Source organism: Thalassophryne amazonica, chromosome 20 (genome assembly GCF_902500255.1).
Source record: "Thalassophryne amazonica chromosome 20, fThaAma1.1, whole genome shotgun sequence".
In the NCBI taxonomy this organism is placed as follows: Eukaryota; Metazoa; Chordata; class Actinopteri; order Batrachoidiformes; family Batrachoididae; genus Thalassophryne; species Thalassophryne amazonica.
The window spans coordinates 58,740,943-58,813,031 of NC_047122.1; the positions used below are offsets into that span (position 1 = coordinate 58,740,943).

Genomic DNA, 72,089 nt, shown 5'->3' on the forward strand with positions numbered 1-72,089 from the left:
AATGACACCAGATCAAATTCCTTATATGTGAGAACTTACTTGGCAATGAATTTGATTCTGAATCTAAAAGTGATGAATGTTTCCTGACTCATTTTGTAGCCCATGTATGCATGGTTGAGACTGTCCATGACCTGGGTGGGAAAAATAAAGCCTGAACACCAGGTGGTTATATACATCAGATTTGGGGTGGGGGTGGGGGGGGGGGGGGCTGAGTGGTGGTTCTCTTAACGGTTTTGCTTCGGTGTGTGGCCATTAAAAATTATGACGCTTTTATTTCATCAGTAATCGTGGATTAACAACCAAACATCATGAAGCTACCAACAGCTGCTAAAAATGCTAACTCAACGAAAATACTGGCACACACACTTTTTGGTCTGTTTGGAGAATTAAACACACAAGAAGCCGTATAATTACAGTTATTTGGAATAAAATGCTCATAAAAAAAAAAAAAAAAGATGGGCCATCAAAGCAGCTCCGGCCAGTAGATTCTTACGACCGCAACGATAACACAAGAGCTATTACTCAAAGCGGCCACTCCGCTAATATGTTAGCATAACAGGGCTTTTAAATTTAATAATTTAAATTTAAATGATATCACTGGCTTTGTTCTTACAAGTATTTTTGAGCAATAGTACATTCACAGATGACGACAACTAATTTTCCACTTAAAGACAGCACAAATGGCCAGTATTTACAGTCTTTTTCAAAAAAGTTCATTCTTTGACTGGTGGTAGCACAGGCAACTGACCGCGTGCTGAGCTTTGGTGCTTTCTGCACCTCCAACAGTGCTATTGCGGGTCATCAGCTGGGAGCCAACCTTCATTGATGTTTCACTCCATTAATCCCAGAACATCTCACGGTGGTGGTGTAAGGGCAGGGACGTCTCCCTGCCACCCCCGGCAGCTTACTCTAGACTCTTACGTCCTTATAATATGGTCACTGCCTTCACGCATTCTAACCAATGGGTATTTCTGCTTGTACTCGTATATACCATATTTTCTGGTGGCACCTTTTAACAAATGCCTCTTGTAGAGTTAAAACCCACAAAAGTGGGGAAAGGTGATGATCCAGTGGTTAAGCGTTGGGCTTCAGACCAGAGAATTCTCAGTTCAAAACCCAGCCAGACCAAAAAATTGCAAAAGACCCTTGGGCAAGGTCCTTAACAATCCCCTAGTTGCTCCCAGTGTGTAGTGAGTGCCTTGCATGGCAGCACCTTGACATCGGTGTATGAGTGCGTCTGTGTGAATAGGTGAATGTGAGGCATCATTGTAAAGCGCTTTGAGCTTCTGATGCAGATAGAAAAGCGCTATCAATCCCTTTAAGTTGCACCTATTTTTTTCTGTATTCTCAGCTCTTTAATTTGGGTTTTTTTGTGCATTGTTGTTTAGTAATTTTTATTATTGTTATTTATTCTAATTAGTTTTTTCTTTTTTTTTCGGTGTATAAGCCGCGCCGGAGTATAAGTCACAGGACCTCCCAAACTAGTAATAAAAAACCCCCACAACTTTTACTCTAGAAAATGCAGTATAATAAAGTCTCATCAAAATAGGTAACCCTTTTAAATAGTCTACTTTGTGACCTTTATGGCCCATTCACAAAGTTGCTTACCTTTGACCACGGCTGAGGTCTGCTGGACTCCTCAGGAGCTAAGCTGACATCAGTCGGTTAATGCTGATGCTTGTCGTGATCCCACAAAAATTTTCTTTCAACATTCTTGAAATCTTCTACATTCATGCTAAAACACCTACAAAAGTTGAGCTCTGCTATCACTAAGTCACCTCTCCTAGTACGGTGTTGTTGCTCCGTTGCCTTCTGCTGGCCTCCACCGGTCAACATTAGACGCTCAGCTGAATGCATCACCACCTTTGGAATCCTTGGGCATGAAGAAATGTTAAAGAATGTCTCGACAGTGCAGCAGTAGCATGTGAGGCAATCGCATAATTGCCTTGAGTTTATATCGGCAACGTCAAATGACGTCTCAAACGTTGTTGACAGTCAGCTATACTGTTCCGAGAAGTACGCTACAAATGCACCCGTCCTCTGATGGTGGTAGTTGAACTACGTCCAGTGTGAGTCACTGGACCATCGGCAAACGTCGAACCCCACCAGTACAGGAAATTTGGACCCCCAGAACACGCAGTAGCTGAGATTTTTTGTGAATCTGATGCATCAGCCACTTCACGTCTTGGTGTGAATGGGCCCTTACTAGGGTTGTGTCTCTCTTGAACTTCGGTTTTGTCCATATGTTAGCTTTCAGTAAATGGACACAAATACGGAACAAATGAAGACAGACAAAAGGCTTTGTCCGTTTATCTATATAATGTATAATGTTTGAACAATCCAAGTGTGTCTGTTCCAGGTGGACTTTGAACCCTACTGAACCAGTCACCCGCCACTCTGTCCAGAGCTTGGACATTGGACGTTCACGCCAATGACTGTGAATTGATTCCATTTCCCCCCGTTTATTGAGATAAGAATGATGTAAGCGCACTTTGTAGTATGAATGTATCAATCAAGCAATAAAAATGCAAAAGCATATCAGCACAATTAGCAGGAAACCAAACCATCAAACTCAAACAAATGAACCGTGACAGCTGATGAATTATCCAACACTGGCCAGCTCACATATCAAATGTACACATGTAATGTACCAATACTGAACAAGCATTATATACCGCATTTAAAAAGACCATTCTGATTGATCAACATAGAGGTCTCCATTAAAAAGCCACAAATCTTGTTTGGACACTGAATCTGTCTTCACGCTAGTGAAATCATTTGGAAGGGTTTATGTCTACAGTATTATCGGTATTGGCAATCTCTTCTATGGGTTTTCTTGGATATTGCCGCCTGTGTATTGAACAGATGATGCGGCTGGTTAGTTTTAACTGCAGAGCTGAGATCTGGTGATTCTCTATCTAACATTAGTCTGCCGTTCCTGACAGCAAAACAGCGATGGAGCATCAGCATTCTCTAGAGGCCAGAAGAGGGCATAGCAAAATCTGAGTCGAAAGGCATTCATCTCTCTCTCACTCTGTTTTTTCTTCTTCTCACACTACAGAAACTGACATCTAAGAAAGTAAAAAAAAAGACTTGTTTAAAGAAAATTTGACTTAATTTTTGTCTAAATAGAAAAATAATCTTGTCAATAATTTTTTTACATAAGAAAAAAATGTTATTTTGGGAAAATGTATCTCACTTTTACTTAATATCATAACAAGGAAAGGCAACGATTTCAAATCATCCAAGCAAAGGAACAAGATTGTTTTCCTTATTTTAAAACAGAGGGTAATCTTAAAATAAGAATTGTGTCTCGTTTTAAGGCTCATTTTGATTATTCAGTGCCTCGACATTTTGCTAATTTTGAGAGTAAATTTTTCTTACTCCATTGGCATAATTTCTTGCTTCTAGATTTTGGATTATTTGTCTTATTTTGAGAGGGACAGTTTTTGCACTGCAGTGCAACATACTATAGAACAAAAAGGTATTGTAGAAGCAAGGGAGTGCACACATGATTTTAAACAGTGTACAGTGTGTCTTCAGATAGATGATTAGTTTGTACAACCCCTGGCAAAAATTATGGAATCACCGGCCTCAGAGGATGTTCATTCAGTTGTTTAATTTTGTAGAAAAAACGCAGATCACAGACATGACACAAAACTAAAGTCATTTCAAATGGCAACTTTCTGGCTTTAAGAAACACTATAAGAAATCAAGAAAAAAAGATTGTGGCAGTCAGTAATGGTTACTTTTTTAGACCAAGCAGAGGAAAAAAATATGGAATCACTCAATTCTGAGGAAACAATTATGGAATCACCCTGTAAATTTTCATCCCCCAAATTAACACCTGCATCAAATCAGATCTGCTCATTGACATTGACCCTATGCCATGACATTGACCCTATGTGTCTTTTTGCAAGGAATGTTTTTGCAGTTTTTGCTCTATGGCAAGATGCATTATCATCTTGAAAAATTATTTCATCATCCCCAAACATCCTTTCAATTGTCCAAAATATCAACATAAACATGTGCATTTATTGATGATGTAATGACAGCCATCTCCCCAGTGCCTTTACCTGACATGCAGCCCCATATCATCAATGACTGTGGAAATTTACATGTTCTCTTCAGGCAGTCATGTTTATAAATCTCATTGGAAAGGCACCAAACAAAAGTTCCAGCATCATCACCTTGCCCAATGCAGATTCGAGATTCATCACTGAATATGACGTTCATCCAGTCATCCACAGTCCACAATTGCTTTTCCTTAGCCCATTGTAACCTTGTTTTTTTCTGTTTAGGTGTTAATGATGCCTTTCGTTTAGCTTTTCTGTATGTAAATCCCATTTCCTTTAGGCGGTTTCTTACAGTTCGGTCACAGACGTTGACTCCAGTTTCCTCCCATTCGTTCCTCATTTGTTTTGTTGTACATTTTTCGATTTTTGAGACATATTGCTTTAAGTTTTCTGTCTTGACGCTTTGTGTTCCTTGGTCTACCAGTATGTTTGCCTTTAACAACCTTCCCATGTTGTTTGTATTTGGTCCAGAGTTTAGACACAGCTGACTGTGAACAACCAACATCTTTTGCAACATTGCGTGATGATTTACTCTCTTTTAAGAGTTTGATAATCCTCTCCTTTGTTTCAATTGACATCTCTCGTGTTGGAGCCATGATTCATGTCAGTCCACTTGGTGCAACAGCTCTCCAAGGTGTGTTCACTCCTTTTTAGATGCAGACTAACGAGCAGATCTGATATGATGCAGGTGTTAGTTTTGGGGATGAAAATTTACAGGGTGATTCCATAATTTTTTCCTCAGAATTGAGTGATTACATATTTTTTTCCTCTGCTTGGTCTAAAAAAGTAACCATTACTGACTGCCACAATCTTTTTTTCTTGATTTCTTATAGTGTTTCTTAAAGCCAGAAAGTTGCCATTTGAAATGACTTTAGTTTTGTGTCATGTCTGTGATCTGCTTTTTTTCTACAAAATTAAACAACTGAATGAACATCCTCCGAGGCTGGTGATTCCATTTTTTGCCAGGGGTTGTAGATCTGGGGATGGATTGGTTGTCTGTCTAGGTCAGGGGTGGCCAAGTTTGGTCCTCGAGAGCCACATTCCTGACACTCTTAGTTGTCTCCCTGCTCCAACACACCTGAATCCAATGAAAGACTCATTAGCAGACTTTTAATGAGCCTTTCATTGGATTCAGGTGTGTTGGAGCAGGGAGACAACTAAGAGTGTCAGGAATGTGGCTCTCGAGGACCGAACTTGGCCACCCCTGGTCTAGGTGGTTGCTATTCCTATAGTGCAGGACAAAACTGAAACAATCCTGCAAATGGTGATACAAGCATCAAATTTGGCACAAATACTCCTTAAACATTACTCTTTTGAAATAACCAATTAGCCACCTGAATTTTCAATAGGCAGCCAGGTAGGGGTCAATTTTAATTAAAAGATGCTCTAAACATATTGAAAACTATATCACATTATTTGCTTGATAATAATGATTCCAAAAAGGTATCGTTTGGACTATCTGTGACTGAATGTTATGGAGTTATGGGGTAAAAACAGCAAGAATGGTGACAAGGTCAGTTTCAGTTTGTAAAGGGGTCAAAAGTTAAAGTTGTCCCAATTTTGGAAAAAAGTGATGCAAATTATTGGTTGAGCAAATAGGATGAATAAATGGAACAGTTTTGATTGTGTTGAATGTTTGGTCTCCAAATTAAAGGTCAAACAAGGTCAACATCCATTGGATTCTATGACATGTCACATATGTCAGCCTGTAACATGATAACTGAGCATGGCACTTGGTCCAAACTGATCTGTTATTTGCATTTGCACCAAGCTTGCATTGCGACTGAAATGTGCAAATGAAAAATATGTTAATATCCGCGGTCATTGATGCAACCCCATGTAGAGTCAACTGAGAGTCTACTATGACCCGTAGGCTCAGGTTTAGAGTGAGATGACACATGTGAGTGTTTATCAAGAACGATTATGCGATCCAAGTGGTCGCACAACTTTTGTCAGTGTTTTAAACAGTTCAATACACTCGCACACCTGTTGGAGACTGATGGAGAGTGATGGTGACCAAGAGGGATCTTTTTTTCCGACCACGAAAACGCCGTTGTGACCAGCCTGCAACCCCAGTGGGAGTCAGTGAGTGAAGCCAAGCAGATGCCGTTTTTCAATCCCAACTCGGTCGTGGGCTCGGTGTAAACAGGGTGTAAACATCGATCTGTCACAGCCAGTGAAACATGGGCATCCAGTTGGTCTTCTCCAGCTGTCGGTATCCTCAAAACCTAGGCACTTGGACCATGCACAGAGAAACACATCACGTCAACAAACGCTTCTGTCCTGCAACCTCATCACTCCACAAGGACTTCCCAATCTTTACTTAGGTAAGCAAATGTCTCCACAAGTTCAACCCTTTCGGGTGTATACAGATGTACTTTTGATGGCCACTTCCAGGAAGTCAATGAAAGCCTGGATCATTGTCTTGATCCAGGATGATCCCAAACCTAACACACCCCCCCCCCCCCTTTCCTCACTCAGCTTCTCAAGCGCTGCAATCAGGGTATCCATTGATTCCGTGATGATCACAGCAAAATTGAAGTGAGTCAGCCTTTCCTCGTGTGACAATGTGACATAGAAACAAATAAATGGTGTGTACTCTGAGTCAACCCCCTGGGGTCCATGGATTCGCCCGAATGTCCAAATTAATGGGTTTGTATGTTTCTGGACCCCTGAGGGTTAATGTCAAAACTAAATGAAAAAACTTGTTCTGTCACTTGTGTCAAGGGAACAAGTACAGCTGCTAATAACTGACATACCTTAACTGTATTTATGTCATCTCTCTCTCTCTCTCTCTCTCTCTCTCTCTCTCTCTCTCTCTCTCTCTCACTCTCACACAAAATGATAATGAAAGAACTTCATGATGTGTTTGGGGTTTTTTCTTTCTTTCATTTTACATGCATTCATGCACACACCAAAGAGCACCTTTGTTGTCATGTGTGTGTGTGTGTGTGTGTGTGTGTGTGTGTGTGTGTGTGTGTGTGTGTGTGTGTGTGTGTGTGTGTGTGTGTGTGTGTGTGTGTGTGTGTGTGTTTGTTTGTTTGCTATTCACGGCATGTAGAACCATCGAGCGGGGCGTGTCAGTGAGTCGGTTAGGAAACAAACACACTTTAAAAGAAAAGGCCACATCAGAAGTGAAGTCCCTCACTCGTGTGGCATGCGTGAGATGATTTGTTATGAAGACGTGTCTCGTGCTGTAATCTGTAAACCTACATATGTGGAAGGATTCTGGTCATTTTTACAAATACCATAAAATATGATTGTTTCATAATGTGAGGATGTTCAGGTTTTTCTGCCTTACATATAAATGGGACATTACAAGTTCATAATTACGTCAGGCAAGAACATAATAAAATCATCATTACTTGTATTTACCAGTGAAAAATCTGCATGTTGCCATTGTGTCCTTGGGCAACACACTTAACCGTCCTTGCTGGTGTGGTGACTTTGAGGTGGTGGTTGGAGGAGCCGTAGGTGCAGAATGGCAGCCACGGTTCCATCAGTTTGCCCCAGCGCAGCTGTGGCTCAACCCAGTTTCACAGTATGTCGTGATTCAGCAGCACGAAATATACATTAATCTATTGGTTTGTGATATTGTCACGAAAAGTGCAACATGTTCGGAATTGGAGCATGAATTCATTCTAATGTGTTCCATAATGGCTGCACGAAATTTAAAAGCGATGCGGGGGTCTGGAGGGTTGTTATGGTTAGGGTTGGGGGAAGGAGTAGGGTTCATAATAGTGAGTTAAAAAAAAAAAAAACACGAAAAATTGAATGATTTCGTGACGGGAGCACAAAAAAAACGTGAAACTGGGCTGTGTGGCTACCAGTGTTGCCACAGTTACATTGAAAAAGTAATCCAATTACTGATTACTGATTACTCCTTGAAAAAGTAACTTAGTTACTTTACTGATTACTCAATTGTAAAAGTAACTAAGTTAGATTACTAGTTACTTTTTTAGTTACTTTCCCCAGGTGTCGACAACAACCCTCTGCCACCTCAACATGATACTTGTTTTGCCAAAACTCACTTTATAGTCACCCTTTCTTGACTTCAATGAAAATAAATACTTGTTTTATAAAAAGTAAAATAAAGACCTCTTTCTTGACCTCATATTTAACTGTTCAACAGTTAAATATGAGGTCACAGTTAAATAAGAGGTAACAATAAAACTTTCAATTTCTAACCTACATTGTTTATAAATGTAACTATTAAATTCTTTCTAACATTTTTCTAACATTTAAATTCTCTCTAAGTAACGCGTTACCGGCATCACTGGTGGCTACACATGTAGCTTACCACCAGTGTGTGTGAATGTGAGCATGAATAATGAAAAGCACTCCAGAAATCCAAATTATTATTATTATTATTATTACTTATTATTATTCATTATTATTGTCATTATTATTACCTCTGCCATGGAGGTCATGTTTTCACCGGCTGTTTGTCTTTTTGTCTGTTAACTCAAAACGTTCTGAATGCATTTGAACCAAATTTGGTGGAATGACGTACTTTGGGTATTTCATTAACAGTCCCATCTCATGCTTTTTTCGTGACACTGTCACAAAATGCTTCCCATTTTCATGACACAGTCGAGTTTAAGTCACTATATTTAATCCTAACCATAACCATAGCCTTAACCATAGCCCCCACACCCCCTCCCCCACATCACCCCAAATTTTGCAATGCAATCACCAAATTAATTTTGTGATGCTGTCAGAAAAATGTGAAGTATTTCTTGACTGTATCGCAAACTATAAATTAAATCACTTTTCATGATGCCATCAAGAACTGGCGTGAGATCGGGTTGTTATTAACACATATTTTTGAGAACTGGGTGGCAGTTCTTATAACGAGTGGTAATTGGGTGCAGATATTCAACCCCATGTACCCTCAGGAACCAAGGAATCATAAACAGCGTCACCAATGCTGTCAATCCCTGCTAAGTGGTGCTAACAGTGCTAACATGAATTAAGTAAAATTTTAAATTTCTTTGAAAGGAAATACTGAAGCACTGATTTCTTAGATGGTCCTTTGGTACAATTAACCACAAAGCACGCTGTGTTATCTCAGATATTTGTCATGATATTCTCAGAAAGGACAACCACAGTTGAATCTACAGCAGCTAGCCACCTAGCAGTGCCAGCATTGCCAAAAAAATCTCATCAGAAGTTGCTATTGGCTCTATGAAATGTCACTAAAGTCACTAAATCACATAATGGCGACAGGTTGAATGGGATCCTGTTCTTTTCAGAGTTGATTGTTTGTTTGTTTGTTTGTTGTCTCTTTTGTTTTAGTGGAGTAGAGTTAGGAAAAATGGTTAGGGACTTTTTTGCATTTGCAAAAAAAAATTATAAAAATATTATAAAAATAGCTATTTATGAATTGATCGCTTTTTGTGGGATAAAAGTCACCATATTTGTCGCTAGTCTGAGCTGTTTTCATCCATAAATGCAAGCATTAATGCCTTAATCCTTGTTCTCACATCAATCTCACATCAAAGATGCCCCAACATAAAAAGTCTGCAGTGCAAATCACAGTATTTTACAAAATTAATTGCTAAAACTTCAATCATAATGAAATACCCCACCATTGTCTTTGAATAAATCAAGATTACCCTGAGAATCTTGAGAAATGTGGCCAAGTAATATTCATACCTGGTTTGGTTAAAAGCCAACCAACTGGTGTTTGTTTTTTTGTTTGTTTGTTTGTTTGTTTTGTTATCATCTTCACACACACACAGACATACACAGGACCGATTACGATACATGTGGTAAAAATGGGAAAACTCAAACAATGGATCAAAACTTTGAACAAAGTCAAATTTCCATAAACAAAACAAAAAGGAGACACTATTTTGTAGAATGCTTTAGAAAACATTCATTCAGATCTGTATGTCAACATCTAATCAGGTAGAACTGAAAACCTGTAAAACTGTGTTATGTCTCTGATCTTTTATGACGATACACCTGATTGAACAAATTGGTCAACCTCTGGACATTTAATTGACAAACATGATTTAATAAAAAAAATCGCAAAAGACAAATTTAATCTCTTTGATGACATCAGACCAGGATCAATTTCCTTCCTTCTTCATATCATGGACGACTATTCTACGATGTTTCACTGAAATCTACCAACCGGTTTTGGAGGAGGAGCGGTGCTGACAAAAGTTACAGAAAAATGCTTTTTTGTTGTTGTTCCCATATGGAGAAAAAAAAAATAGAAAAAACAAGAAGTTACATCAGTTCCAGTAATAAATCTTTATGTTTGACATGTGTTGTGCTTATAAGTCTCGGTTTGATATTACACATATCTACTAAGGATTCTGTATGTGGAATTACTATCATATACGAGTATTGTTCTTTTAAGTTCCTAATTTATATAAGTTACATATTGTACAAATTTGCTAAAGAGCTTATATCTGGTTTGACTGTCACATGCATTACTTACAAGTTCCAGATAGAACAGATACAAACTTTATAAAATTTATGTATATCCTTTCCATATGGGTTGTTTGTGGGGGCTATAATAAAGATCTATAGGTGTCCTGCTGAATGTTAGATTGTATTTTTTATTATTATTATTATTATTATTATTATTATTATTATTATTATTATTATCCATTTATTTATTTATTTTGTGGAACATGAGGAATGTTTTTGCTGAGCGCCCTGTTGATTTGCATCAATTTCATATCAACATTTCAGGCACCTTAGAAATTTAAGATATTTTAAATTTTTGTTCATCTTTGGGTCAGTGACAGTCAGACTTTAAATGGTGAAATATTCCAACTCTTTCAACAAAAAACAAAAAAAGTATGATTTTGATTTTATTTGTGTATTTATTATATTTTTTTTTTCATTAAATAAACAAAGATCACACTTGTAAAATTATTACAGTTGCCAAAATCACTCAGTTGTAAATAAACACTGACAACCTAAAAACCGGGATTCCATTCATGGTCCACTTGTGGGGACCTGACAGAGACACTTCATTCCCACATCAACCTGTTTGTCTCCGTTCTGTTTCTTTACGCCTGCTGACAGTCATGGTTGAGTTTATTGGTTTTGTCTGTTTCTGTAATCAACATATCTCAAAAATTAATTGAGGAATGTTAAACAAATGTTGTACATTATTAATAGGTTCAGTGTGAATTTGATTGTTTGTCTATATGTGCATGAAGATTTTTTTGGTTTGTTTTTTAAGGCAAAAGGGATTTCATATTTGGCCAGATATAATTAAATGGTAAATGGACTGCATTTATATAGCGCTTTTCCGTCTACATCAGACACTCAAAGCGCTTTACAATAATGCCTTACATTCACCCCGATGTCAGGCTGCTGTCATACAAGGCGCCCACGACACACCGGGAGCAACTCGGGGATTAAGGACTTTTCCCAAGGTCCTGTAGTGATTTTCTGGTCAGGCTGGGGTTTGAAGCAAGGATCCTCTGGTCTCAAGCCCAACGCTTAACCACTAGACCATCACCTCAAATAATTATTTGTATGTTTTAGATATTTAGCAGCATTCTGATTTTTTCTTTTTATAAAAAGATTGAAGCACATTAAAATGTGCCTATCTTTTTTTTCTTTTTTTTTTTTCTTTTTTTTTTTTTTTGGACAATAGTGTCAACTCCGACTCCACCATTTCTAACTTTTAGTTCCCACATGATTGTCACAGTTCCCTTGGTTTTTTCACTTCCATTACACCTGTGTCATTTCTTGTTACACCACCACACACACACTGGAAAATGCCTCTGGCCAAGTCTGCTCAGGCAGGGCTGATCCAGACTCGATTAGTCAACATGCATCTGGATGTGATGCTCCTCCCATCCTCCCGTAAGTCAACACCTCAGCGCCAAACCAGTCATTACCAAGGTGAGGCCGAGTAGGTTAGCAACGGCAAACAGCTAGCTAGGACTCATTCTGACAGGAAGCAGCTCTTTGACAGTGTTTCACTGTTTAAAGGTAAGAAGCTTGATGTTTATCTAATATGTTTACCTAATCTAATCTAATATATATATATATATATATATATATATATATATATATATATATATATATATATATATATATATATATATATATAGATAGATATATATATATATATATATAGAGAGAGAGAGAGAGAGAGAGAGAGAGAGAGAGAAAAAACCTCCGCCAAGGCCATGGGGTCACTGACACCATAACATCTACACGCCATGGAATCATTGAACCTAAAAAGTCTAACAATGATGTTTGCTCAGTAGTAAAAAAGGTTTCATCTGCTGTGACTGGATAGCATGTATCCTTAGCGCTTGGCATCACAGTTTATTGCACCTTGCACCTTTCCCAGAAGCTACTGTCTTCTGAGCACAGATATTGATATTGCATGTGCTTATAGACAAAAACAAATAAGAGACAAAATTCAATTTATTATTCAACTAAACTGCAAATATATGAATTTTTAAACATTTATGAAACACTTCCCTAAACAAGGCCATAGGGTCACTGACCCTAAAGAGATTCCCTCCTTGGCACAGTGATCTATTCAACAATTCAGTGTTACAACCAAAACTACGATACATACACTTTTCTTTCCTTTATATTTGACACCCTTGACCATGAAACACCACTAGAACTTGGAATCACTTTTATGTCTTTATTAGTTCAAAAGTTATTGTATAAAAATGATTTTTCAGTAATGGTGGTTTTCTTCTGGATCTAGCTCCATAACATTTGAAGCTACATCAAATCTGATGACACCTTACTGAATCAGTACAGATTCAGCTACAATTTGGTGTTAGTTGTGCATCTCTAGCTTCATTTGTCACCTCACACTGACACATTTTCTATTTTCCCTATATTTTTGCATATTCTGGATCACCAGATTCGGAATCCGGATCCGATCATCACCAAACTTTGTTGTTTGATAGAACATTTGACTATGTTACACCCTAATTTAGAATAGAATCTTTAATTTAGTTAGAAACTTCTTGAATTTCCCTCTGGGATCAATAAAGTATCTATCTATCTAGAATGTCAAAATTCCCCCTATCCCACAATGGTGAAGAATCCTTTAAAAAAATTCCTGGATCCGGATCATGTTCCGGATCACCACTAAAATTTAATCACTTGTTCCTCTTGTCATTTCCAACCACTCCACAAAATGTCATCGAAATCTGTTCAAAACTTTTTGAGTTATCCTGCTGACAGACAGACAGACAAACAAACGCGACCGAAAACATAACCTCCTTGGTTTTAGGAATTACAAGGAATCACTTTATTTCACATGAATTTGTGGAAAAATGGGAAACAGACATGCTTTTCCATCTGTATCAGAACCTCAAAGCGCTTTACAATGATGCCTCACATTCACACTGATACACCAGCACCAGGGTGCTGCCATGCAAGGCGCTCACTACACACCGTGGACAACTAGAGGATTAAGAACATTGCCCAATCGACCTTAACGATTTTCGGGTTTTAAACTGAAGATTCACCGGTCTGAAGTCCAACGCTTAACCGCTAGAGGCTCGACCATCACCTCCCCAACTCAAACTCAAAGATAACGTAATAACATAAGAAAATGTGCATTGAAAGGACACGGGTATTGTTCCTTCTTTTTGTTTTCATTACACGACGAGGTAATTATTGTGTACTGAAGGATGAGCTTCGCCCCAGGTGTGTAATGACAGTTGGAAACGTGCATAACCAGGGGCCATTTGAATGCAACCCTTCAAAGAACTCTTCCTGATCGCAATAACAGAAAGAAAAACAAAAAGAAAATCCTGCTTACAGTAAAGTAGGGGATGACAAATGGATAGCACCACTGTAAAAATAGTCCACTGTAACCCCACCTTGAACGCCAGGAACACTGACTCAGACCAGAAAGCATTCGCAACTGGCTCAACCTGTACAGCAAGTCTCCGTCAGGGATCCATCACTCTGTCAGATCAGCGGGTTTGGAAGCAGAGATAAAACTGTAAAGGTAACCGGGATCTACACTGGAGGTCTAGAGAATTTATGAGACAATAAAAGCCTTTGTCAGTGAAGAAATATGTCTGTATTTTGACAGCGTGAGTGAATCTTTATGATCACTGATCGCTCTCATGACACTCAAAGGCCCAAAAGAGCGCACGAGGCGCTGAGGGTACCCGCTGTAAACGTTGGATACAAACACAAGACAATAAACTGGGATTTCTCCGTTGAGAAGGTCTGTCACAGCAAAGAGGTGGACGGCAATGACACTGTTGCAACTGGCCTTTGTTTGCAGAGAAGGCAACGTCACAATCAAGAGCAAACAGGAAAGCCAACTGTTTGTGAAGCTTTGCTGTGGTCCTGAGATTCCATTTTTACCTGAGGCCATCAAATATGGCCATCGGGTATTGGGAAGGCTTTTCGTTCCTCCATCCGTCTGTCCGTCTGTCTTTGCTCAGCAAGTCCAGTCCTACTACTGCCAGACTCTTGAAATTTACAGGAAAAAAATTTGACACAGACCTTGGACAAGTTCAAAGATGGCTAACCTTGATGTATTTTAAAAAGCTAAAACAACACGTTCTGTTTCAAGCTGATCCATTTTGTAATTGAGTGACATGGGTGATAGCCAATCACAGTAGAGCTCCACTGTGATGCCAGTCGCTGGTCTCTTCAAAACCACTGTTTTGTGTGTTTTTATACCTCAGCCGGATGTGGATCCTCAGGTGGATCCAGACCCCCCGGATCAGGTGTAGTGGATCGCGGTTGTGTGGAACTATTTTCTTTTGGCCATCTTTGTTTCAGTCGGCGCGTAATATGAATTTGTCGTTTGCTCACAGCAAAACAAACAAAATGTCAGACTTGTCAACCTCTTACATACCGCCTGAAATACGTATCATTTCTGAGGTATTAAAAAAAACAAAAAAACAAAACAGGCAATATGACCAGATCTACTTTGTTGGGGATGGTGGACGAATACGGATGGATCACCTTTGCCTGCAGATTTTCAAAAACTGATAATCTTGTTTAACGTATCAGTTTCGTAAAAACACAGCCACAGCTGAGGTATAAAAACAAAACACCCCTCATCTGGGGAGCAATGTGAGCAGATGATCCAGTTCATTGGGGATGGTGATCCCTCCGCCATCCCCAACTCACTACATCCACTCACACTGCTCCCCAGACTCTGGTGTTTTGTCATTATATACATGCTTCTTCTATAATTATGTAAAATCTAACGAGAAATAAACACTTCAAAAACTGAAAATGCTCTTTTTGTAACCTGATAACACCTCTGGAAGGATTTACAAACCATTTAGCAGATGTTAGCGTGGTGACATCACAGGCTGCTAGCTAGGTGGAAACTCTGTTTCATTTGTGTGTAAATTTAACCTCTTTGTCATATATTATGTAAAATCTAGCGAGAAATAAATCTAAAACTGAAAATGCTCTTTTTGTAACATGATAACACCTCTGGAAGGATTTGCAAACAATTTAGTGGATGTTAGCGCGGTGATGTCACACGCTGCTAGCTACGTGGAAACTCTGTATGTAAATTTGTGTATAAATATAACCTCTTTGTCATATGTTATGTAAACGCTAGGGATAAGTAAACACTTCTAAACTGAAAACACTGTTTTTGGAACCTAATAAAGCCTCTGGAAGTGATTTCTAAGCCATTTAGCGGACATTAGCATGTGTGCAAAAGTACGCTAACTCAAAACTAACTTGTTATGGGTTAAATTTGTCTTATTAATACCTGCAAATGCACAGAGGGTCATCTACACATATTCTTTGATTTGCACAACTTCCACTCTTGCCAAAACGCACACGTAAAGCCTCCTGCAAATACCATTAAAATATAATATTGATTGATTAATTGATTGAGATGAGAGGGGGGCATTATTGAACGTGTATAAATTGTACAAAAGACAACAGGATTGTAATAATTATTTAAATAACTGCAAATTATAAAGAACAAAATGCTCATACAACCGAGGGCATGTTAGCATTGTGCAATTTTTTTTTCTAGGGTTTTCATGCAATGAGTCACATGCTGGACTCATGTGGATGTTAAGGCTAATCAATTATGGCAAAAAAATATATAATTATGATTATTTAAGGCCAAAATTGAAATTACAATAATTTAGCATGGTTACTTATTGATTTTGGAAACAGCCTGAGTTTATGTTTTCGGGGGGGTTTTTTCCAAGCAGATTTCAAAATCAAAATCACGGAAAATTAGGTTGTGTAAATTAGGCTGTTTTTTTGTTTTTGTTTTTGTTTTTTTGCAACAGGAAATGTGGTCATCTGAGCATGCAAATTGGGGGAAAAAGATTCATGCAAAGCTTGAAAACAAGGCCCAACTGAAAAGCAAAAAGTGGAACATTATGGTCCCAAAACCACATGCTGAGGCTTGTGAACATTAATTCTAGTTGTCTTATTCACTTAGGAGAAGTAAAGGCTACATTAGGCAACATCAGAATCAAATTAATGCGCACATATATCATTGAGCAACCAGGATAATGAAGTTTTTTTTTTCAATGCTGTTATTTAATAGTCTGAAATGCCAGATAAGAGAAAATAGTTTTGACAGCTCAGTATGTCTGCAGTGATGCTGGTGAAGGAGAGTGTTTGTGACTTCCAATACTTCGGATTAGAGGAGACAGAAATGAAATGGAACGCTGGACAGCGAGGCTGTTACCCAGCGTGTTCCCTGTCAGACTGTGACTGCTCATCAGAACGAGATGTAAATGTACAAAATGCAACACTCAAACAAATCCTGCAGAGAATTTAACCCTTAAGAGGGACAGGGAGAATAATATAACGAAATGCTAAATAGGACACAGAATGTGCCAATAGGACACAGAATGTGACCTTTTGACCTGTTAAAATAGGTCAAGGTTAGCCATCTTTGAACTTGTCCAAGGTCTGTGTCCCAAGAATATTCCCTGTGAAATTGAAGACCCCGGCAGTAATAGGGCTGGACTTATGCTAAGGACGGGTGGACGGACAGATGCAAGGTCTTCGCAATACCCGATGGTCTCTGGTAATAACTCAAACAAGCATTCAAAGATGGTGATACGCTTGACTCAGAAGTCAAAAGGTAGTTCAGGTCCACCCTCCAAATCTAGTCAAGTCAAGTTTGGGAACATGCAGTTGTGCTGAACTTTTGCCGCATCCACAATATCATGGAACCGCCTCAGGTTCTGCGTGTCAACCGGTCCATTCCAACATCTCTAACATACCCATCTATCTGCCCTAGCCACATGAACCGTGGGTGTCCCCTTGGCCTTCTCCAGTTGCTGGGGTCCTCAACACTCAGGCATCTGTGTGCTGGATAATGCAGACAGAAACATGTTACATGGCCAAAACGTCTTAGCTGATGCAAGTAATACTCTTCATCTTAGTCTGTCTTAGTTACCATTTGATACAAAGTCATTCCAAGGATCCTCTATAGACACCTTGTCCCAAACACATCTAGTCATTGCCTTAGCTCTCTAGGGTTCTGGTACTGCCTGTCTTGCTGTATAGTTGTGAGACTTGGACGCTAACTAAAAACTTGGCCCTTCTTTCACTTGCAGAGATATCGGCCTTGCCAAGCCCCTCCGTTTAGCAACCTCACCCTTAGCAAAAAGAGGTTTATTCAAGTGTACTATGAGTATAATTATTTTTTACTAAAATTGAGGAAGTATACTTGAAGGTGACTTTTTAACTATATTTTATATATAGTATAGTGAAGTATACTTGGCTTATACTGAAAAGTATAAACAAAAGTCTAAGTCTAATTACATTAATACTAAGACTTACACTTATACTTTAATACTAAAACTTATACTTAGTATACTTTTTATGTCTTTCTGCCACAAAGTACTAACACTTATGCACTTGGAGCAAGATATACTAAGTCAAGCCATTGACTCAAGTAACTGAAGAGAAGTCATAAAAGTACAGATTTTTTTTCTGTGTAGTTATTTATTTTTGGTTCCAAAGGTTCGCACTTTTCTTTTACCTTTTTTAACAAGGAAGGACTTTAGTTCTCAGTTGAAGACGATATGTTTACATTTTTAAAGATAAGGACTTGATCTTGGAGAGACCATTATGATTATTTTACATGCACTTTTTCCTTTAATTTTCTAAACAAGAGAAGGATTTGATTTCATAGGTCTTTGTTTTTGAAATGTTTGAAAATATATCAAACTTGTTTTCAACATTCTGTCTTGTAGAGAAGCTTGAATCTTCGACTGGACTGGGTTGCTTGACGTGAGGACGTTTCGCTTCAAATCACAGAAGCTTCCTCAGCTACTCAAACCATTTCTTCTCTCTGGCTAAGAGAGACGAAATGGTTTGAGAGAGGTGTCAAGGAAGCATTCTTTGTAAAACAGTTGAAACCCAGCCTTAACCGCAGAGTGGGTCTCAGACACGCTTTGTCCCCTGTTTACAATGTGGTACTCAGGTCAAAGCAGTTTCAGTCTTTTGTTCATGGTAATGAGTTATTCACGTCATCAGGAGAGTCGTCAAGGGAGCCATCAGGGGAGGCTTCCGTCCTGTCATTAGGAGAGTGCTAACTAGAGCACAATAGGTGCTAATTAGAGCTATTGTTTAGTCACTAGCCTATAGCAGTCAGCCTCTCGGTAGCTGGGGTCTGGTTAGGTTAAAAAACTCCAGCTTTTGTTGGCTTCTGGTTTATTCTTCTCTACAAGAGTCAAGACAGAAGTCAGACTACCAGAGCAAGAATTGTAGCTGAGGAAGCTTCTGTGATTTGAAGTGAAACGTCCTCACGTCAAACAACCCAGTCCAGTCGAAGATTCAAGCTTCTCTACTATGGAAACCACCTGGACAACTGAGAGCATACACAGAAACATTGCGATTCAGTGTTGTTCAATGAATTCCCAATGAATTGTGTTAACATATGAGGCTAACTGTAACGTTAGCAACACGTTATTTCTGTTCATGGCTCATCAGCTTGCTAACGTTAGCCTGAATGCTGGTGTTACTTGCTGGCAGCAAAGCTATTTACTGTGTTCAGTTTGAAACTGGCATTAAAGTGATGCTAAGGTGCTTTTACTGTGAAGCACTTTTGGGAGAATGTGAGTTCTTCCATTAGCTAGCAGAGCCATCGGTTGCTCTGATACGCTAATGGAAGGGAAACAAAAAGCATGGATTATTTTCTTCTTTTAAACTCATTCAAGAGTAGTAAATTATAAAACACCTATCAAATTTCATGTAATTATTTTCCCTAGTGTTGTAACCTATCCGGCGGCACAGTGGCTTAGTGGTTAGCACTGTTGCCTCAAAGCAAGAAAGTTATGGGATTGAAGAAATCATTTGTCTGAAACGCCTCATTTTAGATGTTTGTAGCGTACGTCGTGGATGTCCGTATTTGGACTCCTGCTTGCTTCCTGACACCCTTTGATACTAACCCGGAGGTTTTTAAAAATGGAGAGTCTCACACCTCACTAATCCTTTCTTTGTCATATGCAAAAACTCTGCCACTTGCTTTGAGTAAATGTGACAATGCAAGTGGTTTCACTATGTGTGGACAGGAGAAATGAATAATCCATTGCATTATGGGGAGGAAAAAACACTTCTGGAATTGGACCTGAACCATATTGTAATTCTGCTACTGTGCAAGACTTGGAAATTAATAATAGTAATAATAATAAAAAAAAGTCTGAAACAAGTCTTTCACAAGCAAGAAACAAGTCTTTCACAAGCAATTAAACAGTAACCCTTATGAGCCCATCATGCATATATATATATATATATATATATATATATATATATATATATATATATATATATATATATATATATATATATATATATATATATACACACACACACAGTAGTGTTCAGAATAATAGTAGTGCTATGTGACTAAAAAGGTTAATCCAGGTTTTGAGTATATTTCTTATTGTTACATGGGAAACAAGGTACCAGTAGATTCAGTAGATTCTCACAAATCCAACAAGACCAAGCATTCATGATATGCACACTCTTAAGACTATGAAATTGGGCTATTAGTAAAAAAAAAGTAGAAAAGGGGGTGTTCACAATAATAGTAGTGTGGCATTCAGTCAGTGAGTCTGTCAATTTTGTGGAACAAACAGGTGTGAATCAGGTGTCCCCTATTTAAGGATGAAGCCAGCAAATGTTGAACATGCTTTTCTCTTTGAAAGCCTGAGGAAAATGGGACGTTCAAGACATTGTTCAGAAGAACAGCGTAGTTTGATTAAAAAGTTGATTGGAGATGGGAAAACTTAATCGCAGGTGCAAAAAATTATAGGCTGTACATCTACAATGATCTCCAGTGCTTTAAAATGGACAAAAAAACCAGAGATGCGTGGAAGAAAATGGAAAACAACCATCAAAATGGATAGAAGAATAACCAGAATGGCAAAGGCTCACCCATTGATCAGCTCCAGGATGATCAAAGACAGTCTGGAGTTACCTCTAAGTGCTGTGACAGTTAGAAGATGCCTGTGTGAAGCTAATTTATTTGCAAGAATCCCCCGCAAAGTCCCTCTGTTAAATAAAAGACGTGCAGAAGAGGTTACAATTTGCCAAAGAACACATCAACTGGCCTAAAGAGAAATGGAGGAATATTTTGTGGACTGATGAGAGTAAAATTGTTCTTTTTGGGTTCAAGGGCCGCAGACAGTTTGTGAGACGACCCCCAAACCCCGAATTCAAGCCACAGTTCACAGTGAAGCATGGTGATGCAAGCATCATGATATGGGCATGTTTCTCCTACTATGGTGTTGGGCCTATATATCACATACCAGGTATCATGGATCAGTTTGGATATGTCAGAATACTTGAAGCGGTCATGTTGCCTTATGCTGAAGAGGACATGCCTTTGAAATGGGTGTTTCAACAAGACAATGACCCCAAGCACACTAATAAATGGGCAAAATCTTGGTTCCAAACCAACAAAATTAATGCCTCGCAGATGTGCAGAAATCATGAAAAACTGTGGTTATACAACTAAATACTAGTTTAGTGATTCACAGGATTGCTAAAAAAGCAGTTTGAACATAATAGTTTTGAGTTTGTAGTGTCAACAGCAGATGCTACTATTACTGTGAACACCCCCTTTTCTACTTTTTTTACTAATAGCCCAATTTCATAGCCTTAAGAGTGTGCATATCATGAATGGTTGGTCTTGTTGGATTTGCGAGAATCTACTGAAGCTACTGGTACCTTGTTTCCCATGTAACAATAAGAAATATACTCAAAACCTGGATTAATCTTTTTAGTCACATAGCACTACTATTATTCTGAACACTGCTGTGTGTGTGTGTATGTATATATATATATATATATATAATATGCATGTTCAGGAGTTCTGGGGCCTCATGTCAAAGACTGCGTATGGACAAAGAACTGGACGTATTTCCATCTCCACACGAATGTACAGATGCATCAAAAGTGAAACGACTTTGGATATGTGCAGTGCGCCATCATCGCTGGCATTTCTGGCTGGCATTGTTCCACTGCCGACACATAGACGTGATGCTGAGAAACTGTTACTAGTGTGAAAGCAAGAAGTCATCAGAGTGATGCGCACATCAGAGACACACTTATGAACAATTACCACACCCATATGTTTGCAATTATATGAGTGGATATAAAAATATGCAAATATTACAAATGGTGCAATCCAATGTGAACATGTATTCAGGGAATGCGAGGATTTACTTGCAAATGATAACTGACTCAAAAGCCGTTTTCGATTACCAAGGCCAGTGTTACTGGAGTTGCATGTAGAACTGCGGCCAGCCCATAGCACAATATAGTGAGGAGCCAGGGGTTGTCTGTGACCATGCTGCGCTTCCTGGCAACAGTGACATTCTAGCAGGTGCTGGCTGATTGGTCAGGAGTGTACCAGTCAACATTGAGCTGAGCCATGCCAGTTGGATGGAACGCAATCATCTGAATGTCGGGTTCCCAAATGTAATCAGAGCTTTTGATTGCACACTTATTGTAAACGCAACATCACATGATGAGATTGTCATTGATAATAGGAAACATTTTCATTCCATCAATGAAATAAATGGCTGCATGGGTAAATACTTTATTCGTGTAATTGCTCCAAACAAAAACCATTGCAGGCACATTTTGGCATGTGCACATTCAAATATGTTTTTGTTGTTATTAATGTATTTTCTTTGTCTTGATGGTGAAACTAGAGCTGCAGATTCTTAACAGGCCCCTGATTGTCTCCCTGTGTTCAGTATTTGTAAATAAATGCATGTATAAAGTTGTGCATGTCACACACTGTCAGCCAAGGCACACCTCACTTTTTTACTTCAGTGTATGTATGCTGCTCTGAACTCAGTGTTTATGGCCTCACACACACACTTACACTAACATTTTTCATGTTTCGTGTTTATTCCATTTGACAGAGTACCAAATAAACTATCCATGTCTCCATGTCATTCCCAGTCATCTGTACCTCACACTCAGTATAATTTCTTTTCTGTGTTCTTGTTGACTGATCTGACAGAGAGGGGATTCCCAGCTCCCAGGACCTATTTACATGGGTTTGCATATGTAAATAGGGGAGTAGAAAGGGAGGAACTTGGTACGTCTGCATGTGCGCTCAATTCCACATTCAGTGGGATGTACAAATGGAACGTGTTTGGATCCATGCATACGCATACTTTGATACATCTGGATATTTTTCTGGTCTCGCCAGTTTCTGGGTTTTAGCATTCACCATGTTCAGTTGGAAATTCACTCTTCTTTGTCCATGAGGCCCCTGATCTTTCTATAAAATCAATGTAGCCCTGCTCCAACTTGGTCAAGTACCATGAGTTACATACAGGAAATGCTACATATGACAGACGCATTACTATTATTTAGACTGTGCATATATAATGGACAAACCCTGCCTGGCATCACCCATAGATTTTCTGAAGAGCGGGATAGAAGTTCAAGTGAATTGATTTTAGATGTCGCCATCTTGGCAGTGTCTGACTCCACCTATCTCCAGGCCAACCCATAAATGATTAAAGGCATGAGCAAGACCGGCCGACTGACCTGGGTGGGATGAATGAAGCCAGAGCACCTGCACCTATCCTCACCCCAAGTTACCAAGATAGCAAAAGCCAACAGGATGTGTAACCTGGGTTTGATTGATTGATTTAATGGATTTTTGTGGACTGAGTGGCGATTTTCATGACCGGATGCTTGGGTGTGGGTATTAAAATTTAAGAACCACACATAGCCTCAGTACCAATGCAACTACTGGTGTTGCTGAAGTTGCTAAGCTATCAATACCTGCCAATTAGTGCTACCAATACCAACATATAAATTAAATAATATTAAATTTTCACTCAATGGAAATACTGGAGCACAGACATATATATATATATATATATATATATATATATATATATATATATATATATATATATATATATATATATATATATATATATATATATATATATATATATATATATATATATATATATATATATATATAATAACCACATAGCAAGCCATATTACTTCAGATATTTCTAATAAAATGCTCAGAAATGACATAGTTTTCATGAACAGGGACACTAGCAATAGAGACCAAAGCCATTTTTTGTACCAGGTGGTAAATCACAAATATTACTTTTGAGAGCTGATGATGGACTGGTTGTCTGCCTGGGTGGTTGCTATGCAGGACCCAGGGCAGTTCTGTGACCTGTGGTGGACACAGTAACACAGCAACGCTTCTAGATCTGATAGGGAAGGTGACACATGGCAAAATATGGAACTATTTGTATTTTAGTACATAGACAACCTATTTTATATCAAGAAAAAGGAAAGGTTTGTGCGATATTACACCGCACAGTTAAGCTGCAGCATCACAAACAAAACTTTTTCAGCAATGATTATTGCCAAAGCTTCCTGTATTTACAAAATCTTATTGAAAACACTAAAACACTCTTGTGTGTTTCAGTTAAGTAAATTATTGTCCATCTTGTTGAAACTGCTAATTTACCACATCGTTTCTGCTGTCAGGACCGGTGTGACAGGTTTTCTCCCATCGACATGTGAATGCAGCATTAATGTGGACATAGTGTGAAACTGAATTTATTTGTGGGACCGACACAGGGAGGTGTCCTCTTTGTGAAAGGAGAGGGGGCGTGGTCAGCAGGTGCTTTCTATCGAATACAACAGGCACAACAGTTGATTTTTTAAAGACTTGAAAATGATAGTTTCAGTTTATCCTCACAAACGTGGCAAAAAGAAAGACGTCCATCTGAAACTTATGATTGCTATTCTAATCCTACACCTAATACTTTTCAATACACTGAATGCCAAAAGTTGTGCATGTGTGTGGAAATTTTTAAGGATATGCACGGTATTTCGTACTTAACTTTTCCTGTGATATCATACAAAACTAGAGCACCGTGCTTGTAGAGCGCAAACCTTCGCCAACACGAGTTTCCAATTACACAAACCTTTACCTTGGAAAAAATTTCAAGGTGAAAATCCTGTTAGAAGAGGCTTTTCATAAGCTAAATTAGATGTGATGAAATGTCAGGAGGATGTATTTAGTTCATACACTTGAACCAAAGTTTTATTTTGTGGTGTTGTCTGTTGTTTATTAACAGATCTGTATTTATCAAATCAAATTTGTCAAATTTTGAACAAAAGTCTTTCAGCAAGATGCATGCAGTACTCATCCTGCTCGTGCTGAGAAATGGGCCTTTGACAGCTGAATTATTCCAATTTTCTGAATGGAAAATTTTTGGGTTTTGATTCTGGACCTTCACCCCATCGTGTCGAGTGTTCTTTACAGTGTTTCAGGAATCCAGTTTTAACACACTAACATTGTAATCCAAGAATCTTCGAACCAACCTTTAATTTTACTGTCATACTTTTAGTGTCAAAAGCTTTTGGCGGGAACCTTAAAAGAGTTCTCAGCAGAGTTATTTTTACCCAAGACCAAAATATGGCCATCGGGTATTGCGAAGGCCTTGCGTCCATCTGTCCATCTGTCTGTACTCAGCATAACTTCAGTTCTATTACTCCCAGGGTCTTCAAATTCACAGGGAACATTCTTGGGAGACAGACCTTGGACAATTTCAAAGATGTCTAACCTTGACCTATTTTAAGAGGTCAAAAGGTCACATTCTGTTTCTTATTGTTATGCTCATACGGCCAACGGAATTTTAGCATTGCATTGTATTTTAGAATGATAACTTTATACTAGAGGGCTGCATTGCAAATCTTGCGGGAGCAGGCAGTCAGAACCTCGCTGCGGGCGGGAGCGGGTGGCTAAAAATAAACACTGTGGGAATAGAAGCAACAAGATGACTCAGTCAACAAAGGAGAAAAGTGTAAAATTATGTGTGTCCACACGCGACTTTTATCTTAAATAATTTGACAGGACCAGAGGACATTACAGGAGCAAAGAGAGAGAGACACAGCAGAGTGCAGCGAGTCTGTCTCTCTCTCTGTGTCAAAGCGCAGTGAGTTTCTACATGCCCTTATAAGGGCTGTACTGAACTGAACTGTCATATGAAACTGTCTTTAAACTGAAAACAACCAAATAGTATCGCTATTCCTGATCAGTACATCAAAAGACATACAGGCCAGGGATTCAACGAAACAAACAATCCTGTGAATTTCTTTATTAATAGCCTAAATGATGTGTTTTCTCCTGTGTGATGGAAGAATACACAAAATCAATGCATCTCTATTATTGTGCGCTTAACGTTTCATGGTGGTGGACGGGACTAGACTCACCCATTGCGGGATCAGGGGTGACTTTTTATACAGTCACAGTGACTGATATTAACTTGGTGAAATAAAACATACGACGTGTCTCCTTTAAATTATAATTATAGTATTTTTTTAATAAAGGTCTCTGTTAATGACACATTTGGTACTTTGGTTACCTGTTACACCTCCACCAAGCACTAAAATAGTGTGCTGTGTTTTTTTAAGTGTCAAAACTACTTTTGTATAATCGACTGTGCTGATTTTTTTTTTTCTCCCTCTCTGGAGGAGACCATCGGGAACCTTGTCTTACACACACGCCTGAGGAGCTCCTTCATCTCCCTCAGCAGCCATGAACTGGTCTACTCTGCAGGCCCTCCTCAGCGGGGTCAACAAGTACTCCACCGCCTTCGGCCGCGTCTGGCTCTCCATGGTCTTTGTCTTCCGGGTGATGGTGTTCGTGGTGGCGGCCCAGCGGGTGTGGAGCGACGAGAATAAGGACTTTGTCTGCAACACGGCTCAGCCGGGCTGCAACAACGTTTGCTACGACAAGATCTTCCCCATCTCCCACATCCGCCTGTGGGCCCTGCAGCTCATCTTCATCACGTGTCCATCTCTGATGGTGGTGGGGCACGTCAAGTATCGAGAAAAGAAGGACATGCAGTACACCGCTTTCCACAAAGGTTCCCACCTGTACGCCAACCCTGGGAAGAAACGTGGAGGTCTGTGGTGGACGTACCTGGTGAGGACAAAGGATAATGAGCGTCAACACGTGTTAACCATAATGTCTGAATTAAACAAGATAGATGAGCAGTCACAAGTTTGGAAGAAGACATTAATGCAACTTTAAGCACTCAGGTTCACATATGTGTAGACAAAGATTATAAAAAAAATGATTGTCATATTTCATACGATGATACAATACGATTGTCTCCCATTGACAATTTTTGATGCCTGCTTATGTACGTTTTTGCCCCAAAAAATTCAGATATCCAATTGGGGCCTGAAAATGGATGTAATTGGTGGTAAAAATAGCATTATAGAACACTGTAAGCAATCAGGATTTTTTTTAAATATGTTTCAAAAATTTTTGGATAAACTGTGATCCAGAAAACGTGAATAATTGGACATGCGTTGGGGATACTTTTGTGTAAAAGTAGGTAAAAGAGGACAAGCAGGTACAACATACAGTAATCAGAATGTACTGATGAAGCTTCCTTTAGAGTCTCATTTCCCCATGAAAAGCATCTTGCAGTTTTCAGATGCAGAAGTAGCATTGACCCAGAACAATTGGGAAATTTACAAAACAAAGGGAATCATACGAACTCAAGTGTATTCAGCAATAATCTGTTACAATCATATGCACACTACCAGTCAAAAGTTTGGACACATTTTCTGACTGAATTCAATGGGAAAATGTGTTCAAATTTGACTGATACTGTAAGCTGATTTTCCAAAAATCAACAATGGTAGACCATCCTTGGCACTATGAGCCTGCACATCAAAGCAGTATAGGAATTACAACCCTGTTTGTATATACCCCCATGCTAAAAGGGCCAAAAGTAATTGCTCATTTGAAACATAAACTGTTTCATGGTACAAAGACACACAGCAAGAGAAACATTACCCCATTTGTATGGTTCAGAGAGCAACAATCAGGATAAAAGAAGAGTGATCAGGACCAAAAGATCAAAGCTCAGATCAATCATCAGCAATCAAATATGAATGATCAGTAGTCAAAGGTCGGTCGTCAACGTGAATCCTCAGTAGCAAAGATTAGACTCGAAGATGAGTGATCAAGATCAAAGTTCAGATCAGAGATGAGTAATGAAGATGAGTGTTCAGGTTCAAAGCTCAGATCCAAGAACAATGATCAAAGAGGAGTGATCAGGCTCAAAGATCAGATGCAAGATCAATGATCAAAGACGAGTGTTTGTGTTCAAAGCTCAGATCCAAGAACAATGATCAAAGAGGAGTGATCAGGATCAAAGATCAGATGCAAGATCAATGATCAAAGACGAGTGTTCATGTTCAAAGCTCAGATCCAAGATCAGTGATCAAAGATGAGTGATCAGGATCAAAGGTCAGTATCAATAATTAGAAAAAATCAGTGATAGAAAGATAAGATTCACAGGTCACGAATCAGTATCACAGAATTTTACAGAAGCAATCATAACTTAATAAAAACAAAGTGATACTGTAAAAGAAAAATGAAATTAGTGTAAATATAAACAGAGTGTTGAACAATGGCAGAGTAATGTCATCTTTGAGTTCCCTGATAATTCACTTCAGATATTTTTTTTTTCTTTTAAGAGATATACAATCTCTGAGGTCGATTTCAAGTGTTACATGTCTCTTGGATTTGTCTTAAATCAATTATTATGACTTGAAAAAAAGAATGTCATGGTCTCGTAAATGTCAGAAACTGTTAAGTGCATTAAGGAAACGAGTGAGGAAAGCCATCAAGACACCCATGACACGACCCATGACTTTATTTACATCAATCATGAAGAAATACAAGCAGTATGGTAAATCTGCATCAAGTAGGCAGTTCTCAAAAATTGAAAGACTAGTGAGGGAAGCCACCAAGACACACATAACAACCTTTTTTTATTTCCTTTTTGGGCTCTGCACCTATTTTAACATGAATGTTTGTATGGCTGTTTCCTGGCATTATTGCTATTCTTTCACATTTAGAGAGTTAAGTGTGCTGGTTGCACGCCAGGAGGTGGCAGCAACCAATAAAAAATACCCATGGACTCAAGAGCAGATCCTCAGTACCGGTGAGGACTGGCTCAGTTTAAACACAGTATGTTTACCCAGTTCATTCTCATTTATCTTCCCTTAGGTGAGTCTGATATTCAAGGCCGGCTTTGACGCTGGCTTCCTCTATATACTCTACCACATCTACGACGGTTATGACATGCCCCGCCTCTCCAAGTGCTCGCTGGAGCCATGCCCCAACATGGTGGACTGCTTTATTTCACGACCCACAGAGAAAAAGATCTTCACCCTCTTCATGGTTGTGTCCTCTGCATTCTGCATCTTCATGTGCATCTGCGAGATGATTTATCTCATCTGCAAACGCATCCAGAAATTCCTTAACAAGAAGGCAGAGCTCGAAAAGAGGATGTTCGCCGAGAGACACGAGATGACTCCCCTGGCAGCACCGAGGTCAGACCTCAGGACCTCAGTCAAAGTGGACCCGACGGTGTCAATTCAAAACCTGACGAACATCAAGGAAGAGCAGGGGACATCGGAGATTAAATAACGCCACACCGTGACCGTGGCTGCTTTGAAAAACAAACAATGTGCGACTGTGAGCAAATGCGTTCAGAGAGATATTAATGGGGATTTCCAGAAGAACATTTAGGAAAATATGATCTTGTTGAGTGACTTTCTGCATGAACGCACAGCTCTTGCATGCACACAAACATGGGATCACAGAGAATGTGAGACTTTGAGTATTTTCTCATATGCTTTTGTGTAATACTTTGTAAGCTTAAAGAAAAGAAGGATGTAAATGTGATTTACTTAGTGACCGTTCTCCTCAAACATGCACAGTGCCCCCTGCTGAGTAAACCAGATAAAGCACTAAACTGCACCACTCAGAGCACTTATGTTTGCTGCAAGGTTTAAACACTTAAATATCTCCGGAAGGGGTTGCTGGCAAGTATACAATATGTAGTGCAGCAGATAACTGAAAAAAATCTTTCAAATGGTGAAGCAAGCACCAAATTTGCTTTTTCAAGAGAAATTACGTGCACAATATCAATTCATAACACGTCACGTGTAAGCAATTTCGTGCCCCCACCACCACCAACCAAAAAAACTCTAAAGGAATGAAGTCAAAGTCTAAATGACATATCTTGTTTTATATTTTTATTTTTATTACCGTATAGGCAGTTCTTGGTGGTCAGTGTTGTTGTCTCACAGTTAGAAGGTCCCAGGTTTTACTTTCTGTTTCAAGTTTGCATGTTCTCGTCGTGTTTGCGTGGATTCGCTCCAGCTTCCTCCCACTGACTCTCAGTCTGAATGTGTTTGTGTCAGCCCTGTGATAGACTGTTGGCATGTCTCGGGTGTACCCCTCCTCTCGCCCAGTAGGTGGGAGGTGATGGTTTAAGCAGTAAGCTTGAAACCAGAGGATCCTCAGTTCAAACACCAGTCTGGCCGGTCAATCACTACGGACCCTTGGGCAAGGTCCTTAATCCCCAAGTTGCTCCCGGTGTGTAGTGAGCGCCTTTCATGGCAGCACCCTGACGTCGGTGTGTGAGTGTGTCTGTATGAATTGGTGAATGTGAGCCATCATTGTAAAGCACTTTGAGCTTCTGATATAGATGGAAAAGTGCTATATACCATTTTATTTATCTGCTGGGCTGTGGATTGACAGTGGTCTATGAAAAATTTTGCACAATTTAAATGTATCTGTCTGTGTTTGACTCCAGCAAATGAGGATGTATATGTTGCATTAACAGAATAAACAGATGTGTGTGTGTGTGTGTGTGTGTGTGTGTATATATATATATATATATATATATATATATATATATATATATATATATATATATGAAAAAGGGGGTGTCGGCCTCATGACTGGGAAGAACAGTTTTGAAATCTGGGTCCTGGTAAGTTTCAAATTGAAAATTTACATTTTTTTATGTATTTATTTGTTTGTTTGTTTATTTGGGGAGGGGGTGTAAAATGTGATCAAGGCAAATCAGAATTATATTAAAGCCATAGAACAACTTGTATATTTTCCAAATGCTTTATGCATTTAGTTTCTTACATGTTAAACACTGACAATTCCATAATATGTGACAGAACTTGACTCTCATCTGCTATAAGCAAAATTTAGGCTCATTTTTCATCTTGAGAAAGTCCATATATGGACACCTGATTTGTATGTCACATCTGCTAACTTGCTCCAAGATCCATGTAAATGCTCTAATGACGTGATGGAATGATATGATGAAATGCTTCTCAGCTCCTTTTCATTTCAAGCAACCAACACACAAAGAGGAAGGTACTTATTACCTCCACGTGTGTTTTTCTTGTTGATTGCTGACTGTTAGTGAGTCAGCCAACAGCACGTCTCAAATGGGCCCACGGGAATAACAATGAGAGTCAGTTGAGACGGGTCTCAGGTCAAGGCAAAGTTGATAGAATTTTGGTCTATGTGAGGATCTTGACTTTAATCTGTGATTCCTATTATGATATTGCCTTTGATTTATGATACTTCTTCTTTTGACGTTGAAATCAGGACTGCTGATTTGATCAGTGATTAGGATCAAAGGAGAGGATTCACTTTTTGATTCTGAATCCTAATCGGGATCAAAGATCAAAAGCAGGCCCAAGATCAATGGGTTGATCTCGCCTGTGACAAAAATTGTCAGATAGACATAGTATGAACAAAATGGCAACAAAATCATAGCCTCCTTAGTGACGTTCAAAGATGAGGAATTGAGATCAAGATCAGAATCTAAATACAACAATCAGGATCTTAGATCAGCATTAAAGATGTTTGATCATGATCAAAGGTCAGTGATCAGTATAAAAGGCTATCAGCCAAGCTCAAATGTCAGTATCAAAGATCAGCAATCAAACAACAAGTGATCATGATTAAAAAAAACAGCTATTAAGATCAGAATCAAAAAGCAGTGATTAGGATCAAAGTTTAGTCATCAGTATCAAAGATCAGTGATAAGTATCAACCTTACAGAAACCAGGCTGAGATAAATGAGCAGGATTGAAAGTTTCCTATCAGAATCAAAACTTAGGAGCCATCAGTAGGATCAGTATGAGTGATCAAGATGGGATCAAGATCAAATAAAGCTGAGTGATCAACATAAAAGCTCAAAGGTTATTATGAAAGACCAGTTATGAGCGATGGGGATCAAAATCAGCCATTAGGAGCAAAGATCAGCATAACAAAAGGAGTGATTTAAATCAAAGTTTAATAATTGGCATCAAAGGTCAATGATTAGTATAAAAGATTAACATTCAGGATCAAAGTCAGCAAGTATCCATAAGTGAAAGTATCCAATCAGAATCAAATTTTGTAATCAATGATCATAATCAAAGATGGGGAATCACAAGTAATGTTCATCAACCAAGATCAAAGGCCAGGATCAAAGATGAGTCATCATGATCAAACCTCAACAATGGTGACAAAAGTTCAGGATCAAAAATCAGAATCGATATATGTATGATAGCAAACAAATCTCAATCATTAGTTTCAAAGGTCAGTAGCTCAAGTTCAAAGTTCTGTATTAAGATTAGTGATCATAATCAAAGCTCGGAAAAAAATGTCAAGAGATATAAACAGGAGTGGAGGGTGTATGTGCGCTTTTTGGGGTGGAGGGGGCATAAACTTTAATACATGTGTTTTTAATACACTTGACAGAAGTGTTCACTAAGTCTGACTACTTTCCCGTTTTCATCCAGATAGCTTGCGTTTAAAGCAACATCATTCTAAAATACTAAAAATGTAGGCTATTTTGTGGATAAAATGTTATTTTTGCACACTACGCTAGATTGCCAAACAGTGCTATAAAACATAACTATTAGGCCTAAACACAATAAATATCTTAATATATTTTATTATTTAAAATGTCACATGTTGACAAACCCTGTGTTCCAGGATGTTTTATTTATTTATTTATTTTTATTTTTTTATTTTGAACAGCGAGTGACTAACTCACAAACGATTGGGTGTGTGATCACTTTTTTTTTTTTTTTTTTTTTTTGATTGGGTGTGTGATCACACTGCCGTGAATCATTTATTCCGTCGTCATCGGATTCTCACTGTTGTTGTCCAATCAGGAGCAGCAGTCGCAGATGCCGCTTTGACAGACAGCGAGCTTGCCCAATAGCCGCCGCGCGTTGTGGGAGGGGCCTGTGTGCGCAGACACGGTGCTGTTGTTGTAGGAAGTTTGTCAAACAATGAGTTTTCATTATAACCAGGTATCGTAATAATGCTTCATTTTCTGTTTGGGCTTTGTTAAGCAGATGTTGGTAACGGTATTATTTTGTCCGAGTTCTTTGATATGTCGCTGTGGTTTGTCTGAGTTACACAAATAATCGAAAGTTAGCTATTCGTTTAAATACTGGCTGTGTTAGTGTATGTAGCTGTTAGCTACTAGCTTTCAGAGATGCCCACGCCTATATTGTAACATTTTGAAACTTTCACCCACCAAAACGACTTATTATGTTTATGTCTCAGTATTCAGTGTCTCCAGGTACGGAAGATTTATCCCAAAATGTGAGTAGTAGAAATATAGAAAACTTACAGGTTACTAACAGTGATGCCGGTAACGCGTTACTCTAATCTGACCACTTTTTTTTTAGTAACGAGTAATCTAACGCGTTAATCTTTCCAAATCAGTAATCAGATTAAAGTTACTTCTCCATGTCACTGTGCGTTACTATTATTTTTCATTGTGGGTCGATAGCAGCATTAAACTTGGTCTGTGGGCAGGAGGTCGGGGTTCGACTGAACTGCCCACTTTAAGTGAGTTGTGAGCTTTTCATCCACGGTTTTTTTGCAGCTGCTCGACTCGTCGTCGCTTAAAGCACGGTGATCAGCACACCTGCACTGAGCTTTACAAAGACATTTTTATACTTTTTTTCCTCCTTTATTTAGAGCTGAGCTGAGCCGCTCCGTATCTGCACGTTAAAACAGCTGATCCTCCGCGACGCGTCAACAACTAACACTATTTTCCACTCAAACGCACCTAAACTCTCTTTCTGAGGACCACATGATGTGAAAACACAATAAAACTTTCTAACCTGTAAATCTGGTCACGTTTTCTGCATAAATAAATGTTATCCATTCTTTGTACTCAAACGCCAAAGTAGGGGCGAATCCAGATGGAATGGGGGCGTGGGGCAGGGATGTGCCCCCCTCACAACACCCCTAGATTAAAGGTCCAGTTTTGAAGCCTTTTTTTACTACAACTACTAATACACTTAAAATAATATTAATTTCGACAAGTAAAATATTTAGAGAGAATTTAAATGTTAGAAAAATGCTAGAATGAATTTAATAGTTACATTTATAAACAATGTAGGTTTGAAATTGCAAGTTTTATATGAGGTCAAGAAAGAGGTCTTTATTTTACTTTTTATAAAACAAGTATTTATTTTCATTGAAGTCAAGAAAGGGTGACTATAAAGTAAGTTTTGGCAAAACAGGTATCATTGTCATGTTGACGTGGGTTGTTGTCGGCAGCTGGGAAAAGTAACTAAAAAAGTAACTAGTAATCTAACTTAGTTACTTTTACAATTGAGTAATCAGTAAAGTAACTAAGTTACTTTTTCAAGGAGTAATCAGTAATCAGTAATTGGATTACTTTTTCAAAGTAACTGTGGCAACACTGGTTACTAACTACTTTACAGATACCATTTTAAATACGAAGTGGATATTTTGCCGGATATGGCAAACATGCACCTAGTGCTATTAGACCGGATCTCCTTGCTGATTGGCTAGAATTACGTCATCGCAGAGGGTATTTCAACATGGTGACGTCCTCAGCATTGAGTGTTGGTGCTAATTTTTCATCTTTAAATGCAGTTTTGGGTGCCATAAAGTCGTTAGCATCGCAACAGAAAATCACCTGCCGGAGGGATTCTCGGATGCAAAAAGCAGCTCGAGGGATTTTTGGATGCTAAAAGCAGCTCAATAACATGGCATACCCATGCCCAAAATTATTTCCATTGTGTGACAAAAATTATTTCCACCGGCGCTTTTCGCCATGCAGTGGAAATAATTTCGGGCACGGTGGAAAAAATTTTTGCAGTCTTGGTAATTTTCTGTGTTGGGCGGGGATGATAAATAAAACCTGCAAATTCAAGACAGAATAAAAGCAAAAATACAGAAGGCCACATTGGCACATGTATTTATCCTGTTCTTTCTCTGTCAGTGTCATGTCTGCAAAACCTTCAATCAGTCCACCCCTGAAAATAGTGAATGGTAAAATATGGCAATTTTCAATCATGAAAATCACCAATATCGAGCTACTATCATGAATGTGAAGTAAGGAGATCTTTAATTCTGATCGCCTTTAAGTTCCCACTTGACTGCGGCTGTTCCGTTCCGTCGTGAATAAATTTAGACAGCGCTGTTTTGCCGGTGCTTCGTACGGCGAAATATCGTCCAGTTCAACTTTGCCGAGGGCTTCCCAAGATGAAAAATTAGCACCAACACTAAATTCCGAGGGTGCTGCAACTTTCAGTGCCAAGGATGTCGCCATGTTGAATTACCCTCTGCAATGACATCATTTGAACTAGCCAATCAGCAAGTAGATCTGGTCAAATAGCGCTAGGTGCATGTTTGCTGTATCCGGCAAAATATCCACTGCCATTTAAATGAGGCTCAGTATTCAACTTCTAATGCCAGCTCTTTGTCTCTCTAAAGTCACTAAAACTTAAGGCAGTGCATAGTCTTCCATGACCGGAAAATCACTTACTTTGGCTATTTGTCCGGATGCTGTGATTGGTCCGGAACACTGATTGGTCAAGCGTAATGACATCATCGTGTGACCCACTTTAAATGGACACTGGGTTTTTAATATTTTCATTACGTGTTTTTTTTTTTTGTTTTTTTTAAGTTTTGCTATTTGTAACCCTATCCCTTCCCATAACCCTAACCATAACCATCATCTCCTGTCAGCATTCGCATCAAAGGAGAAGTTTTTATGAATGGCAAAACATAATTTTTCCTTATAGATTTTCAGTTGTTTCCTCTGGTAGTTCTCTCTAAAGTTAATGTTTGGTTCTATCTTTTGGCAATGATCTTGTAAAGCTCAATCATAGCCTCGGATCATGCACGTCATGCGCTGTTGGATGGTCTTTAAGGCTCTAACGTGCTTGCACAAATATTAGTGAGCTATAAGAAATTATTTTATTCACAGGGTGAAGAAATTCAAGTCCCATGGGTCAGAGTTGGGTATAGCAAATTGGCTGTACCCGTAGGAATTGTCACACGTTGGCAATCAGCCAATCAGAGGCCTTCTGTCTTCCATATCTGTATCCACTACCTTTACTATTATGTTGGAAAACAGTATGTTCTTGGTTAAAAACACTAACGAATATTTAACTGGGAGGAATTATGTTTAGTTAGATTCATTCTTCAAAAATTCTTGAAAGGGTAGTTGTAAAACAGCTAACTGATCATCTGCAGAGGAATGGTCTATTTGAAGAGTTTCAGTCAGGTTTTAGAATTCATCATAGTACAGAAACAGCATTAGTGAAGGTTACAAATTATCTTATGGCCTCAGACAGTGGACTCATCTCTGTGCTTGTTCTGTTAGACCTCAGTGCTGCTTTTGATACTGTTGACCATAAAATTTTATTACAGAGATTAGAGCATGCCATAGGTATTAAAGGCACTGCGCTGCGGTGGTTTGAATCATATTTATCTAATAGATTACAATTTGTTCATGTAAATGGGGAATCTTCTTCACAGACTAAGGTTAATTATGGAGTTCCACAAAGTTCTGTGCTAGGACCAATTTTATTCACTTTATACATGCTTCCCTTAGGCAGTATTATTAGACGGCATTGCTTAAATTTTCATTGTTGCGCAGATGATACCCAGCTTTATCTATCCATGAAGCCAGAGGACACACACCAATTAGCTAAACTGCAGGATTGTCTTACAGACATAAGGACATGGATGACCTCTAATTTCCTGCTTTTAAACTCAGATAAAACTGAAGTTATTGTACTTGGCCCCACAAATCTTAGAAACATGGTGTCTAACCAGATCCTTACTCTGGATGGCATTACCCTGACCTCTAGTAATACTGTGAGAAATCTTGGAGTCATTTTTGATCAGGATATGTCATTCAAAGCGCATATTAAACAAATATGTAGGAGTGCTTTTTTGCATTTACGCAATATCTCTAAAATTAGAAAGGTCTTGTCTCAGAGTGATGCTGAAAAACTAATTCATGCATTTATTTCCTCTAGGCTGGACTATTGTAATTCATTATTATCAGGTTGTCCTAAAAGTTCCCTGAAAAGCCTTCAGTTAATTCAAAATGCTGCAGCTAGAGTACTAACGGGGACTAGAAGGAGAGAGCATATCTCACCCATATTGGCCTCTCTTCATTGACTTCCTGTTAATTCTAGAATAGAATTTAAAATTCTTCTTCTTACTTATAAGGTTTTGAATAATCAGGTCCCATCTTATCTTAGGGACCTCATAGTACCATATCACCCCAATAGAGCGCTTCGCTCTCAGACTGCAGGCTTACTTGTAGTTCCTAGGGTTTGTAAGAGTAGAATGGGAGGCAGAGCCTTCAGCTTTCAGGCTCCTCTCCTGTGGAACCAGCTCCCAGTTCGGATCAGGGAGACAGACACCCTCTCTACTTTTAAGATTAGGCTTAAAACTTTCCTTTTTGCTAAAGCTTATAGTTAGGGCTGGATCAGGTGACCCTGAACCATCCCTTAGTTATGCTGCTATAGACTTAGACTGCTGGGGGGTTCCCATGATGCACTGAGTGTTTCTTTCTCTTTTTGCTCTGTATGCACCACTCTGCATTTAATCATTAGTGATTGATCTCTGCTCCCCTCCACAGCATGTCTTTTTCTTGGTTCTCTCCCTCAGCCCCAACCAGTCCCAGCAGAAGACTGCCCCTCCCTGAGCCTGGTTCTGCTGGAGGTTTCTTCCTGTTAAAAGGGAGTTTTTCCTTCCCACTGTCGCCAAGTGCTTGCTCACAGGGGGTCGTTTTGACCGTTGGGGTTTTTACGTAATTATTGTATGGCCTTGCCTTACAATATAAAGTGCCTTGGGGCAACTGTTTGTTGTGATTTGGCGCTATATAAATAAAATTGATGATGAAAAATTCAGTTCGCCATGAATGAGACATCACTGAAGTCAGCGTATCTGTGAGTCCCTTTGCTGTTTTCTGGGGCATGCAAAACAAGCTGTTCTGTCCAATAACTATAGAAAAAGCAGGGAAGGAACAATTGATTTTATCATCTGTCGATTAAAAAAAAAAAGCTTTAATCATGTCTGGCCTTTTTCTGCTCAGCTTGCTGTATTGAAACACATCGGACCCCTTTAATGATGTTCACAGTGGCTCACATGACCCGTGATGCTCAGTGAAAACTGCGTTAAAATAATTAAACTTCATTTTTGTTTGAAACGTATATTCACAAAGGTATGTGGACATTTGGACACACTCCACATAAACTCTAGTGTCAGAACTGGAACCCAACTGATATGAAATGCAAATATATTACTATTGGTGTAAATTTTGCTGATATGAAAATTTATAGTTTAATAAAACATATTTAAAAAATAACTAAACAAGAAAACACTTATGCTGTTATAAATGGTGTCATTACATAGTTTGTCCAGCAAAGGGCACACTGATGACATTATGACATTGACATATGACATTGAATCCTTGAATTATTAACAATGCTCTCAAGCATGGCTTGGACCTCCATCACCCCTTGGTCACATTAGTTTCAAGAGACAGAGGCAAAGCGACCAGCTGCCATTCATTTTCAGTCTGAGTTGCCAGAATGTTGCACATATGAGTCAGGCTACAGTTTTTGATTTAGGTTTTATGGTTAAAATTGCTAATTGGTCATTTGCAGCAACAAAAATACCATTTTCTTTTCACCATATATTTTATAACATTTATATGTTTCAATGTTGTTTTATAGCAACTCAGCACTTTGATAAAGCAATGTCATTTGAAATAATTATTTTTGTTTTTTATTATAAACTGTTTTATTCTTTATTATTTTATATTTCAACAGCCAAGGGACATTTGATGATTTGTTGATTTTCAAGTATTTTAAGTTTTCAAATAATGGTCTGTTGTTAAAGTGATGGAAGGAGAGAAAAATTGTTTCCCTGGCGTATTTTCCTTCTCTGTTAGGCCTGTTATCATGGGCCGCTTTTATCAGTCTTTTATTGAAAGCCTTTTATGTTTTTCTTTTATCTGCTGGTTTTCCAGCTTGGCTCTGAAGGATAAAAATAGGTTGTATAGTATTACAAGGATATGTTCAAAGATCATTGGAATGGAAACTAGAGACCTAGCTAGTTTTTGTGAACAACAAATGATAAGGAAGGCAAGATGTATTTTGTCTTCTTCCGGACATGTGCTAGCAGGTGAATTTTCTCTGTTGCCTTCGGGTCGACGTTATGTTTCACCTGTCTGCAGGACGAATCGATTGTTAAAATCCTTTATCCCTTCTGTTATCCGTCTTTTAAATTCTTTGTGAGGTGTAGATATATAGGTATGAGGATGTATGGATGTTGTATATATATATATTTTTTTTTATCTTATTCTGTTTTTTGTTTTTGTTGTTGTTGTTGTATGTTAATGTGCCGGTATGCAGGCTGCCGAAACCAATTGCCCCTGGTGGGATGAATAAAGTTGTCTAAGTCTAAGTCATTTTTAAACAATTCCCCGCTAATCCGATTAATCATGTCGAAACCCCATCAGATTCATCGATGATCCAAATAATCGTTTGTTGCAGCCCCAATAAACACGCAAACTAACAGTTTCGACCGAATATGCTACTGACGGTGTTGGGCTCCTTCACTTTTTTCACCTTCACTAGGTTAACAGACGGTCCAGTCGTTAACTGGTAGGCATCCAATTTGTCGGTTTTATGCGATGTTGTTTAGATATTTATGGAGTACATTCATGTTCCACTTGGTTTTTCTAATCGTGTATTTAGCTACTTGGTTTGGAATGAAAAATATCTGACTTGTAATCAGCCAGTCAGAGCGCGCGTAGCATCGCAGCCGTATCCTCCCAACTACCATATACACGCACACACACACACATATATATATATATATATATATATATATATATATCTGTGTGTGTGTGTCCTGTAGTCAGGAGGATATAATAAGTTGAATTATTTATATTAAGGTTCAACTTCAACCATCAATTACATTTCTTTGTCATAAGAGTTTAACAAATACATGTTAAGAATCACTGCTGTTTTGTAAGTATTGTAAATTCTTCACTCCCTAATTATAGAGTCCCCCCAAAAAATCTGTATCATCATGCTGCATTCGGAATACCACTGGAATTCTAACCTTTTTTAGTCAAGAGTTTTTCTCTGCGCCTCTTCAACTGTTAATGTATGTGGGTGTTTCACAGTTGGTCTCAAGCTACAAAACTCCCTGTTTTCATTGTCAACTAACTGATTGATTTACAACATTAGGAAACTATTCGCAACATCATCAGTTTTGTACAGTCCAAGGTAACGTCTTCATACAGCTGCATTTCTCTGACAAGCAGCCCACTGTCCAGTTACAGTGATATAAAACAGAAAAAACTGACATTCTGCAACAAGGTTGATGTCATGCCTTGATGAATAGCTGATGATTGTTTTTGTGTCAGGACTACACTGCAGTAGTTTGTAACCAGCTGCCAACAGCACATTGTGATTTTTGTGTTTATCATACAATCCAGTGAACTATGCGCTTGCCTCTTTGAAGGGTTACCCAACAGGAAATCCACAACCTGGTGCTCCTTATGGGGAAGGAACTGGCCCCTATACACATCCTCCTTCAGCTCCATATGGAGGTGCATCAGCTCCACCAGGAGCTCCTCATGGCGGTTATGGAGTGCCAGGGCAGGGAGGGCATTATGGATCCACTGGTGGGCCGTATGGGGGACACCCTCAGGGAGGAATGTATGGACAACATGCACCTGCAGGTAACCATATCCTAAAGCTCTGTATGTTTTTGCATTTGGGAGCCTAAAGCTCAAACTCAAAGTCCACACTCACAAACTCACAGGCTTTGAGGGCTTAAGGCTGTCCAACTGACAAATTAATCAAGTGCACAAGAGTGCTTTCACACACATTTTGTGCCATTTATGCACGAGTCCACGTTTTTGCAAGGCTTCCCCAGTTCACAGTGCTGTCGCGTAAAACACAGACGACTTGGGGAATCATGGAAGCATAACAAGGGTAGGAAGAACCTGGCTGCAGGTATGCCTAAATTTACAAAGAAACACCATCCTAACAGATTTCAGGTGTTCTATAAAACAGCACACATGTAACTCACAGGAATGTGAGCCTAGGCTATATTATACACACACACATACACACACACAGTGTGTTCAGCAGTCATTTATTTGAATGTTTGCTTAGTGATGTTTTGACCAAAACAAAGAGTGAATTATTTTACAATCAGACATCCATATGATTGCAGTTCACTGGACATCAACACATGTCACCATTGATGTCAAAGGTCTGATACATTTGTTGGTACCAATAGTTGTGACAGCAAAATATAAGGCATCAAATACACAATAATGAGCAACATAGTGTCATAGAGGTAACATCAGTGTTTCTCCTACAGTACGATCATCCTAGCCTACGAGAACCACCTGAAGGTTGGAAATATTGTACTATTAATGCAAATGAAAAATACAACCAAATATCTGTTAATTTGGATGTCAGTAATAATTTTAGCAGGTCTGCAGTGCTTTGATTATGGGTTTCTCTCTCACACAGTCTTCTACGGAGGAACTATTTCAAGTGATTTGATGTGGCAGTAATTGGCTTATTATTTGTTTTTTTTATCTTATCAGCATTCAGCTAACAGCAGTACAATGTTAAAAACTGTTAAATATCATTCTGTCTGTATCAGAGTGAGGTGTCAGAATCTGACATCTACTCCACAAATTTTGACTTCTATCAACATACCAAAACTCAGATGTTACCCTCCACCTTTGATTATACTTTTGCATTGCAGATGTTTCTTTCATCAACCTCTCTGTCAGTATTAAGACACCTTCTCGATAACTCCTGTTTCCCACCATACATCTGTGCTGCTAAAGGCAATGTGTCATTTAAAAAAAGATGGAAAAGTTTTTGTTTCTGAAGGTGATCTGCGTCATGGGCTTTTTGGACGGCATCTTATATCGGCCACTGTGCAGCTCCTGAATAAGGGTTGCTCATTTGTGGCCTGTGGGCCATGGTTGGCCCAGCCTCCTTTTGTGTGGACATGCTTTACCGGGGTGTCTGGACTTAAACTTTGTCAAAAAAGAAAGTGTGGGTGCTCACTTAACCTGAGATCTGTCTGTGACGACTAAGGGGAAATATAACAGTAAATATGCACATCAAATTCTGGTTCTACCCAAATATATTGTTTGCACCCATGTACTTGGTAATGAGGAGGCAGGCCTGAAAATATTTCTCGGGGAGACGCTGAACTTGATATGTCGTATTTCAAATCCTAGCGGCCTCATGCACTGAGTCACTCTCCAGTTGATATGAATTAAGTCTGCTGGGTTTCAAGGTTTAGCCCTGGGCGCTGGGGGGACATTTAGATTCAGCGTACATCGCTGAACATGAGGAGTTTGTACTTACACTCTTCACTGCTTCTCCCTGCTTCCCCTTTTCTTCCTCCTTCACTCCCTGATGTGATGGTGGATAGAAAACAACTTTTGCATTGCCGGTGTGTGGCTCACACTGATATGTACAGACAGGGTTCACCTTTTAGCCCCTCAGCACGATTACATGGGCAGAGTGATGACTCCGCTAATACCGAATGAGGGTTAAACAAAGCGTGAGACAAATGACTAAAGTGTACGAGTGTGTATGTGTGTGATTATGCCGTTTCTTGTAGCAGCGAAATCAGAAGTTGATAGCCTGTGTTGCCATTAATCCCAGCGGTGATGGAATCCATCAGGTCCCGGCGTAAAGCGTCACCTGGTCTCCTTTCCTCATTCGTATTCCTGACAATTGGTTCTCCCTCCTCTCCTGCCACCATATTTTCTAACCGTCTGTCTCCTCTTCCATGTATTTAGTTCCTGGCCTCTCGCCCATGACTTGTCTCCGTTGCTGACATCACGTTTTTATTGAGCCTTGTCCTTGCCACGGCCAGTGACTTGTGAAACTCTGCTGGTGGTGGTACAATTAAAGTTAGAGAAGCTGTAATCTACAGCAGGCTACCAACACATTTCTTACTTGTAATAATAATAATAATGTTGGACATTTTGTTTCATGTATGTACAGGGTGATCCCCAAAAAACAAAACAAAACAGGACCCATAAAAATTGTAATAATTTGTACAATGACATAACAGGCCCAGATGCCTATTTATCCAACAAATCAGACAATTTGGAGCATATTTAGGAAAGAACATGACTTTTATGCAAAGCGACCAAGATAACTGAAACTTTGAGGATTGATTGTACACAGAATGAAGTTTACTGTGAGTCCAGCAAATTCCTTGAAATTTGCTGGACCTTTGTAGGATTTATTACAATTTTTATGGGTTCTGGGTTTTTTTTGCTTGGGGGAGGGGTCACCCTGTAGCTGTAAAGTTATTTAAATTTTGTTTGAATGTATTTGCTGTGATTTTATGCATTACAAGCTGGGGTACATGGTGCTACCCGGGTTAACCTCTTTTAGACATAAGCCAAATGTCAATCATTTTAATCAAAACAATTGCCCAACATTTGTTTTTGTAATGCTGATGTCTTATAAATATAATAGTTAATGGGCTAAAGTTTGTCCAGCACAACTGTAAGAGGTGGACTTCCCAAACTTAGTGGAAATACTTGGTTAAAAGACAAACACATTTGATGTCTTTCATGCAGACTTTGTTTTGCAATCAAATTTAGAACAAAATTACACACAAAGGGTAGGTAACAGTAAATGTAAATATCAATTAATCAAACTTGAGGTAGTGGTGTATTTCACTGTTTTTACATTGCAATTTTACAAACATAAAATGGATGTATTCAGACAGGAAGGCAAACTGTGTTGTACAGGACAGTCAGGTGCTTAACAGTTGAGAACATAAAGTAGCTGAAGAAAGGGATTAAATAAACAGAGATGGCCAACACGTATACAGGGCTGGAAATTTGAATCTGCCTGGTCATACCCACAGCCTCAGCCTAAGCATGCTGTTGTTTTGCTGAGTGTGCTGTAGAAAGGGATTAAATAAACAGAGATGGCCAACACATATACAGGGCTGGAAATTTGAATCTGCCTGGTCATACCCACAGCTGGCTATTTTGGGGGTAATTTTCAGTTAATCTCTTAAAAAAATGGTACCAGTTTGTTCCCCATGTCATGAGGATTCAGAATGTATATAGTTTTTAGGGCTACTTATTATAGTTTGGGAGTTTATCCCGGACAGACAAACGTAGCCCTTTATGTATATAGATTTTCTGAAATCTGCAGCTTCATAATGCAAAAGTGTAAAATTAATTTGAGCACAAATGTGTGGTGTATTGATTATTATTATTATTATTGTTGCTGTTATTATATAATCATGCTTCTTTTTGGGCAACACCATGATTTAGTAATAATACATGTAAATCATCAGTTTTATTGCAAGTTTTTGTTAGACAAGCCAATGGTTGGATACATAAACATTTATACCAAAGGGGGCATTACTTTGGCAATCCATACTCTTGGGGTTTATATTTTTATTTAATTTATATCGATTTATAGAGATTTGCTTGCAGTTTAAGTTTAAGCTACATGATTTTAGAAATTTTAATCTAAAGCCTGAATTAGTTTTTGTGTTTAAAATGGCAAAGCCCAAGGGGGTAAATACTTTTGTAAGGCACTGCAAATCAAAATTGGCTTTGGGCTCATGTGCTAACATAAAGACCAATGCAAACAGAACAGCATGTGCTTCCAACACTGTTGCAAAAACATAACAATCGCAGATCAGCTTAATGGATCATATCAGTTGACACAACAGATGAAGAAAATGTAAAACTGTGTCAGAAACAAATACAGAATTAATTGTTCTGGCAATGTGAGTCATCAAGTTCAACATAAATCTCCCTCCATTATATTCCATCTGAATACTCTTATTTTTCTTTCTTTTTGAATAGGAAACATTCCCCCTGGTGTTAACCCAGAGGCTTACCAGTGGTTTCAGAGTGTTGATACTGACCACAGTGGCTTTATCAACCTGAAAGAGCTGAAGCAGGCGCTTCTCAACTCCAACAGCTCTTCCTTCAATGATGAGACCTGCCTCATGATGATCAGTAAGTCTGTTCAAGATGAATTCAACCCTGCATTTTTGTTGAAATATTTAGAAGTCCTCCAGAGTTCTTTTGATAGGCAGAATTTAAAATAAGTCCATAAAATATTTTCACAGATGTACTTGGTCAGAATAAACTATGCCTAATGTTGAGTGTCAGAGAAGAGAAATAATCTTTTTTTTATGTGTCCAAACCCCTAAGATTGGGTCAGTGATCACATGAAGATGATTCTGGATGAATAAATAAAATGACTTCTGCAAGGAACCTTTGTTTTCTTGGTGCCTGTTCAGTTTTGGAAAATCCAAACATTCCAGGAGTAATTCCATGATAATAAAACAATGTGAGTCTTTACTTTAAGAAGCGTGTGCGTTCTGAAAGACACTGAACAAGACGGATTCCAGAATGCCGTTCAAAAGTCAAAGTACACTGCTAGCTACATATAGTATGCTGACATTAGCATCATAGAACCAAAGAAATGAAGTAGACCTTTAATTGGCATAAAGTATTGCAGAAAATGGAAACAGAAGGATGGCGACGGACACGACTAATAAATAGAGGCCATTAGAAAATCTGTTGGGTACAAACTCCTGATAAGGTTTGGACACACACACACACACGAAATAAAGAAATTTAGAAAATTGGCTTTTCAGGGCAGATTTTGCAGCATGGCTTAAACTGGTGACTGTGTTCTATGTTACAATAAATATTTGGGCCAAATTATCTCTAACCCTCAGCCCCTTATTTATTTATTCTTAGGGTTCATTCCGACTGTCATTAAAAAGTCTTAAATCTATCTTTCTTTAAGCTGTTGAAACCCTGTAGTTCACCCAAAGGTTTTGTAGGATACCAGAGAGAGAGCTTCATCTATACCTTTAGGGTGTAGGCCTTTTAAGATTGAAAGACGCTTGGAAAGAGCTTATGGACTCATGAGGTCCCTAAGCAGAAGTGTCTTAGCATATTTACATATCTTTGCAGGAGAATGAAGATTGAAATGTTGAGGGTTCTGTTACTTACTGTCTGGTTGTGAGACTTTGACATGAACCGGTAACTTAAAGGAGTGACTGAATGTCTTTGATAGCAGGTCTCTTCAGGGCAGCTTGAGGTACCATTGGAAGGACTTTGTGTAAGATTTACAGTTACTTAGGAAGTGTCAGATGGGGTGTACCACTTGCATTGGGAGGAAATGTCGACTGTGACATTTTGGCCATATAGCAGTCTTCTCTGGGCATGATAGCATGCAGGTACCTCAGTGCTGAGGACACCAGCAGATGGTAAAGGCCAAGGAGAAGCCTGTGTTTCACCTGGATATGACGGATGGTTACAGTCAGGTGGTTTGGTGTTGGAGGGACTGGTTGTCTGCCTGTGTAGTTACCACCAAGGACCCAAGAAGGTTCAGTCAATCATGAACCGACCTGTGACTAGGAATTTTTAAAAGCCCCATGTTACATTTTGATACTTTTATATGCTGTGCTGAGTACTTGATGTAGTTAACATTTTTTACACCAACACTATAGTTGTCGTAGAAATGAACGTGCAGTGTTTTGTATTTACTCTTAGATATGTTCGACAAGACACGGTCTGGTCATATGGACCTCTTTGGATTCACAGCCCTGTGGGACTTCATGCAAAGGTGGAGAGCGATGTTCCAGCAGTATGACAGTGACCGGTCAGGCTACATCAACGGCACAGAGCTACACCAAGGTACGTCTGTCTGTCTGTCCGCAGGAGATGCTACAGTTCATCTGATTATTTTGTCATTTACGAGGTCTGTTAGAAAAGTATCCGACCTTATTAATTTTTTCAAAAACCATATGGATTTGAATCACGTGTGATTGCGTCAGACAAGCTTGAACCCTCGTGCGCATGCGTGAGTTTTTCCACGCCTGTTGGTTGCGTCATTCGCCTGTGAGCAGGCTTTGAGTGAGGAGTGGTCCACCCCCTCGTTGTTGTTTCATTGCCAGGAAATGGCGGAATGATTTGGGCTTTTTTTCCATCAGAATTTTTTCAGAAACTGTTAGAGACTGGCAGCTGGAAACCATTAGAAAAATTTATCTGGCTTTCGGTGAAAATGTTACGGGCTTGGCAGAGAATAAGGAATGTTACTGTCACTTTAAGGATGGCCTGGACATGCCAGAACATGTCCCGTGAGGCTTAATCACGGCGTTGCTTTGCGCCATGCGGCACCGCCGCGACGCGCGGAATTCCTCCGCACGTCTGTCTCAATGTGCCGAAAAAGTGCTGATGTCCACGTCTTTTCACAATTCCTGTGCTAGTCAGACGACGTCCCGGATAAAACACAGCGTCCAGTTTGGAAATGAACGGCACATTCCACTGTTACAGGAGTTTTTGTCATGGAAAGAGGAGCGGAGGCTTCGCGCGTTGCGGCGGTGCCGCATGGCGCACAGCAACGCCGTGATGAAGCCTCACGGGACATGTTCTGACATGAAACTGTGGATGTGCCTGGCCTGGGCACATCCACAATTTCTCGGATAATCACTCGATGGAAAAACCACCGACAGCTGTCTGAACGCCATCTCAAAGCCGTCCTGTGAGACCAAAACCGAGGTGGTTTTGTCTCACTCCAGTAGCAAATCCATCGTAACGCGCGAAGCCTCCGCTCGGTTTTCCATGACAAAATCTCTTGTTAAAACTGAAATCTGCCGGAAAATGGTTGATGTCCAGCTCTTGTGATAACCAGAGAAATGGCACACGATGGTCACGGATCCAGACAGCCATCCATTTAGAAATGAAATGGTCGTTCAGCCTGTCGATGGCGGCTTCGGAGCACGGCACGCCCCACAGCCGCTGGGGGCCGTCCTTAAAGCGACAGTAACACTCCTTATTCTCTGCCAAGCCCGTAACATTTTCACCGAAAGCCAGATAAATTTTTCTAATGGTTTCCAGCTGCCAGTCTCTAACAGTTTCTGAAAAACGTCTGATGGGAAAAAAAGCCCAAATCATACCGCCATTTCCTGGCAACGAAACGACGACGAGGGGGCTGGACCACTCCTCACTCAAAGCCTGCTCACAGGCGAATGACGCAACCGACAGGCGTGGAAAAACTCACGCATGCGCACGAGGGTTCAAGCTTGTCTGACGCAATCACACGTGATTCAAATCCATATGGTTTTTGACAAAAATAATAAGGTCGGATACTTTTCTAATAGACCTCGTAGTTTGCAAATTACATCTAAAGTGTTGTGAAAATGCATTTGTCCTCCTGATTTCTTCAGTTTATTTACATGTCTCATTGAAGTTGTCTTAGGCTAAATTTTTGTCTGAGGCAACAGTTTTCTGATAATTAATTTCATAAAGAGAAATAATTTTCTCACACTATGTGAAAGCACGGCAGCGTTTTAAGGCCATATTAAGTTTTTTTGTTTGTTTGTTTTGATTTTTAAGACTTTGAGAGTAAAGTCATAATATTATGAGAATAAAGTTGTAATTTTATGAGAAAATACTCATAATATTACCAGAATAAATGTAATATATTGTGAATAAACTTGTAATTTTATGAGAATAAAGACGTAATTTTATCAGAGAAAAACTCTGCATTTGAAAATGAGATCTGTGGAGTGCTTTAAGTTGTACTTCAGTATAGGTTTTACAGATAAGCAAATACTACTTCTTTTGGTCCATCTGCACCACATTATCATTAGTATCAAAACTTTGAAAAGAATATGCAAGAAAATGGGTCTTTTTTGGAGGAAAAACCACACGGACTTCGTCTGTAGTTCCGGCGATTATCGCAGGGTTATTGTTTCTCGTATAAATACAACTTTAAGTTTTTTCTCATAAAATTATGACTTTATTCTCATAATATTACAAGTTTTTTTCTCATAAAATTGACTTTATTTTCGTAATATTCCGACTTTATTCTCGTAGTCTACCAAAAAAAAAGCTAAACTTAATGTGGCCCTAAAACGTCATCGTATGAAAGGGTAACTGTCTTAATGAATTGAATTGCTGGTTGCATCAACCTGACCAGCAGCAACAGCAGCCAGATACTTCCAGTAAGTTGAAACGGGTCTTTCACATCACTGTGGTGGAATTTTAGTCCACTCTTCTTTTAGGAAATGTTTTAATTTCTGTGACATTGGAGGGATTTCCGGCACAACCCACCAGGGTTTGCCGCAGCATCCGAATGAGTTCACTCAGCACTTTGACTCTAAACTTTGATTTCTTTTGAGCCTTTCATATGTGGAGTTGCTCTTATGTGTTTGGCTTCTCCAGCAGAATTTATTTGTCCATTAATTATGGCAACGCCCTGAAACGGCAGTGAAACCCCACACCGTCACACTGCCACCACGCTACGTGACTGCAAGTGTGTTTGGTGTGTTGTTTTGTTTGGTTAGTGACAGCTGTAACAGGATTCCCGTCTTCTAGAGCATTCTGTAAAAGATTCTCCAAACAGGTTTTGACAGGGATCAAGGTCTGTGTTCTTCTGGGTCGGCAGTGGGTTTTGAGCTGCCACTTTACCCAGTGGATCGTGAGACATGAACAGTGGCCTCCATTGTGGTGAGAAACACCTGCAGGTTATAATTATTATTTATTTTATTTTTTAAACTGGCTGAATGAGTTGGTTCAGTGGCGTTGAAGGTTTGATACTTCTGGAAAGGCTCACTATTATCCCAACTTTTCTCTGTTTGGAGAAAATGCTCCTACAGCTTGAGAAATAGCTTTTCAGCCCCTCTCACACACATATATTTCAATTAAATCCCAACTCATAAATCTTCAGGTCGATTTAATTGGGCGATATGAGATACTTGCAGATGAATGGCCGTTGGTGTTTATAACAGCCAATAAATGACAATTTCAGATTAAGAGACGGAAGATCGGCTGCTTCATGAGGGTTATCGTTGCATAATTTGTCCACCAGATGGTGCTCTGCCCCTCCCCTTTTGTCAACATGTTTGTGGAACACAATCAGTTTACGGTTGAAGACTGAGCAACATAGAAATCACTTGTGTTCGTGGTTGCTAGTCATCATGTTAAACACAAAACAGGGTTGGATTTAATGCTGTCCCTCTTTTTGGAACAAGAAAAACAGCAATAAATTTTAATAGATTTTACATGTACATGGGTTCCTGTGGATGCAGAATCTTTCTCGACATTTGTGCGGGTTATCAACAAAAGCTAACTAGAGGTTTGCAGGATGAACGACATGAAGTCCGCCGGTATGGATGAGGGGTTGATGCTGATACTCAACATTTGTATGGTTATCGTATTGGTCATTTGTGAAGCCAGTTTGCAAATAAGACGTTTTGTTATAAAATGCATAACTTTGACTCTGTTTTTGTGTGAATGTCATGTTTAAAGGTTGTGGAATGAATCATGAAAATTCAGTAAGGTGTAACTTATATATTGTATTCCAATTCTAAGGTGGAACTACGCTAGTATACTAAGGTATATCTAAATATCTAAAAAGGAAGAGTAAAATAGAAGAGTAGAAAAGAGTAGAGTAGAGCCACTTAGGTGCCTGGTCTTGAGAACCAGGGATGGTAAGTTGAAAAGCTTTTTTTATCCCATGGAAACTCTCCCTACCCACCCAAGCGGCTCAAGAAAAAAGTATATATAATAATAAATAATAAGACTTAAGAAAGATAAGACATCATATATATATATATATATATATATATATATTAAGGGTAATAAACAACATATACAATAAATATGGTACTATATAATATACAGGAGTAGGTGTTGAAACCTAAATATTAATACAGGAGAAGATTTGGTCATGGTCATGGTATTTTATTATAGAAACAGAAGCTATGATGTAATGTGTATTGTTATCTATCTAAAGTAACTATGCTAGCATACTATAGGAAAATAAAAAGCATAATCTATATGCTATCAAATGGAAACCTAAGAACTAAGGTACTATATGTTGATATCTTTAAAAAGAACACATAAGCTGATGAATCATTAAAAATCTACACCATGTAAAATAAAATTGTAAATAATGAAAATAAGCTAGTTCTAGTTAGAAGAGCTAAATTAGCCGTTAATAAGCCAACCGTACCAAGCAAGCTAACAAGATAAACAAAAACAGTAATAAGTATATAAAGTATAATAGCGTAGTTAAACCTACAATAATGATCTGTGTTTTTGAAATTTTGACTTTTTTTTTATGCAAGCAAATATCGTTTTCAAGTATCGGTTATCGGTCTTCTACATGAATAATAATCTTTACGTATTCTGTTTAGAGTCAACTGTCATCACTGTCAGAGCACAGTGTGGCGTTCCATCACAGGAGTTTTAGCTCTTTTTTTTTTTTTTAATACATAGCAGTCTTTTATATTCATGTTGTTCAGATTCTGTTTATGTCTGAAAACAAGTTTACATTCAAACAGCACTATGTCATGCTGTCTTGCTGAGGACTCATTACAAAGACAACATGACATTTCTTTGATTTGAGAATCATCAAATATCGAAATCAGAGCTGATTTAAAAAAAATTGACTTTTTTTTCTAAAAAGTCATATTTGATTTTTTTTTCAATTTAAATCAACTTTTATTGATTTTAAATCAGCTTTTTTTTCATTTTTATTTAACTCTCTTTTCTGAATGAGACTATACAGATATCATTCGTTATAATCTTTATTGACATGTTAAAACATAAAGGTGCACATACAATATGTACAAGTACCATTAATTATTGGTACTAATTTCATATTTTGGTGACGTTTTAAGTAGTGATTTCTAAAATAAATATATATATATATATATATATATATATATATTTTTTTTTTTTTTTTTTTTTTACCCAGGCCTAAGTGATATTGTCTGTTTAAAAATTGACTCGTGTTTGTTTTATGTTAAATTTTATTGAAACAAAAATAGACTGTCAGTTTTTTGTTTGTTTTGTTTATTTGTTTAAAACAGTAATCTTGCACCAATTTCTCAAAGAAGGCTAGAACAAAGAATATCCTTGAAGGCAGATTCCTTCATGTTTTATTGTCCTTTCAGCGCTCACCCAGATGGGATACCACCTGAGTCCCCAGTTTGCTGAGGCACTCGTGCGCCGCTTCAGTGTACGAGGCGGGCGACCCGGCATCCAAATGGACAGCTTCATCCAGGTGTGTGTCCAACTCCAGAGCATGACCCAGGCCTTCAGGGAGAGGGACACAAACATGTCAGGCAACATACGTATGAGCTACGAAGATTTCCTCTGCGGCACCATCACCAGGCTCATGTGACACCCCCCCTCTACGTGGATGCACCGTGTGGCATCTCACATTCAGGTCAAATTGTGCCCACCTTCCTCTGCTCTCCTGATATGTGTGCATATCTGTCAGGATACGTTGATTCTGGACTTTGTGCTGTAAATGCAGAACATCAAATGCCACGGCCATTCATAACGTAATATTTGTCACAGGTTTCACCACAGATCTGCAGAGAAAAAAACAAAAAAACATCGCCTGTGGGTTGATAACACGTCACCACACTGGTGCATCTAAACAACCAAAATAGTTAATATGCCTTAATTTTGTTCATTGATGTCAAACTGCGTGTGCTTGCACAACCAGAAGGATTTCTCACTGGTTTATGTTCATTTAGGGAAGTCTGACAAAATTGCACCAGTGCCAATTTCCTCAGTTCTTCACGTGAAATTTTCAACTTTTTAAATTGGGTTGATCTGTGTAAACATTCCATTTAAACTGACATGCAGCCGCATGTGAACAAGAATTCAAAATATTCACATTGTTTTGAATTCTTGTTCACAGAATCATTTTTAACAGATCCAACTTGTATTTCCATGCATCAAGTGCATGTGTTGACTACTTGGTGTTGCAGCTGCATCAAACATGGGTCACAGTATTTTTAATGCCAGTACAGTCCAACAGTCACGATTCGTGGTATGTTGTTAATTTGTAACAAATTATGAATTATTATTGTAAACTATATCAATCCTGTCTAAATTCCTAAACATTCCCACTATGCTTTCCAGTTGAACCCAGTGGATTAGAGGTTGGCCAGTACATTTTATACAGCATTTTCCAGAGTATACGTATTTGCATATCTGTATTATCTTCTCATTAATTTGGGATTTTTGTGCATTGCTGTAATGTAATTTTTTTTATTATTGGAATTTATTTTTTCGTGATTGGAGTTTATTTTGTTGAGTGCATTACTCCTGGGAAAGTGCTCTATACATATATATATATATATATATATATATATATATATATATATATAATATATATATATATATATATATATATATATATATATATATATATATATATATATATATATATATACACACACACACACGTAGTTATTACAATTGTTATAATTAGACATACAAGGCAATGGAGTATAATTTAAAAAAAAAAAATTGACTTATGCTCTGGAAAATATGGTATTCCTAACAGCTAAAATTGTATATTCTGAAATCTACAACCATGCCAAAAACTAATAATGTCTGTGTTTTTGTCATACTTGTGTGTTTAGTCCATTATTGACTATATTATTTTACTGTAAGGTGCATTCAGGTACGTAGGCATCCAAAAGCTTTTTAACCAGTCCCAATGCTTACGTATCTGAATGGAACAGTAACACGGCTTTTGTTATTTTGCCTCCGTATACTACAGTGTTGGAGATTAAATGAAATAATCACTGTGGTTGACGTAGACTTTTAGAACAGAAATATCACATTCACAGTTCAGGCCTTCCAGCTAATAGAACCTCCATTTTCAAAGGTCATCAGGAATTGGATGAACTGGAAATGAGGATTAATGTTGAAACAAAATCATCACTTGTGCAGCCAGTTTTCTTGACACAACATAGGAGATAGTAGAGAAGCTTGAATCTTCGACTGGACTGGGTTGCTTGACGTGAGGACGTTTCACTGCGAATCGCAGAAGCTTCCTCAGATAAAAATCTTGCTGTGGTAGTCTGACTTCTGTCTTGACTCTTGCAGAGGAGAAGGAGTGAAGTTTGACAGAGGAGTGAAGGAGGCATTTTATGTGAAACTTAGGAGATAAACATTTCTAAGTCACTGAATATGTCTTGATTTCATTTGCGTTAATCATTAAGAAATACAGACAGCATGGTTAAGTTTTGAAAGGTTAATCATTAGGTCAAAGTCATGTCTGTTTCTAATCTAATTTGGTCAATCCTGGGAATTGCCTGTAAAGGGCCCTTTGGATCCATTTGTGTGTCAAGTGCATGGATTTCCTCTGGTTTCCTCCTATTACTAAAACACACACACAAAAAACTTTTTTTTTTTTTTTTTTTTATATCTTAGTGCTCATTATTCATCCAGTGACCACGGCAGTGTGTGTAGATATGTAGTTCCGCGGGTGCTTCTAGTGTATCAGATTTTTCTAAAAATGTCTGGCATGGGGCCAAATGCAGAGACTAATTTCCCAAAGGGGATTATTAAAGTATGAATTATTATTAAATAACATCCTGTATAGGCCCTTTGGGCTGGTACTTATCACCGAATATTGTAGTGTGAAGTGGATGAAAATCTATGACTCCCCCTGGACAGTATTCCAGGCATTCGTAGGTTACCTCCCCAACCAAGGCCAGGACACATTTTCAGATGGGATCACCAGTATTAGGAGATGATTCTTCTTATCCAAGGGCACAAGTGGGTAGCACACACCTGGAATCGAACCCAGTCTATATATTAGCAGTCTAATTCCAATCCCACAGACCCACCTGCTCTTTGCAGTCGGGTCACGGACAAAGAAGTGATTTTAAACATAATTTGGACCAAACCTGGCACACACATGTACGTGGATTCCAGAATGTTCCTGGCAGCGTTAGCCAAAGGTCAAACATTCAGTGAACCATCAAGGTCTTTGGTGTCAAAGGTTAGATATGCACCAGGTAATGAATTGTCTTGTTATCCAGGAAATTCTGTCTTAAAGCAGGTGAAGGTGTCCTTATTGATATCTTAGCATGTTCATATCCACACAATGATTAAAAAAAACTTAGATATTTGGGACAAAATGAATCCAAGGACAACAGGTTACATGGTTTGAATTTGAAAATGTAATGAAATGCAGAATCTTTTATTGTACTGACATTTAGCCTCCTCAATTCTAAAGAGATGATTTTTTTTCAGAACTCATCTTAAACTTGCAAAATATTTTTAAAATGGCAATCTGATATACAATTCGTAATACTTTCAGAGTTGTTCTTATTGTGTGACAGCACAGTGGTGCAAGCAGTAAGTGCTGCCTCCCAAGCAAAATATGCAAGGTTCAAGGCTGCCTGAGGCCAGAGTTACAAAAAACAAAACATGAACGTGCAGGCCCCATGCCAAACCTCTTGTTGTGGCCGTGAGCAATGTTGGAGTACCGCAGTCAAATTTCATTGAATGTACAATAAATAATTATAGGAGGAGGAGTAAGAGAGACGGGATGGGAAGCAAGCAGTATTTCTTGTGTTTATATTTGTATTTTCATTCTGCAAATTTATTTTTTTTTTAAGCTTCTACTTTTGATACTCTGTGTGCTTCTTACCCTGTGTGCTGCTGTACAAAGCTGCTGGAATTTCAATTTCAGTGAGGGAGTCTTCCCAAGGGATTAATAAAGTTCTGTCTAATCTAATTTAAATGCTGCACAAATAATGTTTAAAAACAGCACAGTAATGATCATTTAGCAAAAAAAAAAAAGCTGTTGGATTTATGTGTTTAAAATGCAAAGTGTTTGGAAATTACAATAGTTTTGAACCACAAAATTTACAAGTTTTTCCAAAGGTATTTAGTTATTTTTACTGTATTTTTTTTACAGAATTATTATGGCAAAGACAGCAGACTATTTTTTTTAAACCATTATTATTAGTTTTTTTTCCAGTGCAGCTCGTATTGCGTAATGTTTTAAGTTGGTCAGAATTGCCCAGTCTTGTCAGTTGTACATGCACTGTTTTTTTTTGGGGGGGGGGGGAGCAGCATTCCTAAGGAGTTAACACGGATCCTTGAAGAAATCAGATTTTTGTAGGTCAATGTAAATTTGAATATAACATTCATAGCCATCTTGTTCATTGGCGTGATGTTTTCAAAATCTTAGACTGAGCCCTTCATATCTACATGGGTGTGGTCTGCCTCATGGAGGTCGCCATGTTGCGCCGCCAAGTTGACACCATAGTCCACAAGGGACATACATACTTTCACATTTTGTATTCCCTGGAACACGGAATAAAAAAGGGTAATCTCTTGATTCTCCCCTATACACTGCCTGCTAGCTGTTAGCATGGGCTAACAAGCCTAATTTTTCTGAACGGGAGGGTTATACACACTGCTTATCACAAGAGAAGACAAGCGAGTATGAATGTCCATCGCTTAAGAAGAGAAAACGTGAAGACAAGCAAAATTATGACAGATGACAACATAATGCAATCTGCAACCTCACCAGTAGATGGCACTCTATTCCACACACTGTTGCTTTAAGTATTTAAATTCTATCCCCAACAAAAACAGTGTAGTTGAGCTTCAAACACGTCCCCATCTGTGTCCTCCTCAGAAAGCCCTAATGCAGTTCCATGTTCTTTGTTGGACATATTGGCTGCACAAAACAGCCAAAGCTCCTCTTTCTTTTCTCTTCTGCATCTGGCACTTCTTTCTCTCGCCATCTGTTCCTCTGTTTGATCACAGTCTCTTGTCAGCAGTCCTTCAGCTTCCTCTTGCGTCACTCCAAATCAGAGGCCATCCATCACATCTCCTTGTGCATCTTTTAGAGTGAAATTGACCATTAATCATCTCCTTACAACTCTGCTTTTGTCCTAATCTGAGCCGAATCTCGCTGTCCCGACTCCGTGAGCGCACTTTCCGTCCCTGCGTTTGGGACATTGTGTTGACGGATGTTGATTAGGGCCCCAACTTTTCAAAATTTACCCCCCGCCTCCATGAGCATGACGTGCTTGAAGGTTTCAGCCTGTAGAGAGCAGTGTAGCAGTACTTTTCTGGCTCATACAGTTCATTTTAGTTTCGAACTAAATCCTGTGTAATGAGAATATTTTTCATCGCTGACCATGCCTGACATTTGTAATTAATTCGGGCAAATAGATCAGGTCTACATGGCCTCGGTTAGTGGTGTGCTCTGATCTGTGTGATTAATGGTTTGAATTGATAAACAATTGTAACATTTTGCATAAAAATCTTGGCTGGTGCTGCACTTAATCTAAATGATTAATAAAGTGGTTGTGAGGGGATACTTCTGGCTCTGGTTTCATTGCTGCTAACACACGAGCACTCGTAATGATTTCTGCAGGGCCTGAGCACATTGCACTCATCACATCTTGGCGTCTGGAAACTGGGAACATATCGTCATAACATTATGAGTCATGAAGCAAACAGATTTGTACAGTTAAATTAATTCAGTTTACAAAGTAATTTGATTAGTGGCATAAAGTTTGGATATTCCCCAGCAGTGATAGCTCTGTGACAGGAATGGATGCAGACCAGTCAAGCCAATGCCAAGTGCCCACACCTGCAGTACCTTTAATGGCCACTTGAGTCTGGTTCCAAACGTGAGTCAGTCTCCATAGAAGTCCATGGTAAAATGCCCACCTTTGCAGCACAAATAAACATTTACAGCCTGAGGTGTCAAAATCCAACTTCTCATCGACATTGTGACACCTGTGTAACAGTTCAAGTAGGGGATTACCTGTTGGGGTGAAATGCGGTGGGGAGCTTGTGTGCTCCCGTTGCCGCTATGGTAGCCACGAAGGCCCAACAGGGGACCCTGAATATGACACAGCTAACGGGGTTCTGGTGAAACAAGAAGTCCTCAAGGGCGGATGAACAGGAGGAGGTGATGGCTTGTATCCCAACAGATGTGAAGACGGATGAAAGCTGCAGCAGGTCCTCAGGCCTCTATCGCCTGGGATTTCCTGGCCATCGAACCAGGATATGAATCTATCAAGGACCATATGTTTGTCCGAGTGTAACATTTCCTTGTTAAACAAGCTCAGAAACAGGTGTCTCTGGAGCAACCCATGGATGGAGAATTCCATCATCCTGTTGAAGAAATCTACCAAGAGGAATCTAACTTGGATTTGGTTTCTACAGCTAGTTAAGCCATTAACATAACTGTATGGAGAGGGATTTTTTTTTATAATGTTATGAATAATTAGGGTGTGGTCACTTTGAGTGACAGCTACTGTGCCAAGTCAAGGACCCAGCTAGCAGTGACTGCTAGCTACAATGGAACCATTTGTCCTTTTTGAACATTTTATTAGAAATATCTGATTAACAGACCATCTAAGGCGTCTGTAGTGTATTTCCACGGAGTGAATTTTCACTGTTGTTACATTCAATTTGTTTTACGTTAGTGTCCTTAGCACTAATTAGCAAATATCTATTGCTTAGCCATTTTAGCTTTACAGTACCACAGTTATGCCCCTTAATTCTATGGACTGCATTGATATTGCGCTTTTCCATCTGCATCAGACGCTCAAAGCGCTTTACAATAATGTCTCACATTCACCCCGATGTGAGTGTGCTGCCATACAAGGTGCTCACTACACACGGGAGCAATACAGGATTAAAGACCTAATGTAATGAAAAAATAAAGATTAAAGTTTCCTAGCACATACACCTTTCAGATTGCGGTTGACAATCTGGCTCGAGTCAGTTTTGCCAAATAGATATATTTTTTTCCTTAATCTGAATGACACTGTTTGGATTTAAACTGGATTCTTTTTGACTGAGATGGATTCACAGAGGTCTGAACACAAATGTGGCTTGAATCTGGCTAGCATTATGTTATACTTCTGGGTTCACGTAGTCAACATCCGGGATGTGTTCAAAAGCCGTGTGCAAACTCCAGCCAAATTCTGAAGAACTCTGCCAAAACTTTCTTAGCATCTTGTTTGTCTTTGGTAGTTGTTGGTGATGGCTGCAAAAGAATCCAGAGACCAGGAAACGCAAACCAAGCTGAGTGGAATGTATCGGAATCATAACATATTCTAGCGCATTGCTGCTGCACCAGCAACGCATGGGTACAAGAAGTCAGCAAGCCAAGTGCCATGACAAGAGAAAGAACCTCAAGGCCAAGTGCAAAAGGTGAAAGATCATAATGCAAGGAGCATGAGCCAGATTTGAAAATCAGGTCTGAACACTATATGACTAGAATTCCGGATTGAATCCAACTCAAGACAGATTGCCATCCCCAATCTGAACGGGGTTTTTTAGCAAGTGGTTTATCACGTGCAGTAACGAAAGTGACGTTATGTGGGTTTACCCGTGTAAAGGGGTGTATTAGCATCCACTGAATCTAGTTTTGCTAATGTTTTTTAAATAAAGTTTAACAATGAAAAAATGTTTGTAAACCCTCAAATCACACATTTATTCCTGTTAGATCTTCTATACTAATTCAGTAAGCGAAAATGAAACATCAAGCGAAGTCAACAAGCATCACCTCGAGGAGACGTCAAACTTGAATAAATGCATTAATTGAATTATTAAAATTACTTTCCATGTGTGTTTTAATTGATAAATTTTTCCTTTTCGTGTAACGCTTTCTGTCCTGTCAATAAACTATATGTTAAATGGACACTACAGTTTAATTTCACCTGTTTATTCATTATTTCTTGCAGTAACTCTTTATAAAGTCTATGGTATTACCACTAGGTGGCGGTGCAACCAAAACAGCCAACGGCATTCATACAGGAAGTTGTACTTTAGTCATGCGGAAGTGACGTCGGTCCGGTGTTGTGTGCGGTCAACGGCAAGTAAAGGTGAGTAAAATAATGTCACTGGAATTAAAAAACAGAAAGAAAAAAAAAACTTAAAATATCGCGGATATAAGTGCTGCCAGGATTGTGGGCGGTAAAAGTAGAATTGGGCGCAGGTTTGCCTTTTAGTGTCGCGCCTCTGTTCTCCTTGTAGAAGTCAGTCGAGACAGGACATTTTATAAGATCTGCAGTTTGGACATTAAACACACTGCAGCACTTAAATAATAAGTTCAAGAGAAGTTAAACCGATGTTGATTGATAACACAAGATTTAGAGTTAAAACGATTGTTATTCGGTGACAAACTACGCAACACGCACTCCGCATTGAAAAAGGTGACAGCAGAAATTCAATTGAACATTATATTTAATAATTTTCATCAGGGTTTGATGATTGTCATTAAAAAAAGTGATGTTTACACAACAAAAGATATTTATTCTTCTGAGTTATGTGGCACTGGCAACGTATTAAATTGCAGTTATAAAAACTGTTTTTTTACACACTTTCCTGTTCCAGTGAAAATTGTTCATTTTCATTGTGAAAATGAGTGAAATGATTTGATCCACTGACATCAGTAGCTTTTTGCTTAATGTAGGGATGAGATTAAAAAAATGAAAGTCCATAAACTGTTCTTTTTTACAGATGCAGTTGATAGAGCATGAAAAAAACAAAGAAATTGACATCAAGATTGGTTAAGAAATAAGGACGTTACGTGATTTTAGTCTAAAAAAAAATCTGTATATTTTTTCCTGTCAATCAATTACGCATGGTCCATTTTCGCGTTCTCAACAATCACGTTCTCAATATCGGATTGTCATGAAACTTCATCATTATGTCAACAAAATATTATATTTTAGGGCTACTTACCTTTGAATGAGTGCTGTAAAAGTGATCGTGGTTTTTACGCTTGGTAAAGTTGAGCAAAAATTATCAGCACGAACGAAGTACATGATAGAAAACGGCAGAATTGAACCGGACAAAAACAAGATCAAAGAGGAACTTCCTGCCTACGTCATTACAAGGAATTCCATGGGAAATACCCTAGTGAGACAATGAGAAAAGCGATCTTTGTGGGAATCCTCTGCACACTACGCACATCGATAAACACGCATCGATGGAATGCGCATGCAGGCCTCCATCGGGAGATTGTCCTCTACCCTACTTAATGATTCACTTATCGGTCCTTCGAGCAGCCGTTTTTTTGGGGTATTTTATCAAGAAAATGATGAAACCATAAGCTAAGTTTGATGGCAATTTGAGTGACACATTTTTTTTTTTGGAGGTTTTAAATTTGAATTAATTTGTGGTCATTTTCTTTTGGTTAATAATAGGTAAAAACAAGAGATACGGAGCTTGAGCAGAGCTTAAAATGACCACCAAAACTACCTCGCTATATCTTCTGAGATATGGACATTTAAAATTATAATGGTGTGCTAAATAAATTTTATCTCTGTAATTAAGAGGACATGAGCAAAAATATGTGAGTTCTAGGAATTATTCATTAATGCCAAGTCATCCCACAAAACAGACAGAACGAATCCCACAAATAATTCTTCACTGATTTGATTTCAGCCTTATATCTTACGGAGTTTTTGAAATATTGCTGGTTTGATTTTTGGGCACGTTTCATTCATTCATTAAAAAAATGTTCAGTGGTATAATGGAAATTTTTTTGTGGTTTTGAAACCGTGACTTTCTCAAATACCAGTATACCTTGAAACTGCATATATATATATATATATATATATATATATATAAAATGCAAATGTGGTTGCAGCTCTTAGTTGCCTGGTGGCCTGCCAGGCCTGTACTATTAAGGGTGAAACACTGATGTCCCTTTTCCTCTTTTCCCAGTTGACCACCTGCAGGTTTGTACAGCCAGGTGTCCAGTCATGTGGCCTGTAATTTGGACAGCAGTGCGGACCTATGCCCCTTACGTCACCTTCCCTGTAGCCTTTGTGGTGGGAGCAGTGGGTTACCACCTGGAATGGTTCATCAAGGGGACACCCAAACCTCGGGAGGAGGAGAAGGGCATCCTTGAACTGAGGGAGGAGCGCAAACTGGAGGAACAAATGGGATTAGACAGCACCAAGGTCCTCAGCCTGAAAGAGAAACTGGAGTTCACGCCCAAAGCAGCTCTGAACAGGAACCGACCGGAAAAGAGTTAACCTGTGCTGCCGGGAGAGACACACGTAGACGTCGTCAGGTGTTGGGCACTCAGGAGGGGACGCACCGACCCTGCGTTCACCTTGACACAATGTCCCTGACTTGTGGTCCTGCAAAAGCTTTGACTGACACATAATGTTTAAACGTCACATATTTCATCTCTACTGAGTCCAGTCTGAGGTGGATATTTCTCTTTAGTTGTGCAGAGATCGCGGATTAGTGGCTGCTCGGAAACGGCCAGACAACATCTTCGGTTTTGTTCATGTCTAGCTGTGGTACATGACAGAAATATTCTGTTTGAATGCATGAATGTGATTTCTTTGATAAATTATTTCATGGAGCCAGCCTGTAGTAATCTTATTTTTTCTTTTTAGTAATTTTCTGCATGTTTAGGGGGGAATTTTGATTGTGATTGGATGAGAGTTTGTGACCCCCACAGAATTCTCAGAATGCTGAAACTGTTCAGGGCTGTCCTGCTTTCACTTCAGGACATCTGGCTGATATTCAGACAATATTAGAGCTCAGATGTGCATCTTACTGAGAGTATAAATAAATGAAATGGGAGCGCTGATATAGTCAAGTTGCACTTTGTTTTATGAGCAGACCACAAAGTAATAAGAGGGGCCATTGCTTTATTACAGATGAATTGTTTGACATTAAATTCAGAACAAATGTGTTCCACATGAATTAAAAAACAATACTTAAACAAAGGATACAAATTAAGATCAAAGTTGGAGGAAGGAAGTCATCACTTTGCCCGCTCTGGATCAAGAATGAAAATGTTTCTGCAGGAAAAGGGTTGGACGTAGAAAACCTTGGACTCATTGTCTGTCAATTTTTAATCCTAATCACTTTCCAGGTATTTGAGCCGTGTTTTTTGGTTGAATTGTGACTTGAAAGGCAGTTCAGAACATGAAGGCCAAACAACAACTGGTTCGAATTGCAGATCTGTATTTACTTTTAGTTTGTTCTGCTCTCACACTGCTGTAACCATGTACAAAACATTGGGACCTTTGCTTTTGTCAAGTGACTGCGAGTATCCGGTTTATATGATATATATTGGAGTGTTTTACAGTATTTTGTAAGATATAGCAGGAAATAAACATTTCTAAAGGTAAATATAAAGCAATGCTAAAATAACTGGCCATATGAGCCTTGTGTTCTTTATAATTTGCAGATGTTTAATTAATTATTAAGCTCTTACTGTCTTATATACAATTTGTACATGTTCAATGAAGCCCCTCAATCAGTCAATAAAAACAATATTTAGGTTTTAACAGCATCTGCAGGAGCCTTGCGTGTGCGCATACACGAGCTTTTGACAAAATGTTTGTAGATCATCCTCTGTGCATTTGCTGGTATTAATGAGACTAATTCCATAGGAAGTTAGCGTGCACGCTAACACCGCAAAATGTGTCATCATGTTACAAAAGCGTTTTCACTTTTGGAAGTGTTTATTTCTTGCTGTCTTTTACTTAATATATGACAAAGAGGATATATTACACACAAATGAAAGAATTTTGTAGCTAGGTACCAGCCTGTGACGTCACCATGCTAACGTCCGTGAAATAACTTCAGACATGTTATTTGCTGACAAAAAACTGTGTTTTCGGTTTTAGAAGTGTTTATTTCTCACTTGCTTTTACATAATATATGAGGGACATGCATATAACACAAACCAAAGCGGTTTTGAAGAAACCAGCCACAAGAATGTTCCCTGTGAATTTGAAGACTGTGCCAGTAATAGAGCAGGACTTATGCTGAACACAGATGGACCAGCAGGTCTTCGCAATACCTGATGGTCATATGTTGCCTCAGGTAAAAATGCTGTTTTTTGAAACCAGGTAACACCTCTGAAAGTGATTTGCAGGACATCTCACGGATGTAGCGTGCGTGCCCAGGAACATAGATCAAGCAGAGTGGGTCAGGTCACAAGTAATCTCAAACATTATGTGTGTGCACATATACTTCCTCCTGCAGTCTGTGTGGCAAGATTGCGGTCAAAGAAAGACAGTTTTTATGATATAACCCCCACCCCCCAGATAAAGAGATGTATCTTCACAGTGCTACACTTTTTCTACTTTTTTATGTTAAGCCATATGGTAAAATGGAATTAAATTTTCTTCAAAATTCTATACACTGTACCCAATAATGACAATGTAAAAAAAAAAAGTTTTTTATTTGATTTTTTTGCAAATTTAAATAAAAAACAAATCACATGTACATAAGTATTCATCCTTTGCTATGATGCTCAGATTGAGTTCAGGCACATCCTGTTTCCACTGATCATCCTTTGAGTAATTGGAGTCCAGCTGGTGTACCATTAATTTAATTGGACATGAGTTGGAAAGACCCACACCTGTCTACATATAACGCCAACAGCAACATTTCTGCTGCTTTGAAGTTCTCAGTGAGCACAGTGGCCTCCATCATCTGTAAATGGAAGAAGTTCGGATCCACCAGGACTCTTCCTAGAGCTGGCTGCTCGTCTAAAACTGAGTGATCAAGGGAGAAGGGCCTTAGTCAGGGAGGTGACCAAGAGCCTGATGGTCACTCTGGCAGAGCTCCAGCATTCCTCTGTTAGAGAGGAGAACCTTCCAGAAGGACAAACATCTCTGCAGCAATCTGCTAATCAGGCCTGTATGGTAGAGTGGCCGACGGAAGCCACTTCTTAGTAAAAGGCACATGACAGCCCACCTGAAGGACTCTCAGACCATGAGAAACAAAACTCTGGTGAGACAAAGATTGAACTCTTTGGCGTGAATGCCATGTGTCATGTTTGGAAGAAACAAGGCACCATCCCTACAGTGATGCATGGTGGTAGCATCATGCTGTGGGGATGTTTTTCAGCAGCAGGAACTGGGAGACTAGTCAGGATTGAGGGAAAGATGAGTGCAGCAGTGTACAGAGACATCCTGGATGAAAACCTGCTCCAGAGCGCTCTTGACCTCAGACTGGGGTGACGGTTCATCTTTCAGCAGGACAGTGACCCTAAGCACACAGCCAAGATTCAAAGGAGTGGCTTCAGGGCAACTCTGAATGTCCTTGAGTGGCCCAGCCAGAGCCCAAGACCTGAATCCAATTGAACATCTCTGGAGAGATCTGAAAATGTCTGTGCACCGACGCTCCACTTCCACCTGATGGAGCTTGAGAGGCGCTGCAAAGAGGAATGGGCAAAACTGCCCAAAGATATCATATTCAAGAAGACTTGAGGCTGTAACTGCTGCCAAAGGTGCATCAACAAAGTATTGAGCAAAGAGTGTGAATACTTACGTATGTGATTTCTTAGTTTTTTATTTTTAATAAATTAACAAAATTAAAAAAAAAAACTTTTTTTCATGTTATTATGGGGTGTTGTGAGATCAATTTTTCACAAAATGAATTAATTTACGCCATTTTGGAATAAGGCTGTAACAACAAAATGTGGAAAAAGTGAAGCGGTGTCAATTCTTTCTGGATGCACTTCAGTAAAATGAGCTGTAATTTTGCAACACCGTTACAAAAATAAACCTACATTATAATTCTTGCAATTTGGTAGAAACTTAATTCTTTTCAGTTTTGTGAAATTTGAAAGATCGTACAGCTTTAACGTAATTGAAACTAGAGCCCAAGGTACAGGATTTTTAAGACCGACACCGATTTCGATATTTGATGATTCGGAAATTCTAGAAATGTCATGTCGTCTTTGTAATGAGTCCTCTCCAAGATACCATAGTGCGGTTTGAAATTAAACTTGTTTTACTGACATACACAGGGTGTTTCTCCATCAGGCACGGTCCTTACTTTTCCACATCATGGGTTTCAATCTGGCTCAAGGTGGATTACATTACAACCAGAGTCGCATTCAGACCTGTTTTTCTAATCCAGCTCGTCCTACACTCAAGCCAGAAGGGATGTGTCTGAAGAGTGAGAGTGTTCCATGTGTTACACACATTCAGATCACATCCTCTCGGAGTGTGGCACCACAGACAAAGAAGGTTATAGTGGGAAAGTTTGCCATCGTGATCAGGGGCACCAAAAAGGGGAGTACTAGTAAGATTTATTTCATGGGGCCCAAAATCCCTGGCGGCACCCCTGATACTGAACCCCAGGCTAGATGGATCTTAGCCACATCTGCATTCAGACCTCTGCGAATCGCGCTCAAACATCGCTCAGATCTGGCTGAAATCACATCTGGCGTAAATCAGATTTGTGCTGTCCATATTCAGAAAAACCCAACCTGAAGTCTGAACGGGGTCTTAGTTTGTACAAGAGGAAGAACCCGATGCTGTTTAATGTGTGTGTTTTCATAAGTGTTTTGTCACTTATGTCTATATCTTGTTTAAACTCAGTGGATTTTTGGCCCTTTGTGGAGGAATGCACTTAGCTCGAGTTATTAAGTTTTCTTTGTCTGATAGTCGTTAGCAAAATAATTGGGGTTATTTGTCAGAATTACACTGAGAATGTTTTGAGAGACTCAAGTGAAGTTCAGGCGACGTGACCCTGCGTTAGTGGAAAGAATTACAAGTTCCCAATAAAAATCTTTATTGCCCTCATTATTAAATCTTGATCGGCGGTGTGGTCTGAACTCCATCTTTCATAAGACTCCATCCTGGATTAAAATGGAGAAGTTATTGGTGCTGTAAATGCTGCCGAATAAAGAAATCATGTGATGTGGTAACTGGCGCGAGGGCTTGGATTAGTCCTTTCCCGCTTTAAATAACGAAACAGAGAAGCGTGTTGGTCCTGCGTCGCAGGAGCGCTCTTAATGTTTCTAGGATCAGTGTGCTGTGTAAAACTGCCAGCGAGTGGAATTGGGAGAGATGCCGAGGCTCAGATGAACACGAGCAGCGGTGTTGTCGGAGATCAGCTCGCACCTGCGGCCGCATCTTAAGTTTATCTGTGGAATCACCTGCTCCAGTCTACAGGCCTGGGGTCTGATTAGTCCCACAAGAAATTACTGAGTGTTGCTGGAAGTTTCCTTCCCGCTAGAAAGGGAAATGTGTTGTTATCCTGTAGGTGTGTTTGGAAGAACGTGGGATTTTTTTTCTTCTTCTTTGGTGTGTGTGTGTGTGTGTGTCCTGTGGGGAACAATCAGAGGACAGATCAGCCATCAAACAATGACCCGGCTCCTCAGAGCTGGACAATACTGTGGGAATCAAGAGCTGAGGTTCCTCAGACAGGAGGGGGTGGGGTGGGGGCGTGGGAGGTGGTCCATTGTTTTGGTGGATGATGGGGATAATGGGTGCCAGTGATACTGGCTCATGACCTTGGCCACAAAGATTGACCTTTGTCAAATTTGACCTCCTGAGCAACTCTACAACCCACCTCTACGTATGTGACAAGTCTGTTGCAAATCGGGGTGGAAACTTTTAATTTTAACCTTTGACCCAAATGTTTGACCTTTGGCAAATTTGACCTTGCCTGGGTAATTCTAGAACCCTATATATGAAAAGGGGGTGTCGGCCTCATGACTGGGAAGAACAGTTTTGAAATCTGGGTCCTGGTAAGTTTCAAATTGAAAATTTACATTTTTTTATGTATTTATTTGTTTGTTTGTTTATTTGGGGAGGGGGTGTAAAATGTGATCAAGGCAAATCAGAATTATATTAAAGCCATAGAACAACTTGTATATTTTCCAAATGCTTTATGCATTTAGTTTCTTACATGTTAAACACTGACAATTCCATAATATGTGACAGAACTTGACTCTCATCTGCTATAAGCAAAATTTAGGCTCATTTTTCATCTTGAGAAAGTCCATATATGGACACCTGATTTGTATGTCACATCTGCTAACTTGCTCCAAGATCCATGTAAATGCTCTAATGACGTGATGGAATGATATGATGAAATGCTTCTCAGCTCCTTTTCATTTCAAGCAACCAACACACAAAGAGGAAGGTACTTATTACCTCCACGTGTGTTTTTCTTGTTGATTGCTGACTGTTAGTGAGTCAGCCAACAGCACGTCTCAAATGGGCCCACGGGAATAACAATGAGAGTCAGTTGAGACGGGTCTCAGGTCAAGGCAAAGTTGATAGAATTTTGGTCTATGTGAGGATCTTGACTTTAATCTGTGATTCCTATTATGATATTGCCTTTGATTTATGATACTTCTTCTTTTGACGTTGAAATCAGGACTGCTGATTTGATCAGTGATTAGGATCAAAGGAGAGGATTCACTTTTTGATTCTGAATCCTAATCGGGATCAAAGATCAAAAGCAGGCCCAAGATCAATGGGTTGATCTCGCCTGTGACAAAAATTGTCAGATAGACATAGTATGAACAAAATGGCAACAAAATCATAGCCTCCTTAGTGACGTTCAAAGATGAGGAATTGAGATCAAGATCAGAATCTAAATACAACAATCAGGATCTTAGATCAGCATTAAAGATGTTTGATCATGATCAAAGGTCATGATCAGTATAAAAGGCTATCAGCCAAGCTCAAATGTCAGTATCAAAGATCAGCAATCAAACAACAAGTGATCATGATTAAAAAAACAGCTATTAAGATCAGAATCAAAAAGTGATTAGGATCAAAGTTTAGTCATCAGTATCAAAGATCAGTGATAAGTATCAACCTTACAGAAACCAGGCTGAGATAAATGAGCAGGATTGAAAGTTTCCTATCAGAATCAAAACTTAGGAGCCATCAGTAGGATCAGTATGAGTGATCAAGATGGGATCAAGATCAAATAAAGCTGAGTGATCAACATAAAAGCTCAAAGGTTATTATGAAAGACCAGTTATGAGCGATGGGATCAAAATCAGCCATTAGGAGCAAAGATCAGCATAACAAAAGGAGTGATTTAAATCAAAGTTTAATAATTGGCATCAAAGGTCAATGATTAGTATAAAGATTAACATTCAGGATCAAAGTCAGCAAGTATCCATAAGTGAAAGTATCCAATCAGAATCAAATTTTGTAATCAATGATCATAATCAAAGATGGGGAATCACAAGTAATGTTCATCAACCAAGATCAAAGGCCAGGATCAAAGATGAGTCATCATGATCAAACCTCAACAATGGTGACAAAAGTTCAGGATCAAAAATCAGAATCGATATATGTATGATAGCAACAAATCTCAATCATTAGTTTCAAAGGTCAGTAGCTCAAGTTCAAAGTTCTGTATTAAGATTAGTGATCATAATCAAAGCTCGGAAAAAAATGTCAAGAGATATAAACAGGAGTGGAGGGTGTATGTGCGCTTTTTGGGGTGGAGGGGGCATAAACTTTAATACATGTGTTTTTAATACACTTGACAGAAGTGTTCACTAAGTCTGACTACTTTCCCGTTTTCATCCAGATAGCTTGCGTTTAAAGCAACATCATTCTAAAATACTAAAATGTAGGCTATTTTGTGGATAAAATGTTATTTTTGCACACTACGCTAGATTGCCAAACAGTGCTATAAAACATAACTATTAGGCCTAAACACAATAAATATCTTAATATATTTTATTATTTAAAATGTCACATGTTGACAAACCCTGTGTTCCAGGATGTTTTATTTATTTATTTATTTTTATTTTTTTATTTTGAACAGCGAGTGACTAACTCACAAACGATTGGGTGTGTGATCACTTTTTTTTTTTTTTTTTTTTTTTGATTGGGTGTGTGATCACACTGCCGTGAATCATTTATTCCGTCGTCATCGGATTCTCACTGTTGTTGTCCAATCAGGAGCAGCAGTCGCAGATGCCGCTTTGACAGACAGCGAGCTTGCCCAATAGCCGCCGCGCGTTGTGGGAGGGGCCTGTGTGCGCAGACACGGTGCTGTTGTTGTAGGAAGTTTGTCAAACAATGAGTTTTCATTATAACCAGGTATCGTAATAATGCTTCATTTTCTGTTTGGGCTTTGTTAAGCAGATGTTGGTAACGGTATTATTTTGTCCGAGTTCTTTGATATGTCGCTGTGGTTTGTCTGAGTTACACAAATAATCGAAAGTTAGCTATTCGTTTAAATACTGGCTGTGTTAGTGTATGTAGCTGTTAGCTACTAGCTTTCAGAGATGCCCACGCCTATATTGTAACATTTTGAAACTTTCACCCACCAAAACGACTTATTATGTTTATGTCTCAGTATTCAGTGTCTCCAGGTACGGAAGATTTATCCCAAATGTGAGTAGTAGAAATATAGAAAACTTACAGGTTACTAACAGTGATGCCGGTAACGCGTTACTCTAATCTGACCACTTTTTTTTAGTAACGAGTAATCTAACGCGTTAATCTTTCCAAATCAGTAATCAGATTAAAGTTACTTCTCCATGTCACTGTGCGTTACTATTATTTTCATTGTGGGTCGATAGCAGCATTAAACTTGGTCTGTGGGCAGGAGGTCGGGGTTCGACTGAACTGCCCACTTTAAGTGAGTTGTGAGCTTTTCATCCACGGTTTTTTTGCAGCTGCTCGACTCGTCGTCGCTTAAAGCACGGTGATCAGCACACCTGCACTGAGCTTTACAAAGACATTTTTATACTTTTTTTCCTCCTTTATTTAGAGCTGAGCTGAGCCGCTCCGTATCTGCACGTTAAACAGCTGATCCTCCGCGACGCGTCAACAACTAACACTATTTTCCACTCAAACGCACCTAAACTCTCTTTCTGAGGACCACATGATGTGAAAACACAATAAAACTTTCTAACCTGTAAATCTGGTCACGTTTTCTGCATAAATAAATGTTATCCATTCTTTGTACTCAAACGCCAAAGTAGGGGCGAATCCAGATGGAATGGGGGCGTGGGGCAGGGATGTGCCCCCCTCACAACACCCCTAGATTAAAGGTCCAGTTTTGAAGCCTTTTTTTACTACAACTACTAATACACTTAAAATAATATTAATTTCGACAAGTAAATATTTAGAGAGAATTTAAATGTTAGAAAAATGCTAGAATGAATTTAATAGTTACATTTATAAACAATGTAGGTTTGAAATTGCAAGTTTTATATGAGGTCAAGAAAGAGGTCTTTATTTTACTTTTTATAAAACAAGTATTATTTTCATTGAAGTCAAGAAAGGGTGACTATAAGTAAGTTTTGGCAAAACAGGTATCATTGTCATGTTGACGTGGGTTGTTGTCGGCAGCTGGGAAAAGTAACTAAAAAGTAACTAGTAATCTAACTTAGTTACTTTTACAATTGAGTAATCAGTAAAGTAACTAAGTTACTTTTTCAAGGAGTAATCAGTAATCAGTAATTGGATTACTTTTTCAAAGTAACTGTGGCAACACTGGTTACTAACTACTTTACAGATACCATTTTAAATACGAAGTGGATATTTTGCCGGATATGGCAAACATGCACCTAGTGCTATTAGACCGGATCTCCTTGCTGATTGGCTAGAATTACGTCATCGCAGAGGGTATTTCAACATGGTGACGTCCTCAGCATTGAGTGTTGGTGCTAATTTTTCATCTTTAAATGCAGTTTTGGGTGCCATAAAGTCGTTAGCATCGCAACAGAAAATCACCTGCCGGAGGGATTCTCGGATGCAAAAAGCAGCTCGAGGGATTTTTGGATGCTAAAAGCAGCTCAATAACATGGCATACCCATGCCCAAAATTATTTCCATTGTGTGACAAAAATTATTTCCACCGGCGCTTTTCGCCATGCAGTGGAAATAATTTCGGGCACGGTGGAAAAAATTTTTGCAGTCTTGGTAATTTTCTGTGTTGGGCGGGGATGATAAATAAAACCTGCAAATTCAAGACAGAATAAAAGCAAAAATACAGAAGGCCACATTGGCACATGTATTTATCCTGTTCTTTCTCTGTCAGTGTCATGTCTGCAAAACCTTCAATCAGTCCACCCCTGAAAATAGTGAATGGTAAAATATGGCAATTTTCAATCATGAAAATCACCAATATCGAGCTACTATCATGAATGTGAAGTAAGGAGATCTTTAATTCTGATCGCCTTTAAGTTCCCACTTGACTGCGGCTGTTCCGTTCGTCCGTCGTGAATAAATTTAGACAGCGCTGTTTTGCCGGTGCTTCGTACGGCGAAATATCGTCCAGTTCAACTTTGCCGAGGGCTTCCCAAGATGAAAAATTAGCACCAACACTAAATTCCGAGGGTGCTGCAACTTTCAGTGCCAAGGATGTCGCCATGTTGAATTACCCTCTGCAATGACATCATTTGAACTAGCCAATCAGCAAGTAGATCTGGTCAATAGCGCTAGGTGCATGTTTGCTGTATCCGGCAAAATATCCACTGCCATTTAAATGAGGCTCAGTATTCAACTTCTAATGCCAGCTCTTTGTCTCTCTAAAGTCACTAAAACTTAAGGCAGTGCATAGTCTTCCATGACCGGAAAATCACTTACTTTGGCTATTTGTCCGGATGCTGTGATTGGTCCGGAACACTGATTGGTCAAGCGTAATGACATCATCGTGTGACCCACTTTAAATGGACACTGGGTTTTTAATATTTTCATTACGTGTTTTTTTTTTTTTGTTTTTTTTAAG

The 72,089-nt window shown here is 38.9% G+C and overlaps 3 protein-coding genes across 3 annotated transcripts; all 3 read left to right on the forward strand.

Moving 5' to 3' along the window:
- Nucleotides 1–11,961: 11,961 nt before the first annotated feature.
- Nucleotides 11,962–29,354, forward strand: cx30.9 (connexin 30.9). Its single transcript, XM_034161090.1, has 3 exons — nt 11,962–12,047; nt 26,057–26,510; nt 28,617–29,354. Exons 2-3 carry the CDS (start codon nt 26,121–26,123, stop codon nt 29,037–29,039), a joined length of 813 nt encoding a protein of 270 aa, XP_034016981.1. The 5' UTR covers nt 11,962–12,047; nt 26,057–26,120; the 3' UTR covers nt 29,040–29,354.
- Nucleotides 29,355–32,626: 3,272 nt separating this feature from the next.
- On the forward strand, nt 32,627–52,363 carry pef1 (penta-EF-hand domain containing 1). The gene is made up of 5 exons (XM_034161091.1): nt 32,627–32,731; nt 40,251–40,470; nt 44,623–44,778; nt 46,333–46,476; nt 51,747–52,363. Exons 1-5 carry the CDS (start codon nt 32,711–32,713, stop codon nt 51,974–51,976), a joined length of 771 nt encoding a protein of 256 aa, XP_034016982.1. The 5' UTR covers nt 32,627–32,710; the 3' UTR covers nt 51,977–52,363.
- A 7,067-nt stretch (nt 52,364–59,430) lies between these two features.
- On the forward strand, nt 59,431–61,711 carry smim12 (small integral membrane protein 12). The gene is made up of 2 exons (XM_034160838.1): nt 59,431–59,474; nt 61,324–61,711. The coding sequence occupies exon 2, from the start codon at nt 61,362–61,364 to the stop codon at nt 61,635–61,637; it is 276 nt and encodes a 91-aa protein (XP_034016729.1). The 5' UTR covers nt 59,431–59,474; nt 61,324–61,361; the 3' UTR covers nt 61,638–61,711.
- Nucleotides 61,712–72,089: the final 10,378 nt, after the last annotated feature.

What these genes read in the sequence shown, in the direction of transcription:
- cx30.9 (XM_034161090.1), top strand. Translation starts at nt 26,121, where the DNA reads ATGAACTGGTCTACTCTGCAGGCCCTCCTCAGCGGGGTCAACAAGTAC. An exon ending in GTCTGTGGTGGACGTACCTG is followed by an intron (nt 26,511 to 28,616) that starts GTGAGGACAAAG and finishes ATCTTCCCTTAG; the next exon opens with GTGAGTCTGATATTCAAGGC.
- pef1 (XM_034161091.1), top strand. Translation starts at nt 32,711, where the DNA reads ATGAGTTTTCATTATAACCAG. An exon ending in GACCTGCCTCATGATGATCA is followed by an intron (nt 44,779 to 46,332) that starts GTAAGTCTGTTC and finishes ATTTACTCTTAG; the next exon opens with ATATGTTCGACAAGACACGG. An exon ending in CGGCACAGAGCTACACCAAG is followed by an intron (nt 46,477 to 51,746) that starts GTACGTCTGTCT and finishes TTGTCCTTTCAG; the next exon opens with CGCTCACCCAGATGGGATAC.
- smim12 (XM_034160838.1), top strand. Translation starts at nt 61,362, where the DNA reads ATGTGGCCTGTAATTTGGACAGCAGTGCGGACCTATGCCCCTTACGTC.